The following is a 72,089-nucleotide window of genomic DNA, read 5'->3' as shown; positions in this document are numbered from 1 at the left end:
AACTTTCATGTTCGAAAGTTTCGAGATATAAACATTTCCAGCTGAAGTGGTAAATGGTGCGTGATCTATAGAAATTGCACTTGAACTGCAATTTATAATAGCAAATTATTTTCATTGAGGCTGATATATGCTTATTTTATATACTTGAGCACAACTTTTTATTGAATCCTCCTAAGCCATAAGCAGTAAAACTTTTTTATTGCTGTTAAAATTATTCTTAACTTCCTTTTCAAATGGAAATATATCTATTCTGGACTCTTATTAGATCGGCGAATGAAAATAATGACCATGAATAATTTTCAAAATAGGTTCAGAATTAATCTTTGTTTCGGTAAGTTTGGCTTCTTTATGCTTAGGATTTTTTTTATGAATTTCTATAATTTTCTTTTATTTTTCGCTTATATTACGTCCTATTTAATAAGTTTCTTTCGCTTTAGTATTTTACATCGGCGCGAAATTAGAAAGTAGGTGGTCGAAATAAAAATCTTGCTTTGTGGGTTTTATGTTGCCTGAGATCAGTGCTCTCTAATCTGGACTTACTATGCATCAGAAATATTTGAGGCTTCTAATGATTCCGAAAATTTCATTGTTGCTACTACCAAATCGCTACTATTTCTTCAACAAATTCAAGTAGTTTTGATAGTAGTAATAAAAATTACAAATATAGTGCTATTCCGAAGAAATCAATTCCGCTTCCATAAATCCGTTTTAAGCTTGTAACCTACAACTTGTTTTGTTTAATCAGGTATTTATTACCAACCTGTTATTTTGTACCGGTTTTAGTTAAACTAGTTCTCTAATTTGTTGCAGTTTACAATTTTTCTTTGTTAGCCTTTCTTAATAAATATTAATCAGGCAGTTTGCGCCTCGACTAAGGGCAAGTTTTAATTATCTGCCATCTTTATTAGCGCCGGAAATCTAAATTAATTCGTTTATTTTCTAAAGTGAAAATTAGTTTCCGAACTGGGGGGATTCTAACTTGTTTGTCTGGCTAGGGAGATTCTTAAATTTTTAGCTAATTACCGCGGCATTTAAAATGTGGTATTTTCACATCATTTTTCTTTGCGTTGAAAAGTTTATGGTTTTTTCATATGCAGCTTACTCCCTCTGTGGAAATCATTCACTCAATTCAGCTGCTTTAAGTTGAGGAAATCTCTCTTTCAGCGCCCTCTAAAGTTATATATTTCAACTTGTCTGGATTATGGATCAACCAGGTTTGCTGTGAAACTATGGATCAGTTTTGCCAGTCGATGCTTGAGAGTCTGGATTGTACGCCATCTCGTGACTCTCTCCATGTTGAATCCATCGATTTTTTGCTTTGCGTTATTGATTACTTGATATGGATCTGGATGAAAATATGCGAAGGTTTTATTGATTTGGACTTGGTTGTTTCAACAGTTTTCCAGAGATGCTCTGTGCGTATTACATGGTTATTTGAGTTACATTTTATTGGTTTTTGTGCATTGTGGAGGATTTGTTAGAAGTCTTAGACTTTCTCGCCCTAGATATCTTCTCCAATTTTTAGTTTGTTTTAAAATGATCCGCAACGACTGTTGATTGACTTCTACCTTTTATTATGCGACTAGCTGAGAGATCCAATGATTTCAAGAAAATGTGCTCATAATTCAATGCCATATGACACACGTTTTATTAATTTGATTTTTAGTTTAGGTCGCTGTATGGAACTGTTATAGATATAATTAGGATTTCAAAAATGGTGATTTTGTGTTAAAACATGCAAACATTTACTAACGTCGATATTCGGATGCACATGTGAAATGTTTAGTCCTGATTATTGCGTTAATAGCAATGTTGTAAATTGTGTTGAAATTTTAGCTATTGGAACAACTTGACCGATTTCGGACAATTTCAGATATTTTCATAGGATATAGTGACAGTGATCGTAAAGTGTTAAGGAAATATAAAAAATTGTCACGAAAGGATATCGAAATATTTTTGCTGATGTGCGGGGTTTTCGTGACATTAAGGCCAAACCAGTCGAGAACGTATTATTGCTGATCTTTTTTTTCTGAAATCAACTCGTTGCTAAGTTGATTTAGTCGACTTTCCCAGTCATCCAGTTATGAAATAAAAAGTTTGATGTGGTGAGTCCGTGCCACTCGACGTTATTCTGAAACCTCTACGAAATAGCTATTTATGCAGTTGGAAGTAAGAAATATAGTTGTTCATATTTCAATGTTCTTAATTTATTCTGGGTCATAGAAGCTAAGCTACATCTGGTAATAGTCGAGAATAATAACTCGAACTGGAAATTTACTAACCATTCGGCATATTTTTTAATTGAATCGTACGGAATCGTGCGGGTTTATTCGAATCAAAAATGCATGATAAGTGAATCACAAGTGGATTATTTCGAAAATAAGTTAGTCGATACGGTTCACTTATCTCGAGCTCGATACATTTTATGTTGGAGTTTGGAAGTATGTTTATTAATGTTTTGTCTTTATTAATCGGACTTTTTCTACACCATATTTGCCCTCTAAATGTTATTCGCGTTCCAAATTCGACCAAAAGCAAAGAAATATACTCTGACTTAAGGATCTACTGTATTGTTCATATACGGGCCGATTCCAAGCCGATCCTTAATATTCCCGGAACTTACGTTAACATTTCTGCTGTCCAATTAACTGCCATTAGGAAGCTTTATTACGAAACCTCTTCGGGAGCTTAAGGGAATTACTGCCGAGATGGTATCTTTCAGGTCTCGACAGAAAAGATCTACTGAAAGGAAATATTTTACCACTTCCCATGTTGTACCAGCCAGTTCTATTTATTGCCGTAATGCCCGCAATCGTCCAGCAATTATAATTGTGATTGTAAGTGGATATTTTTATTTTGATGTTGCTGATGAAAGACCCCCTATCACATTCCAGAATTTGATTACTTTACTCGATAAGCAGATTTCATCTAATAACAAATAGTGTACTTACTTTTTCGAGCAACTCACAATTTGAAACTTGGTTATTTGATTTATTACTTTCATTTCTATGTCTTGACTATAATAGTGAATACTTAAGCTGACAGTAAAATTTGAATCCTACCTCTATGCATTTTATTGCCCGTGATACATCGAAGCAATTTTATTACATCAAATCCGGTAAAACTAGAGTTACGATTTGAAGAGGATTACCTCCAATGCGATAAAACCCCTCGAACCTCCACCTATATATTTCCTTTCTACTTTGCTCCAGGCTATAAGAATATATCCATCTGTGACACAGCTTAATTGTTGTTTAAGCTTCTAGTTCAATTCCAGAACATCTGTTAAATTAAGATGCTTACTTTTTTCATGTTGAAAAATTAATCGATTAAAGTCAGATGTAAATTAAAGGCAATAGGAGAGAAAAGTAAATTTCAATATAGTTTAAAATTGTGACGATCTTACTCATTTTTGGAACCAAGTTTTTGAAAGATGTTTACGAGAAGTCATAATTCCGAAACCTGAGAGTCGTTAAAGTCTATTCCGTAGAACAGAAACCCTTCATGTTTCTGTTGTCTGTCCGCTTAAAAAACCTGACAAGAATTTTTAGTTAAATCGAATTAGCGATCCTGTTTAGGGCTTTAAGGGTCTACAAAATGTATTTTTTCCACCAAAATGTTACGAATACAAATGATAAGAAACGTGCATATTTTTTAATTTAAGCTGTTTGCATTAAAAGTAATTAATTAATGAATAAGTATGCAAATATCTCAGCGCTAAATCAGAAACTTAACTATCCGAATTGGGAAGTGAAAACGCTTTCCTTCAGTTTGTCTGTTGTATTTTATTCTTGTCATCTATTTCATTTATGTAACACCCTCATTATGTAAAATTTATTCCTTATATTGTTTCCGTATTTTATGAATTTGATTTTTTCGTTTCGATCATTCTTCGCAATCCTGTGGATTCTTGAAAAAGTGTAATGCTTTATCCGAGCGTCTAAACACAACTCAAAAAAAATTTATTGTTTGGCATTCAAATGTTATACAAATAAGTAACTATTATCTTCTTAACTTTTGACTCTACTTCTTAAAGAATTCCAAAATTGTTGATCTGTATTGCACAAATACAATTTAATTGATGTATACTTATTTCCAATGCTGATTTTTTAATAAGCGGTTTATTTTCAGCATAATAATATTTTATAATTAGTACACTAGGCAAATAAATTTTGATTTACTGTTGGTGGAGGCTGGTTGATTGTGGTCCTGTTAGTGAATAATTGAATTATCTGCGGTTTAGAGGCTTTGCTTAAGGCGCCCTGGGATACTGAAGGATTTAATGTTCCGAAGCACCTACTGGCTGAAGAATTATCTTCCACTATTTAACCGAAACAGATGAGCCTTTAAAACTGTCAAAATCTGCCGAAGGTAGTTAAGATGTAACTTAGGAAAGTAAATTAATAAAATTACTTGTTTCCGCGTGCATAAATTATTCATTATATTTACTAGTTATATTAGATGTGACTTGTGCCTTTAATATAAGAAAATGAAGTACATATATATAGAAAAATGTGTTTTCCAAATTGAAAATAAATTTGTACTAGAAACGACGCTTTAGGCGGAAATTCTACCCGCAAATTGGTGTCATGTTGGCGCATAAATTTGCATTAAGTTCTGAATACAATCTACAAGCATGTATATGAAGGTTCTATAATAATGATGAAAATTGCCTTTCGTAGACGTATTCGGAAACAGTATCACAGTGTAATGGTAGATGAACGATGTTATGCAGCTGACCTTGTTCGAAAAAGTAATATAAAGAAGCACGCCCTTAATAAACGTCACAATCCATATTAAACTGCCAGTATATTAATATATTTCTATTCAAATAGGTTATTTACATAGTATTTTGCTTTCAAGAAAAACGTGAGAAGACCATATTTTGGTACAGTTTGATATAATCTGGTCACATTTCTATGCACATCGAAGAAGTGAAAATAAATTTTCCTCAGCTCTAACAACTTCTATTAATTGCAGCAATTACTTTTTTTCAAAATTTCTATTTAATATACCCGTGGACGTGTTTTTAAAAGACATCTAAAGCAAGATATTAAACGTGTTTGATTCCCAAATCTTTAAATTCAAACACTTTATTGTCGTCAGTATTTCCAATATTTTTTAAATATTGTTCTGGATTTACTATATTATTATATGTAATTATTTTCCACATACAGAACAAAACCGCATAATATAAACTTAAAAGAAATTTAGTATTATTCCATTTATCATATACATCAGCACAATACTTAAATAGAAATGTTTATAAAAATATTTGTTTTTTTTTGTGGTTGTTTTCTGGAATTTTTTATTGCTTTTACCATACATACATTTTGGGAAGCGGGGTTTTTGAAATAAAACTCACTCTTGAAGTGCTTTGCGATGCCTATTTTTAACTTTTCCCTACCATTTTAAGCTCTTCATTAACGTTACGTGTTTTCAGCCTAGATTATTAAGTGAGTATGCATGAATAATGAATCACATGAATTAATAAGTGCATTTGCATTTTTAAAGTGCACATTTTCAGCTCAGTAAAATATGCACCAATTGGTATTTTTTTGATGTTAGAAATTCCTTTTTGAAGATACGAATGGGTTAGTGGGATATTAAAAAATACATTTCTTTGCTTGCCTTGAATGCCTCTCCGGTTTGCTTTTAATTTTCAATTACCCATTAGACTAAGTATGGGCGTGCAATTACCACAAATTCACTTGATAATCTCTACCAGTTGGAGTCTGCATGTAAAACGCGAATTTAAACGCCTTGTGGAAACTAGGTTCGTCCAAACAATCTGGAAACTATTCAAATACGGTGAGGAGTTTTACTGACTGAGATTTTCTGCAGGATTAAAGTTTGTTTGTCTGTTTGCAGAATGGTACTCACCATGTCCTGAAGTAGCGCTCTAAATTCAAACTGTTTAAGTGAAGTGTTGGTAGCGAGTTTGCAAAGTTTACTTCTGCATTTGGCAAGTCAAGAATTATAACTGATTTATAGCCAGTTGAAAAGGAAATGGCGTTGTTTTTTACATGGTAACCCTTCTTTCCCGGCCTAGAAGCATTAATTATTCTACACCAAGCTGCAGTAAATGTTCAAAATTGCATCGGGTAACTTTTCAGTTTAAATGAAATACATTATAATGATCAATCCGACGTCAATGGATTTTCTGCATCCAAACCTCGTTGATTGAATGGCAAAAGCCCGGTTACTATTCGCTAAATGAGGCTTTGAGTTATGTTCACATATTAATTTCGAAACGGTTGCCAACTGGTTTATCTTTTAATAAGTAGGTAAGCTTTAATTATATGCACATGGCTAAAGAGATCAGGGAATTATCAGCGCAAACAACGACAAATGCCATTTTGTATTGGAGTTATTGGATATTGCTGCGTATGCTTTATACATGTATGCAGATTAATTCAAAAATGACCAAGATCCAATTTCTATTTTTGTATTCATCATTATTTTGAAATGTTTAGTGGGGACAAAGTTTCATATTTTTCAGGAAGAAGTAGTTACATTATTTATTAATATTAAATTTGCTTTAAAATTACTTTAAGTATGACTGTTTGAGTTCGGCTGTATGTGGGGCTGTAATTGGTGCTTTTTTGGTGATATCTGGTTTTTCAACGTTTCATAGACGATTTGATTACAATATCATCAAATAAAAGCCAGATATTTTGTGATGTACTTTTGTTATGTTATTTGTTGTTTGTGTGTTTTTAGATGTACTTAATATAGGATGACAGAACTTTACATTAAACACCAATAGTTGTCATAAACTTCTTCTTTGAGATGATTATCGATTTTTCGTCTGTATTAAAATGGTTGCCTTTTAAACAAAAAGTAAAATCTGTGATTTTTTGCATGAAGTTGTTGCGTTGATATAATTTGTCGTAGATATCGGATATCTATGAGCTTTGAGATATAGAGAGAGGCAAAGTGTTCTGCGCGCTAAAAGCAAAATTTCTAACTTTTCTGCCCTCCTGCTGCTATCGTGCTCCAGTCTGATGCAAAACACGGTGTCGAGTTGAAGAAAGAGCGGTCAATTGCGCTTTGGATGCCGGTTTACGAAAGAACGTGCTGTGCGCGAAATAAATGTTTGAAACTTTTGATTGAAACGTTGAATTTAATTAAATATTTTCCGTCTACTAGAACGTATTCATCGAAACAGATAAAAATATATAGTTTTAGTTTTATAATTCAACAAATCAGACCCGATCTTTTTGAGTAGTCGGAAATGGAGGAGTTTTGCAAATTTAAATTTAGTTTGAATCTAAAAGGTACGAAGTTGTCTATTTGAGATTATTGGAAAATCAACCAGGGCTTTTTGCAACTGGGCAAGTTCTAAATTAAAAGCCTTGTTATATTATAATTTAATTTATCAGTTTGATTAATGTGTGGAAGCTTTTGTTCTATAATTGACCTGCAGGATACTTGGTATATTTCCAGTTGATAAATGGTCTTTTCAATTCCATCTCGCTCATCCACGCAACTTTCAAGATTTTTCCATTAAATTAAACTTTACTTTAGGCAATATTTTAAGTCTATTAATTCCATAATTGCATCCTAGAAAGGATGCACCGGTAATTAACGCAACTAGATAGTCTTATTAAAAGATTTATCATTTCTAAATCAGTACATGTGTTTTATATATTTTATTTATGTTTTATAAATAGGTACAATTTAAGTATTAATGTGAGAAATTTCCCCAGCTACCCCAATCTACATGCTGAGTTAAATTAAAAATGTTATTTTATTTTCATTTGGTCAGGTATTATCACATACATATATTGCTACTGATAAGTGTTTACGATTGGAGCCCCTCTTAATCAAAGTTGCTTATACTATTTTTACAAAATACATTCAACGCTGCAATTTAAATTTTGACTCACGTTAACTGATTTTTAAGTCCTACTCTTCAGCTGCAATACTTGCATTCTAAACGCGCCCTTAAAATACATGCTGATCATTATAATGCTTAGAAGATAGTACTTTTTTTAGACTTAGTAGTTGAGTATGGTTTTACCATTATTTGAAACCCTCAGACTTTCTAACTATTGCCATCATAATCAATATACCTCTTAGACAGTCTTATTTTAGAATAATCTCCTTTCGAAGCCAAAGTGATTGAAACTTTATACTAAATCCATGCATTTCCTCAAAGTTCAGATATCCATTTCACACAATCTTTGTACGGTTGAGCTAATACTTGTTTGCTAGCTTCTCGAATGTCGGAAATTTAAGAGCATTGTATTAGGATTAACTTCATCTAATTTTACCAGGGTTTCGAATAGTGCAGCCAGTTCTTACGTGATCCATAATTGGGGCTTATACGATTATCGGTTATTAATTTGCTCATATTAACAATGCTGATTTGTTCATCGAAAATATTATTGAAGTACGGTATATGATTAACTAGTAAGAGCTTTCTTTCTAACTTTTTTCATTTATTAGCTATGGTTGTATTTTTGTAGAATAAAGCAAACCCCCGATATTGCTTTGACTTTAATTAATTCTAGCAAATTATTTAAAGTTAAAGAACTTAATAATTGCAAATAAATAGTTTCATTTGATTATATGCACTGGCATTATGATAGTATTAGCTAATAATAAATTAATTATTCTGTCTTCGTTAGATTCACGGGATATGCGAAATTAATTAAACCTGTTGACAAAACAAATAATCTGATAAAGCCTATTCTTTAGGTATTTACCTACTATAATATGTTTATTCTGGGAACTTTAGCAAAAAATAGAGATATTCTCTATGTTAAAAAATGTTATTAGTTTGTGCCACTACGCAAATTTCGGAATTCTACATCCCACTTTCGGTGTTCTTGTTTACAAAACTAATTTTTGTTAGTTTCACTAGACGGCACTCTCTAAAACAATGGTAAAGTGTGATTTACATACAAGCTTTTTTTACATTTAAATTTTAGTTCTTAAAGTGATAAATTAGACACTGAGACTTGTATTACATGTATGCTCGTGCTTCAAGCCCAACAGGAAATTGTTTGGAAAGCAAGGAGATTTATTAGGGGAAATAAAAGAAGTGGTGAATTACGATTACAGTTAGGGTCAGTTTTAACCCTCCATCGCGATAAATCTAGGAAATTTGCTCTTATTGATTGAGTTTTGATCCTAATCTTGCTATAAATCGTGATTAAGTAGAAATCGGTAGTAGCGTTTTGATCTATCAATTTTTGTATTGTTCGTGCCGGTGTAACATCAAAGAAAAGCTTGATGATTTAACTTTAGTAGTTTGGTACGCTGTTACTTTAATAGCTTAGTGAGTACGAGCATTATTTATAAAAGCTTTAGCTCCCAAATCTTGCTAATCTTTGTATTAGCTACGACAGAGCCACTTCTTCCAATTTCGAGTTGAGCGTACTTTCTCCTTAATTATGCAAATTGTTTCTCGGAAGTATGTTGTTTATTGTCACATACATTATGAGCTCTGAAGTGCAATTTATAAAAGCAAAATATGTAACTGTGAATTGTTGCGTTCTAGAAACAGTATGTTTCTTCTTATGTTCTACGAATCCTCAATTGTTCTACGATATGAGCTCTGAAACGTTTTTATTTAGTTTATTACTTTCACGTTTTATGGAAACATTTTGACCATCACAGGCAGAGCACATTATTAATTATTTTTGTTGCTAGTTTTAAATTAATCCCGGCAAAAGTGTTAAAAGAATGCCCGACTCTGTTGTGATTGATTACTTAATGTTTCTTGAACCAGTCACATATATATTATTTTCTTGTATTATTAAATTACTAACAACTGTAGCAAGCTAGTGAGATATTGTTTTACTTTACTGCCTGCTTTTCTATAAAGAAAACCTCCAATTTCCAATACAATTGAGTTATAGATAGTAATGAAGTGATCGTAAATTAACAAAATTGCAAGCGAAAATCTATTTTATTCGACTAATAATGGTATAAAATCGCGGTGATCAATCGCCAAATTAACTGCTGCTGACCTGCTTTCTTCGTAAATTTGTTTTTGATTAGTTTGGTTCTTTTAAATTCAATTATCACCACACAGAATGCTAGAATATAGCACTATTAGGAGGGAATCTAGTGATTTTGTTGCTTGGCAGTATTATAAACTTTTAATATTGCTTTTAGTATAATGACATAGCAAGCTACACACAACGTTAACGCGATAGCGCTATATTGCGTTAACAGCAATGCATATTCAAACCAAATTGAATTTGCATATTAATATGCCCTTCATGGTTTAGAGTCTCTTCACGTAAATATGGTATATGCTCTAATAAATGTACTTAAGCTTGGATTAAATTGTATTTTAAAGTAATCGACTTTCAGAATGTGACGAGATAATCCAGCAGGAAGATGTATTGTTGTAGTATATTATATTTTTTTTAAATCTGTTTTAAGTTAGATTTTGTTGAGGAATAATTTCAGTTTAGCGATTGTATATAAAGGCAAATCAGGCTTTATTAACATGTTACTTTCCATATTAATTTATTATTCGGAGTTCTGCATATGTAGGAAAATTTGCATGTATTTTCATATAATAATAAATAATAATGAATCAATCGCATTTAGAAATTCAGGTGATTTTATTAGGTGATAAACATTGTCACCAAAATCTATATAAGTAAATGCTTTGCTGCATCATATTAATATCTCAATTCAATGATGTGATTAAAAACTCTTTAATCCTGAATTTCTGCCATTTTACAAATGTATTTCGATAGTTCGTTCATGCTTAGCTCATATACCTATCTCATGGAAAATCTGACCAAGCAAGCACATCAAATGCTAATATATTTGAAATTTCTAAACTATAAATTTGACATAGAAAAATGAAGTACATTTTCCCAATTTATGACCGTAGATGTCGACATAATATACAACTTTCCGCATACTGCATTACATGTCCCAGAAACCCGATGTATCATAACGAGCTAAAGCTCAGAATTTAAAAGGTAAACCTCTTTTCTGATATTTTCTAAAGTTGAATAGATGGCTATTTTTTTGTGAACGGTAATCGCGTATTTATCTTAGTTTGTTGGTAGTTGCTGTCGAATTGAGAATAACCTGAGTTCTACTTGGCTCTTGTATGAAAACGCAATGCCTTTTCAGTAAAAAAATAATCTAAGCTAAAAAAGGATTAAAAAAACCAAGCTAAGTGTTAGATCAAAAAGTATGAACGTGCTACTAGTGAAAATAAATGTTAGGTATTAATAATAATAATGATAATAAATAATGCGGCAATAGAATATCAACAATTCATACGGGCAATGGAATCCATTTTTTATTTGCGTTATTGCAAAATCAAATTATAAAGCGATAGAACACGATCGCTCCAGTTTGAGTGCATAATTACCAAAGCTAAAATTGGAAACCGACCATAGATTCCTTTTTACAATTTAATTTTTTACAATTACAATTTTCTTTAATTTCCTTGGAACGGACATTTTCAATATACTGCTGATTCTTTCTGCCCCATATTTTATAACCAATAAAGATGCTCTAAACAGGAATAAAGTAATCATTTGAGCTGGAGTTATTTATGGTTTAGTAAAAACCTTTGGCACCTTCTTCGCTTTATTTTTGTTTTTCGATAGGGATTGGTAAACATAAATGTTTTATGATGGCTTAGAATGGTCGTTACTTTGTTTTTCTATTAACTTGTATTTTTTAGAGTCATTTGGCTTTTTCAACATTGAATTTCAATATCAACACATCTCTAATTGAAAGCTCAAGACTCGGATTGCAATCTACAATGATAACGAATATTCGGAATGATATGTGTGCCCTAACATGCGTTCCTTTCGTAAAATAAATGAAAAATTTCTCTAGAGATTTTCCTTTAGTTGTAGAGCGTGTTACACTTCACGAATAGTAGAAAATACAACTTCAGCCACTCGGGAGCTGTAGCTTTCGATTCTTCTTGACAAGTGGTTAAGCTGTCTCTTTGGCAAAACTATAGCTTACCATTTATATCTGTCGGCGCATCTCGATCTTATCTGTATGGTTATGTTCTTAATGAAAATTCGCATAAACCTACTAGTTTAATGAGAATAGATTTTTAGCTTTCTATTATATGGTGCAGCCAACAAAACGATCGCTTTTCGCAATAAAGTAAAGATTGTATTCGAGGTGTGTACTCAAAATAAAGTATATTGTATAATGCTTAATATACTTCGAAACCTTAAGAGTCACAAGTATCGGTTAAGTTAGACGAAAGTTGTAAAATTTGAGAACAAGTTAGTATATCGATTTTCTATTTAAGTTTTTAGTTTTAATTTAAAATATCGAATTAATATTTCATTTTGGTAATTGGTTCTCTTACTTCTGAAGAAAGAACGAATTCTGTATCAAAACGTATTGACAATACTATCACTTAGCGGGTATCCTACTACTATACGACTTGTGTTTAAAATTCCAGCATGCTGTGTAATTATTTGGCTGATTTTTAGTTCAAATTTCCACCATAAGCAATTTATATTTGCAGAAACGATGCTTTTCCTCTTAATAGAGTATTTCCAAACAACATACTTAAGGTTGCTAAATTAATTTGGGCCCAATTATTTTGATGCTTTCGAAATGTATGTTCTATAATACTAGGTACATGTTTTATTGGGTACATTTACAGGCATTTCAGTTTCAATCGGAGCTGGGTTGTTCCCTGCTAATTGGCTCCCGTCCTCTATACTCGAATATTTCTCCATGCAATTAAATTTTTTAAAAGCAAACGCAAGCCACTATGCTTGGTAATATCATCGTATTACATTTAGAAACATTACGGTTATAAATCCTAAGAATATTTATGTTAATGAAAAACCATTGAAAATGTCCCTGATAAAATTGAAGAGAAAATGGCAGAAAATTGAAAAACATTAAGTATTTTAACTATTTCAGATATAGTCACTCCGATAATTATAGCTCATATTATGATCTGGGCAAAGAACAATTGTATCAATCGATAGTGTCTCGAAGTGACCGTGTAGTACTTAGACAATTTCAGTAAATCAGACTCACATAACACAAAGTACATAAGTGCATCTAATGGAATTCTTCAGTGATGCTGTGCTACGTAAGTACTTTATTAAGCTTTTCCGGTATCTTAGTTCTATTGTTTTAGCTAATATCTATCTGAAATCGCAACACGGATTTTACCAGTTTTGTTCGAATGGTGTTACATTGAAACGTAAAATTTCGGGATTTTAAATAAAAATAACTCGTAATTTTTGACCTAAACAAGTAATTCAGCTACATGAATGATGTATTTAAGTGCTTCATTTACCATAACAATGTATTCCTTTTTTCGCACAATCTCGATGACTTCTACCATTTTATGATTTCGCATTTTAGTATTGACTCATTGACTCACCATTGTTGAATGTTGTAAATTACCTTTTTGGATAACTTGCTCTCATCAGCATCTTTATATATTCTGTTTATTCGGATAATTGATCAATCATATGCTTCAAATCAACGCCGTCCAGTCGCTCTCTATGAACCAAATTATATTGACCCTCACCAATTTTTTTGTATTGAAGGTCTTATGTTTGATTAATAAAAATAAACCCCAAAGTGATTTCAGTCTCATTTAAGGTCATGATGGCAAAAATACATTTTGTATTTGCTAACACCCCCAACTAGTGAGATTGGAGGCTCAATCATTCGCAAAAATTGAACATTTCTCAATCGTTTCCCATTGGAAATCAGACAAATATAGAATGAAAAACAATGTTAGCAACAAGTTAAGGAATTATGGCCGTTTGCAACAAGTTTAGGAAACAATATTATTCTTTGTCTTTTTGGTTTATAGATTGTTAGTTGAATTTATAGGTGACTTTGCTTTAATTTGTTATTGCTCAGATGTAATGAAATTTACCCATGAGGTATTTGCTGCTTAAAATTAAGTATTATTTGATTTAAAATCAGTTTTTTGTTGAAATAAATTCTTTAGTTTTAGTTACACGGATGGATTTGGACCAATTTTGGAACTGGATAAATTCTGATTAATTCTGAAAAATTAAAAAACCGTTTCGGGCTATTCGGTTTGGCGTTTTGAACCCCCAACGAAAGGGGTTTGATGAGGCTTTAAACAGAAACCAAACTGCATAAATCAGAATTTATCCACTTCCGTTTGGCAAAAAGGACCCGAAAGCTGGTTTCAAACGGTGAACTTTTTCTTAGACGTGTGTAAATCTAAATAACTTTTCTTTTGAACGCAGGAGTGGCTTAAAAATGTGCGGCATTCTAGCCCTTTGTTGGGTCTATTTATATTATACGATCTACTTTATACGTGTATATTGTTTGAGAGTAATGGGCTCATAGTTTATAATTGTGCTTCCTTAGAAAAATCCGAGCTAGGCTTTTAGGGGCAGAGAGATAACAGTGTGTTCAGATAATGTGAAAATATATCACGACAGACAATAAATAGCAATTTGGTCTGCTAATGACTAAGCTTATTTTATGTAAACGTTGAAAACAACAGATTAATAAAGGCCTCGAGCTAATATTGAGGTTGTTTTTCCAAAAAAAAAATGTGTATGAAGTGAGCGAAAATTTAGTAGAATTGATAATAATTCAAAAGAAACGAAATAAGGAGTCAAGTTAACCACTTACTCACCAACTAGAGGCTCATTTAAGACTGAATAACGTCTTTGCTTTTAGAATGCACAAAAATACATTATCCGCCGGATAAGGTTGATGCAATGGATATGAAATGTAAATCTCCCCGAACTGTAGAATCAGGCATTTTTTTGTGGAAATTTATCTTTTACGAAAATATATGAATCTCGTTTTGAGACACTGAGGGTTGTTAAAAATATTGAATCCATTAGAGGCAAAAGGAAGAGCTTCAATTAATCAAGATTGATTATTGTCTGGTATGGGTTAGTTTTGCTTTATCCGTTTTTTGCGTTAAAAGTTTAATAATGTACCAGTAAACTGTGCCGCAACACCCGCGCTAGAAAAGGCACTTGAACAAACGACCAGCAAGCAACTTTACAAATGAAGCTTTTTCCACCTTGAAACTTCTGAAGTCACTGAACAATAGAGTTGAGGGAGTCTACAAATGGTGCAAATACTTCATGACTTTCTCAAGCTAGGTTGGTCAGGGCAAAGTAAATTGGCTTTTATGTCTCCGAATGGTCAAATAATGGCGAATAAAACCTTGCAGGAGTTTGTAATTTTGCTTAGCAAAACCTACCAATATTTTAGTTTATTCTACTTCAAGTTAAACGGGCTGATTTTGAAGAGCACCGGAAATATTTTTCTTCTAAAATAATGTTCCATACTTCGATACATGGACCTAGAAGATGTAAAGCAATATTGGCAAATATCTATATTTCGTTCAACTCCATTACTTGTTATTCAACTTTTAATGGAATAAATTGCCCTTCACTTTACTTCGAGAGACTTAAAATGGAAACCGCCGTCACAAATAACAGAGAAGATGTATGCCCCAAGGCAGGAAATTACTTTTTCCTCCAAATTTGGGGATGTGCTATATGTCTAAGAATAATGTTGATACAGGCCTCACATTTAAAACGCTTACGACACAGCAAACAGGGGCTTTGTTTTTTCTCCATAAATTAAACATTTGAAACTCTCTAGTGTGCTTATAATAACAGTCCGATGAAGCTTTTTTGCTTATTTTCTTTAAACTGTTATTAATTAGTTACAAATATTGAACTAAATCGTAGAATATTTGCCAAATAGATGCAAATCAAAATTAATATGTTCAGTTAACTGAATTGCTGAGGCTCTCATTTCCTACTTCGATTTCTGCGACTTCGAGGCATTTCTAGATTAATACACATATCACTCATACTGTTTGAAATGCTCTCGATACTAAATTTATTTAAGTGCCTTATATTTTACTGGAAATGGAAGGATCCCCTCTAAATGTCAACGTTTACAGCAAAATGACTGTCAAGCTCTTACAATCATGAAGAGTACTTTCCATTAATTATGTTGATCGCTTTTCGATTTTAATCTGCCAAATGGGCTCAACGCCATAATTAAAATAACGAGCAATTCCCGAATTGTCTACATGGTATGTAATGATTTTTGCAATCAATTTTCGAATTATTCAAATATGTTGTCGATTGTGTTTGATCGTTTCACTACGGGAATAATAGCTAAATATACACATACCATACATAGTGGCTGTAATGTTTACAGTACATTTTTATTCTGATTGGTTGTTTCATAAAAAAAACTATTCCAGAGGCTTATTACTTTTCTTAAATGATGAAGCCTGGAAAAGTCTGATAAAGGGAGTAGGTAATAATGCTTGTCTTACATACCTTTATTTAAATACGCTGGGAAGTTACTTCCATATTATATACACGCAAAATTTTAGCATTAAGTCTGCAGCATCGCCTCCAGGTATCGAATGAAATACGTTTAATAAAACCTGCGAAATACTGTTCTTTTGATTTCAGTGCTTTAATTTTCATGCTTTAAAGCCGCCAGCCGTTCATATGATTTATCTCAAGCTGAAACTGAATTGTTCTTGGCCGAATAAAGTTTTAGATTCTCCATAATTCATAATTTTAGCCGATTTCCTACTTGTCTGGAAAACGTTGCGAAAATATCAATTAGAATGCATGATTTGTGTGGGTCAAGCTAATGGAAAACAGCACTGATTTTACATAGCAGAATCTTTTCCTGAATTGTAGTCGTAAATTAGTTTCTTCTTGTGAAATAAAGTGCTCTGGTAGCTACAGTGTTATATTTCTGATTTCCATGCATAAACTATAATAAAGCAACCGTAATAAAATATAAAATAATTAATGTAGGAATTAATCCTAAACTGCCGTAAACTAATTACGAATTTCGTATACCGGAGGATTGATTGGTTCGTTAATCAATGGCATTTAGTGCTAATTATGCATATTAATGTATGAATTTTATTGGATATAGTCAATATCAATTAGTCAAGTTTTATGATTTGCACAATATCATAAAAAAATTGCATTGGAAATCAATACGGGAAACTTAAAACTTAGTGATGAAGCTTAAAACATAGTCAAGCTTTTATTATTTTTATGTCAAAAGGTCGCTTTGCTGAAGACAGTTTAGAAGTCCCCTTTTGTTCTTTATAGAAAGATATCTAGAAATTAACTATTATTTTCCGTTTTTCTATAGCTGTTTTCATTTTCATAATGAATCGGAACTCTGAGCTTTAATTTCAGGAAGTCTTCCAAATTAAAGTTTCCAAATTTATTCTTTAAATGTATTGTTAATTCTTTGTAGACGGTACATACTACTTAGGAGACTTTATACAGATTGCGCTACAAAATGCACAGATAATGAAGTTACTTCGAATTGACAACGAGAAAAAGTTTTGAAAACAGCTGAGAGATTTTTAAAGTTTGCCACCCGACTTCAATACAGATTATTAGCTACTGGCCCCTATATCAAAACTTCCCGATGAAATAAAATAAAAGTCGAACGACGTTCGACACTCGTGCCTGCCGAAAAGTTCAAAACTGGGTTAACCCCATTTAATTTCGATATGGATGCAAAAATAGCCCCATGCATTATTTGTTGGTAAGCTCGTTCGACAGCAATGTTAACAATTCTAGAAGTTTCAAGACTTTTTAAATTATTTCACCCCCACCTAGTGATTTCAGTGTTGTTCAAGATGGGAAACTTTATGAACCCGTTTAAATTGCGTTGTTCTGTTATTTATTATTTTAAAACCATCTACATTTGCAACAATGATGAGTAGTTTAGAAATATTCAATTATTTTTATATGACACTGGGGAACAATCTCGGCTAAGTTCGATTTTTCTGAATGCTTTGTCAATGGAATGTTTCAAGTAGGTATCTTATTTCCGAATTCCCTCGACTGTCGTTTGAAAATGTTAGGGCCGATGTTTTTAATGGTCCAAAGATTTGGCAATATATGGAAGATTTAGTCGCAATAATGACTAGAACAGAATTCTTAGTTGGCACTCAAAAACATAGTCAAATATTTTCACAACAGACCACAGCTTATGAGAGCACTAAACTTATCCATCCAGAGTATCTAATCGATTCAATACTCACAGGAAAATGTAAAGTCTATTAATCAAATCTACTGTGAGAATGCTGACTTACTTCGACTTACTCCAGCTAAAGCTACAAGCTTTGCTATTGTTTCTAGGAACACAATTTTACTTGCAGTAATTATATAAAACTATTATTTGTGGCCAGTATATTTGGTTATATTGCACCATTTTTGGCATAAAAGAAGAATATCCTGCTGCTTGAAAAGTTGACGATCGTAAAAGAAAAGTTACTCAAAACAATTTGCATATTTAATTCAGGTTAAGAATGATGTTCTAAAATAAACGCTCTAATATTTTAAACTCTGAAATTTCATTTTTATTTCTGAAAAAAATGTAAATGTAAAAATAATATGTGAAATTTTCTGACGAACTTATATGAATTAATTGATTCACTTTGAAGAGAGACCAATTAATGAATGTATGATTCTGTATAGCTGTACCTTCATCTGCCTAGATCAGTTCACTATGGAAAAGTAGGAACTAATGAAAAATAATGTGTAAGGAAATAGTGAACTATTTATTACTTGGTTACATTGAAAGAGTAAAAAGTGAAAACCCCATTCCACTTTCAGCTGAACACTTTTTAATTATTTTTTGTTGTTTTTCCGACTGCAGCTTACACGTATTTAACATTTGAACTCATACGTATAAACTAGGCTGGCACAATTTAACTTTGGCGTGCTGAAAACTCTAGCGAAGAGCAACTTTTACATTATGTAAAGCCCATTCCGCACCCGACAGTATTACAAATATGTTTTTCCCCAATTTTTAGACCAGCCATATTTTACGGGATATGTATCTGTCTCGTTCTTATTATTTACGGAAGTGCCATTGAAAAAGAACTATTTTTTACCAGAACTTCGACGCGAGGGCGAATATTTTCGGTGAACGTTTTGTTATTCTGACTGTAAGAATGACAAATATTGTCGGGAAGTGAACGATTTGGATATTGAAAATAGAAAATGTCATGATATATTCATGTGTTGTATGTATATCTCTGAGATATAAATTTTGTTTAAAGCTTCGGGCAATAGAAGAGTCTACCAGCTTATTGCAAGAGTAAATAAGCTCTTTTGAAAGTCGAAACTCGAGTGCCGATAGGTATTCTGAATCAATATTGACTGAAAAGTGGCGGATTTAATCAGAAGTACACACTTACTTTGTGTTGCAAGGGAAAAGGCATAGATCTATTCTACGATACATGGAAAGCCATATATTTCTAATCCAAACTGGGCCATCAAAGCTCAATGATGTAAGGCCAATATATTTCTAGAATTTCAGCGGCTTTTGCCGGAGGTTATGTATGTTTAAAAACGACATTCAGTCCGGATAATACTTTATCTTAACGGCCCTCAACAAACCAAACCTTTTTTATTGGGCATATCTGCTATGATGTAGTGGTGTAACATTGAAATTTACGATTTAATAAAATTCAGCAATGTAGAACATTTAGAAGACATTTATATATTTATTTTAACATTACCGAAGTAAAGAAAATAGTTGATTTTCCGTGTACATATGCAGGTGAATTTATTTAGATCGTAGTTAAAGCATATGAATTTGTCGGGAAAATTTTAGCTTGTTAGCTACGGAAACAGTAAATTTAAATAACGTTTCAAAAGAGAACAGGATGAGAAAATATTAACTTTTGCCTTTCCTAGAAAGTTAAACAACTAATATTGGTTTAAATTTTCTTTAATTATTTGTTCATGAAGAAGCCCGACAAAGTTTTCTAAAGTATTTTGGATAGCAGAAGGGAAACCTTAATCTCATCGATTATTGGATAAAATCATAGTAAATGTATGTTCCGCGATATCCTCAGGACTTATTCATATTGCTCTTGCTGCAATGCCCCAACTAGTTACGCGGAAGTTTGCAGATGTAAATTTGTACTTTGTAGCTTTTGGTACGTGATATTAAATAGGTCGAATATTTGGAATAACTTGCTCATCAGTTCCGTTAACATAATAATTTTACTACATATTATGTACCATTTCTTCTCGGCTGCACACATTTTTCAGTCTCATTGGTGTTGCAGAGACAGAGCTAACCATTTTTCATACTTAAATTCAAATTTAAGGTAGGTTAAGTGACTGCTCGTTAATATCAGTTTCCTCCTAAATGTCTAATATGAATATCCGGATTCAGCAGATTATTGTCCTTTCTTTGGACTGCAACATCTTTCAGTGTCATAATAGATTATAATGCGAAATTCCATCCATTTGTCATTTTGAATAAAAAACACGTATCTTGTTTTGAGGCGAAAAGTACGTCATAAAAATATGCCCTAAAGGGATTTCTATGCGGTGAATCAACAAAAACTGCCGATGTGCTGACTATTCATCTTTGATATTACAAAGAGGTCCATTGTTATAAGGTTCTAATAAGTCTCAAAAGCTTTCCTTGCAGCTTTTATGTTTTTCAGATATTGTTGTGAATTTGTAATATCTATAATCGACAAACATCTAAATTTTTTCTTAGTTAATAAAAGGTCTATTGGCTTTTCATTAGAATTAGGTAAGTACGTTTGCTGACTTCACCAAGCTAGTAATTTGGTTGTCACTATAATTAAGAGGGGTTCAAGTGCCCTTTTTATAACACATATTAAGTTTTAGCTAAGTGAATAATCTTACAACTAATAGCTGTTATTATTTATAGTAAAAGGTTCAAAAGCATTTCGCCACTGTAACGCGAAATATAAGTATATTTGTTATAAATTTGCTAATTTTGACAAACGCACTTACACCATTTTGCTGCTGAATTTGAAAGGGCTTTCAAAATATTATCAATACGATTCAAAACAGTATGAATTTCCGAACAATTTCATTACTTTTTACCGGTTTTGTCTAGATTTTTTATGAACGGCAATGTAAAAAACCGATGCAAATCGGAAAATATTTATGCGAAAAAATCCCTTTAGTTAATCGAAGCCCATACATTCAGGCTTGTACATTTACAGCCTCTCGATGACAGCGGATGTATCGCAAATTTATAAACAATTTCACAAAGACCTACATTTCGAACTGAAACTGCACATTTTGCCAAGTTTTATTATGTAATATTGTATAAACCGCAATCCAATTAAATCGACGTTTGCATAATTGAACATAGACGACTGCTTAAATTATTGGCAGGAACATTGTTTTTAATTATATAAAAATATAGTTTAATTCAGCAGTATTAGAAAAGCTGCAAAATAAATAAAACAGATTTTTCAGTTTACACGGTAACTCCGGTTGGAATTTCCCCAAAACAAAACCACTGTTCAGCATTACACAAATTACTAAACTGTGTTTGTGGGTTTAAACGTGACAGTGGAACATTATGTGTGAAAAATTACTACTGGTAGATGTACATAATGTCCAATCTACTTAATGAAATGGGTAGGATTTACCTCATGATGATAGTAGCGTACTTCAATGCATATAGTTCAATAACAACCCTTATTTATACGAATTTTGGCTGATATTGCAACGGTTCTAACAGAAATAAACTACGTGTTAGATGGTACTTTTATTTACTGTGGACCAGTGTTAATTTTAATACCACTATCCCGACAATGCATTTAAAATTTGGAATGATGTCGAAAACTAAATAGAGTACTTTCCTACCGCTTTATGCTCTGTTTAATTCCACAAGTCCAACATCATCAAGATATCAAATTTAATTTGCACGGTTTTAATTAAAATTATGCAAAATGCGCCAATAACAATGTCGATCATAGCAGGGTGAATTATTATTTTAAATTGAAATGTCTCCAACACCGTCGCGTTTTTTTTTTAATTATCTGGATTGAACACATTTGATAAGCACTGAATGCACAAAAATGATTCCTGATTTTTCGATTGTTGGATGGCAATTGTTCATGAATTTCCTGCATAAAACCTCGGAAAACGAGCTGTTAAAGATTAACAAAAAATAATATATTTGAACTGAATAATTTTCGTTGTCGGTGGCACGAGAACTCTACTCGGCATATTATATGTTGTATGGAAAATTAAGTAATGAACTATTTAACTTTGGTTTGTCTAGAAAATGTTGCTTGCTGTGCACTTATCAGAAGCCTGTACTTTGCATAAATGGCCGGTGTGTAACGAGCTTTTCCCTGGGGACTTTTTATACCGCGAATATTTAAACTTTGATAAAAACGCTTTGATAAATTTGTCGCAGTTTACGTAAATGCATTGCTTTCCGAAAAATTAACTTTTTCTATCTGGAATTTGAAGAAATAAAGTACAAAATTTCAAAAAGAAAAACCTACGTGGAAGTTTATACTGGGTAAATTAAACATTTTTCAATTTCATTACAACGCTTAACATAAATCGGTAATAAGTATTATTCCTCTCTTCGATCAACTCAAGCTGGAACTTTCTAATCTTAGAACCTAATCTCAGAGCTAACGTAACTGCTTACTATGCACATAATAATTAGTTATTCCTAACGATGTGTGATAAATCGTATCTTTTTTCAGATGCAACTTGAATTTTTGAATTCAATTGAGCTGCGGTGCAATGTTGCTTTTCTTACCCTTTCGTCGATTGTCGTTCTTTGTATAGATTGTCCAAGACATTATGGTTAAACCAACATTTCAGATGTGGAATTTAGAGCGAGTCTGTCTTTTCTGCTATTGTGAATTTCCTTTCGGTTTAGTTTGTTGATTCTGAATTGTGGCAGACTCCAAATAGCACAAATAATACAATGAATGAGATGGCGATTTGGTATCAGTGGCGGATCTAACCGAATAAACAGCGGACTTAGAACAGCTCATGGAAAAATCAGGAAAAAGCTTTGAATTTTGTTTGGGATTTCAGAGGTTTTATTTGAAGCCATTGGTGGCATCTAAATTGCTATTAACCGCTTTCGATTCAATGTGCTTTTGCTTGCTGGACTTTGAAGACCCGTTTTCGCGAGAATTCAATCACTTAAGGGACTTTAACAGAAGGAACATTAACATGTGTACAATTAAATTGGAAAACAAACTCATTATTTCGTTTCAGTTAGGATGCTTGTATGTAACCTGAAGTCATTTCCATCAAATTTCTTACTAAAGGTGACAATTTTACACCCGCTGATAAAGTTTAAATAATGTAAATGACAAAGGTAATTTACACTAGTGGACAAAACACAAAAACCAGACTTTATTAATATGGCGACTCCCAATCTCGCTTTGTTATGGTAATCGAATGCAAATTTTTTGCTTGCACAAGAGATAATAACAATTTATGTAACATGAATTTTGTGGCAACATTTGAGGGTCGCACCAGATTTTAACAACTAATTGTTTTTGTCAATTACACACATATTAATTTAACAAATTTGAGTGCACTTTTTCCTAAAATTACGTATATCATGCGCAAAGTTAATGAGATCTATTTGAACCATGAACAAAAAATGATTCTGTCTGGTTATGAAGAACGCCCTCGTTTGGAAAACCAAATCTTTCATACGTATAATGATCATGAAAATATGGTAAAGGTTAAATCGAGGCAACCCTTGTGTATTGTGATTCGCACATTTTTGATGCAAAATAAAGAAAAATGGCACAAAAAAACCTGCTTTTTTGGCGTTTCATTCGGCTTGATGTATTGCTGCTATCGTGAAATAACGAAAACGGTTTGATGCATGGTTTCGGAAATTCAACTTCAAATCAGCGATAAACTTGATTTCCTCGCACGTTTCATGTCTTTTCTTATTTATGCTGAATATTTACATCCGAATTTTAAATCCAACTTGGCTAAAGTCTGCTCATTATTGCTTATGTCTGTTCAAGCTTTAGGACAATTGAGTCGTTTGTTTCGTCCATAATCCTTTTAGAAAAATGAGAAAAACATTCGCTAAAATGCACAGGCTAAATCACAAAACATCCGATTTTTCCAGGCTCTGTTTCAATTCCGGACAATTTGTTCCAAATTGCACGAACTTGTGTTGCTATTTTAACTTCTTTTTGTAGTTGATTTAGTTTAAGTGTTTTCCGAACATCGACGGATTTGAAAATGAGACTCAATCCATCGGAACCTTTCTCAATTGGAATTTGTGACAATCATATTTATTGTAATTGCAACAATTATCGCCCCTCAACGACGAGCAGTTTTATTGGTATTAACGTCAATGGCATTACAATAAAGTGTAAAGAAAAATATTTTTTTATATCGTTTCCGACTGTTATCGTAATTCTGCTGAAAATTATATTGCGCATATGAAAATGAAATATTTCTCCCATTTTCCTGCCGAAAGTCATGATCTAGCAAAATAGGCACACAAGAGAAAGCCCCCTTACCTCTGTCACAAAGAGGGGTCTTTAGTAATTTTCCGTACCTCGGTGCAAAATAGACTCCAGATTATTTTTTTTTGCAAATGCACGCAGAAATTGAAGAAGCTAAATTTAGTCGACGTTGCATAATGATGCGATAAATGGTAATTATTCAAATTCTTGGACACTTGAGATTTTTATTGGAAATCTTTAAAATATAAAATTTTTGATGAGGCAATGTTCACAAAACGTTCACATAAATAAAGGTATTCTTGTAATTTGGCAAAAAAGGTAAGCTGTCTTGCCAAATATAATAGCAACTTGTCAATAGAATAATCAGTTGTATATGATCTGGTATCTAATCTATTTATCACATTTTGATTTAAATTATAACTATAAGAACTGTTTTGATATTGGATTTCAAAAGCTAAATGTGTCAATTAAACGAAACATTAAATATTTGAATATAAAATCACTAATATCTTGATCCTTAGAAGCCTAATCCCTTTCTGGTATCGTAAATTTCTCGAAATTTGTTGCGAAAAATCCTGCATTAAGATCCCGGTCCAACTTTGTACATTATTCTATACCCCGTTCTTTGACAGAAAATTCAGTGTCTGGTTTGGCTTCTTTTGTGTGCCCTACAATGGCAGAGCCGAGCCTTAAATTATGAATGAACCGAAATCCTTAAGGCCGTTTGAGTAGTCTGAAAGTTCGAGTGACAGACTCATTCCAGCATAAATTTACACTTAGCAGAACGAATACGATTTAACAAATATACTTATTTTAACTATTTTGTGTTTAACAATGCCGGTAACTTCCTACATATTTTTGGCACGTTTAGCAGATGAATTATAATTAAGTGAAATTCTGGTAAATAATTTAGTTCTTGAAATGTTTCGTTTTTTGAGTTGCTCAACATTGCAGAAAACATAGGAAATATCGATGAAAGTATCGAATACCACAATTAAATTTCATTTTTACTACTATATTTAGCCGACAATTGCATTTAAATTGCTGTATTTTCAATACATCAGTTGTTACTATTTAATGTACTAAAAATTGATTCAGTAGGTATCAATTAATCTAAAATTGCACAATTTTATCAAAGTGGTGAAATGCATTTTTTGTCAGAATTTTAATTGTCGGGCAATAAATCGAGATTACAGTCGTTTGCAGCATTCGGTATTAGACGAAATAATTAGTAAAATATGTCTGCTTCTGTTTACTTATCAAGATAGATTACATAGCCAGATTAACGATGTTATTAATTATGGTGCGTCATAATCACTCGATTTCACAAAACGTATGCAATTAATAATTTGCTAATTATGTTAAAAGTTGCAAAGTTTAATTAATGCATGTGCGTGATGTGCAAGCATAGAGTGGTTGAATATATAAATAATTCATCTATAAGCAACATCAAATGGGAGTTTTGGATTAAATAGCCCTATATTTAATGGCACATTCCAATTTGATGGATGTCGTTACTTCATTAATATAAGATGCTTTGGGTGCACTTTGTTAATAAGCATAGGTTTATTAGTTCATTTTAGGTCATATATCGAATTTACATTGAATTTTTAATAAATATTTCGTCCTATTCCAGGCTCTTCTGCAAGCCCACGACGTAGTCGCCCATGAAGTTTATGGAGAAGATGCCATCCGCGTCACGCCACCTCCCCTTTTACCCTATCTTAATGGCGGAGACGAATTGGACGGACCCAATGGAGAAGTGGAAATGGAAAATGTCACCAGGGTACGCTTGGTGCAGTTCCAGAAAAACACTGATGAACCAATGGTAAGCAGCCGGGTACTTAAGCAGATGGTCGCGGCTTTTCTCAGTTAAAAAAAATGTAACAAATTAAATTATCGCACATTTCGTGACTTATACGTATATAAATATAAAATGTATAATAATAAAATTCTTATACATTTTCACAAGAATCACTTTCTATCCGAGAAGCTTTTGGTGTGTACGAATGTTAAAATGTTGCAATCTTCTTGAAAATTCATAAATCTGCGCTTCACATACTCACTAAATAACCTGTATACCCTACTAAATAATGCAATGTGGCTAATAAATAACCTACCCAAATTTTTCCAGCAAACCTTTTTAATTCGAAAGGGCATTGCAGGCCCCCATTTGTAATGGCTCTTTTTGAAGCTATTAAATTCTTGAAAATTGTGTGCGATACTATTAACTTACAAAACATTCGCTCGCTCAGTTATTGAATTATCAAACTAAAAAGACGATAATAATTTAGAGTTGTTTAATTTTTGCCATTTTACCTGGAATTATACATTTAGTCACTGCTATTTTTTCCGATTTCCATCCCAATGTGATAGAGTGTATAGCATTTTTAAACAGCTTTAAAATGAGCTGTTAAAATCGGCGATTGCAATTTTAAATTGCAAAAGGTTGCATGAATAAGTTATAGTTGGTTTTTCACAATACATCAATCGAGCGGCAGGCGTTTTACAGTTTGGTTAAGGTTCATTTATTTTATGAATTTTCTTTTTTTACCCAGTCACATTGTAAAAATTTCAGTTCAGAAAACTTTTTAATGGGGAATATTAGTAATTTTACATGATATCTGAATTTGGTCTAATTTCGCAGTATAAACAAGCAATTAATTTTCCCAGGCTTGTGTGATATAAATTTCGTAATCCTAAAATAAAACCAGTGTGTAGATTGTAGCTACGTAGCTACTTCTATTACGGTACTTTCCCTATTCATTCGTAAGTTCGGACCTAACTTTTGTTCCAGTATAGACATTTGAATAGTTAATTCTCTGGAAATTCATTAATCATTGATAAAGGAGCAACTCGAATTATCGAGAGATATTAAAATATGGTCCATAGTTTGACGTCCGCAGGCACAGTTAATGTTTGCGTCCGCATTTATTCTCGTTCTTCGTCTTCACTTCAAACAGCTCGCATCCTTAGGCGCTTTAAAAAAATTCACGTTTTCTAATTCAGCTTATGAACTTTTTTGATGAGGTCGGAAGTATTTACAGGGACTGGATTTTGAACTGGATTGAATAAAGTTGTTCTTAAACAGCTTACAAATTCTGGATATATTGATCGACTTTCAAGCATTCAGTATCCATTCCAAAACATGTCCACCATTTACCGAAGTAAATAAGGATGTGGTTCCTTACCATTTATGAGATCAAATTGACTTTATGAAACGTTCCAAAATCCACATAACCATTATATTCAGTGTTTCGTGCATCTGTAACCTTCGTTTATGAACTTGCAATAAAAACAAACGAAGCCAAACGAAATCGAGACTCGTTATTACACCAAGACGGTAAAATAAATTTGTTAGAGTGAGCGTGCTACTTGAGACATCAGAATGGTTCTGTTCGAAATAGGAGAACGTTTTACAACTAGATAGCTCCTAAAGTCTGGCACGAAATTTTGGAGCAGTTGCTTTTGACGAAATATTAAAGTTTTATGACTGCAAATGGGCGCGTTTTAGCTTGTAATAATTTAAGCTCTAACCTAAGGATAACAAGCCAGCCAACTGTTACGCAGTATCAATTTTCTGAACGCAATTTACATATAGTTTAATTATTTTGCTAATGAAGAGGAATGAGAAAGTGAATATATAGAGCTTTCTGGTACGTCTTCTTACAGGCTGTCCTGAATTATAACTAACTACCGGTTTACTCAGCATACGAATTTTCAGTTTTTTCTAAAGTTCAGTCCAAACGGTTTTACTAATTACATATTTAGTTTCTGTTTAAAAGTCAACAGTTGATCTAATAAAACAATTTGCCAAGTTTCAACCAGTTCATCCTAGTTCTGAATACACTATCTAAATTCAGAGTTACCAAAGCTCAAAGCGAGATTTCCATCTTACTTTGTGCAGGTGGAAATATAGTTGAGTAGTTATTAAAACTAAGTTAATTTAAGTAAGTTTTAAATTCTTCTGGTATTATTATTAGCTGATGTCCAGAGTTGCTTTAACTTTAAAATTTGTATTAAAAGGACTATGAACTTTGCTTCAATAAATTGTTAAAGACCACTACATTTCATCAGCAATATTCACTTTAGTGCAGATTCAAAAATTATATTGGATATAAAAAATGTATGTACCTACTCGTATATCTAAAGCAAATATTTGCCAAACATTTCGAAAATATTGTTATTTTAATTCATATACGCGTTCACGCGAATTTATTTCCGTGAAGTGAAACTCATCCATTACCCGTTTGTAGTTTTGACTCTAATGTATTCATTATTTTGCTCTTACAGAACGAATAACAAATTTGAAATGAACTGAAATAAAAAGTAGCGGTGCTGTCTAACATTGCAGCAATAATATTGTTAGTAACTAAGCATGTACATATTTTTCAATATCAAACTTAATAATTCCGTATAAAATTTTCTCTGTGTGAAATTTTGAGGCTCTATCGAAACTACCAGCATATCAAGCCTCGCTTTTGATTAATTATTAGAGTACTTGTCTTTATTGGTTTATTTTTATCTTGCAAATATTTTTACGTCTTCAATGGATTATGTGAATGGTGTAATTCGTTGCTTATGGCACATGTATTCTATGTGAAAAATCCCCAAAATGTATGCGAATCTAAGTAATAAAAATAACATCAAACGCAGACGAATTTTCCTATTCTAGGATATTATTCATGCTGTTATTATCTTTCCCTCCATAGTCTGTCTTCGCCCGAGTGTCACCGTCATCTCGGATGCCCATTTTAGAGCAAAATGTAGGCATAATATTCTTACGTGTATTACTTTATGTGTTAGCTGAAAAATTCTCTTATACGCATTTTATGTTATTCATCCATATTACCGGAGGACGAAGCCGTTTGACGCCTCGTAAAAAAATTCAATTTTAGGAAAATATGTTTCTATTTTTTATTCAATTATGGCACTGAAACATGAGAATAACAACATGAAAACATGTATAGTTTTATTTTATTTGAAATTAACAATTTGTTCATGTTTGTTTCTTGGAATAGATCCTCAATATGTTTGGTACCATGTGTGAGAAATTTTTTCGATATATTTAAGACCGATAAGAAAGAGTCTTGCGTCGGTTGTTTGAAGACTAATTTGAGATTTTGGGCAATTCAAAAGTTCAATGAAATATTTTAGGAATTTTTTACGTACATTTTTGGGTCATTACCTCGTTTTATTACTATCTTTCACTGTAATAAGAATTTGAAATTAAAATCTGCTTTAAATGAGTTTAAATATCAGGTGGAATTGTGCGAAGTCGTTACATGCCAACATTAGATATGACTTCCTTAATGGAGTGGATCCCGCTCTTTTGGGAGCCGAGCATCAGCGTAATTTCGTATATGTGTGAATTTATTTAAGCGACCTCTTGATCTGGAAATGTGGCAGGTTATAAAGAACGTGAATTATATGTGGTTTTGTGTAATTTTCAATGAAATTTTATTTGTAATTTCTATAAAGTTTAAGCATTTCCAGAGGCTATAACGCCAAATGAGAGATTGCAGATTAAGTGACTAAACAACAGACGTTTAGGAAGCTCTGAGCCGTACAAGCAATGAAAAAATCATTTGCATGATAGATCAATTCAAAATTAGAGAAACTCGATTAAAATCGAAAAAATCATAAGACAATAGTTCAATAACATATTTAAAAAAAAATTGGTGTATGATCGAATCAATGTGGCAACAAGAATAGATTAAGCGTTGAAAATGCTATAGGAAAAACTGTATAAAAGCTCGATTCAATGACGACCAGTGCTTAATAAACCAATTTTTGTTCAGAATGGCATGCCATAACTTGTTTCGAAACCAAATAAGCTATTAGACGAATGAAAAAGTACGACATTGCTACAGAAGTCCTCAATAATTTAGAAAACAACTACTATATATTCCAAACAGCACCGTAGGAACAACAAATAACGCTTCTTTGCGCGCTTTGATAAAAAATACGAGGAAAAGATGAGTGAACTCAGTTTGAAATCTTATAACTGCTTAACATCTTAACCAACAGAAACTAGGAAACACACATATGTCACAATATCTAACAATCGGAAATGGCACATGAAGAAGAATTTACCGATGATGAAGAAGACAAAATTTTTAAACTGTTGTAGTTAGTTTACGAATAACGAACAACTGAATATTGAAAAGCTTACTGAATATTTCTTTTTTTTTCAGGGAATTACTTTGAAAATGAACGAAGATGGTAAATGCATTGTTGCTAGAATTATGCATGGAGGGATGATCCATCGACAGGCTACTCTTCACGTCGGAGATGAAATAAGGGAAATTAATGGGACACCAGTTGCAAACCAGTCCGTTGGAGCGTTGCAAAAAATACTCGTACGTTTTGTTTCGAGTCTTATGTATATTTTGTGTAACCGGTGATTTTATTTTAGAGGGAAGCACGAGGTTCTGTCACCTTCAAAATAGTTCCCTCTTACCGAAGTGCCCCTCCGCCTTGCGAGGTAAGTCGATAGTTTGTACTGAAGCCTTTATCACTCATTCCACAGCTTAATTTTTCAAGTAAATTTTTCCATCTAGCACATCTCATCAAACCAGTAACCGTTTTATTTTTGTTATTCCAAAAATTGTATTATTGAAGATGCTTCCAGTGTAGTTTGAATTAAATTATTTACACCTGCTATATGAAAATAATTCGTCCATCCTACTTTCAAAAGAGAAATGTTTTGTTATATCAAAAAGGAACTTGAACTTATTTGCAATCATAGAATTATTTTCATACAATCAACATTATCAAGATAGTTGCATCATTTAGCTTCTAGTTTTATTCATGAGCGAAACTTCCAAATTGTTACCCCAAAATTATTAATGTTTTTTTGTTCTCTTTCTGTAGTTGTTCAGGATTAAACCTCTGCCCGTACTTGTAAGTACTTAGTGAACTAAATTCTTACTGGTGTTTGGTGTGATGTGCTCCAAAATTTACGTTGTTTTGTTCTTGCGGATTTTTATTAAAGCTCTATGTGTGTAACTACTGAGTTAGACTGACCTCGTTTCTTTAATGATTTGATAGCTGATTTTAGATGTAAAAATATGTATACATGTAAAACTAAAAAGGGTTAATATATTTTAAATGTTAATTTGCTTTGGGACACCAAGTTTAAATTATGTTGTATAATTCAACCCAAATCTTGGAAAAGTTCAAGTTATTTAACATGAACCAAAGGTCGTTTATCTGTTAGGAATTTTGGAAAATGTCGATTTAAATTATTTATTTAGACGATATATCAGCACTTATGACTAGAATATTGTAAAACTTGGTTTTCACTGACGTGATTTCAAGGTGTTGTTTTGTAATATATAATTTTTTCTTCATATTAGTTTCATGTTTTTATAGATATTTGTCAGGGCGCAGTTCGACTATGAGCCTCTAGAGGACGACCTCATTCCATGCGCACAAGCTGGTATAGCCTTTAGAACTGGTGATATTCTACAAGTAAGTATTACTAATCAAAAAAAAAATTATAATTTGGTAGTGCGGACGCGAATTTAATTTTCCTGTTTTTTAAGATTATAAGTAAGGATGACCACCATTGGTGGCAAGCTCGAAAAGATCAAGCTGGATCAGCCGGTCTGATCCCTTCCCCTGAGCTGCAGGAATGGAGGGCGGCCTGCTCATCGATGGAGAAATCTAAGCAGGAACAAGGTATTGTTTCTAATTTTTAAGCTTTTGAAGTCAATTTTACGGACATGCATTTTTTGGTAATTTCAACCATTCAAAGTGATTTTGATAAGTTCAATTCGCGTGAATACGGCGTTGGGAAAGAACAGATTCTTGGGTGCTCGCTCGGTCACTCGCAAAAACCGTTAAAAATGTTGGTAAAAACAAAATTTATAAAACACAAACCGGTTTTTGACGAAACAGTTAACTAATTGACATTGTGTTTATTTAATGCACAGCAATTGATCGTTAGGAAGCAGAAAAATATTCTAAAGTTGTAATAAAATTAAAAAAGAACCAACAAATAATTGCGTGTGATACTAACAAAAAAATTAATTTTCCCATAAACAATATTGCCTCATTCCAAGATACGTTGAACGAGTCATTATTGCCACTTTGTAAAATTTCAAGAAAGTGTTAAGAAGGTCAGTCTATTGGGAGTCATTTTGATGAGTCTTTCGCATTTGAACATTGTCTGGAAATATAATGAGGTTTGAAGATAATTAAAAATATGTTTGTTACTTTTTGTTGGCAATTCGAGCCGGTTCAGTTTAGTAATTGGAGTTTTAGTACGGGACATCAGCTAATTCTAACAAGGAAATATTTTGAAGTCACTTCGGAAAAAATACGTTTTTATTGTCTTTTTTTAATGTTTCCTTGAAGTTAAACGTTCATATTTTTGCTCAAAACTTAACGAATAAAGTAAGAAAAGCTCGAGGGGCTCTTGATTTTCCAACAGAGGCTTAAATCGACAATAAAATATTGGAAGAAATTATCGACATTTCTTCTGTGAAAAGCCAATGCTACAATGTTTTATTTTACAGCACATCATCAAATATAATGTCTTTCACATTTGAACGACGTAGTTAATGACTTTGTTTATTATGTCGTTGATGTGAATGATATTGCGACCTCTTCCTGCATTTTGGTTGTTTCCCATTCTGCTCTAATTGTCGTACACTACTTGTTTTCAATCATATCTGTGCCACTGCATGATTTCACTCCGATTTGTTGCCAGATCCGCTAGATATTACTGTATTGATTGAGAAACCATCAACTTTTGTGTGTTTTATTGTTACGTATTTTGAGGCATGATAAATGAGAAGTATAATTTTTATCGCCTACCTTTAGTATTTTAATGAAATGGAACCGATATTGGAAAGTTATTTTTGCGTCAGTTCTTTAAAAAAAACTTAGATATTTTCAAATGTTAACCGCAACTTTTATTAACTCGATTAATAAATTAATTCAACCGTACTCATGGTTTCTATTAATTTCGAAAATAAATATTTTTATCCTGCCTCCCTGGGCAAATTATTTTTTAAGCTCATTAATCTGTATATAATTAGATATATTTTTGGGTTTAGTAATGTATTCATATTTATTTACCTGCCATTCTGTTTAAATATAGAAAACCCTAAAATATATGGTTTGTATATAATTTTGTGTTGTTATTCGTTGTGATATGTATTTTTGTTGTATGGACTAGATTTCGAAAACGGATGCACATCACACGCTAACGGCTGTGATGGTTCAACAGGTATAGGCTAAACATTGTTTATTCGTAGATTGTGTTTTACTTTTTTTGTTTTTTTTACATTTTATCAGACAATGCAGCATTTTTACTTTGTTGAATGATTTTGCAATTATTTGCTGAAAGCGAGCTTATAGCAACACATTATGCGATCATCAAAAACGCACTTTCGACTCTTTCATTTTTACAAGTTGTCTCTGGTTTTAGCTGTTATTATTGTCAATTTACGTATTTACAACAGTTACGCTTGCAGGAAATAACGCCAAATTTGCCATTCTGCAGATGAAATTTGTAGATAAAATAAGACGCAATTTTCGGATAAGATTGGAATCGGATATAATTGGTAAACTCATTTGTTGTAGTGAAACCACGTCAAACTTGAAAACACATTTAACGGCCTTGCCTTAGTAGCTTTATATTACCAAATAAAATGAATGTTTCTTATTTGTGTCCGTATTTAAATGCCCCTTTTTGATTATCATTAGATTATATTTTTTTACTTTACGTAGTCTGTACTTCCATATTTGCTGATTAGCTTTCATAAATCGCCGTTGGCTATTCGTATTGTATTATATAAGTGTAAAAAGCTTTTGTATGAAAAATGAGACTTCTTGTTTTCGCGTAAATTATTCATAGCCTTGCTTTGGTTTTTTAGTAAGCAATAAATTAGTCTAAAATCAATATTTCTTTAGCGATCATTTAATTGAAACATTGCGAATATTTAAATTTTTAGATATATTATAAAACATCTGTTTAATTTGCAATAATGGCGTAGTTTATCTGAAAGTTGCACACGCTTCTAACAGGCATCATTCGAAAACATCCCTTTGTTTACTTTAACACAGAACAACATTTAGAGAGAAAAACCCCTCACCAGCTCGTTATAGGAACAATGCGATATTTAACGCATATGTCTGTTTAGATGTAGAATCCATTATCTATTTAGCATGCTGATTTCAGAGCTTTTAATCTGTCTCTGCCTTTCACGGTGCAATATGATATGCTGGGAAAAAATAAAACATTTACAAGATGCATGGCTAATAGGACATAATATGCTTGTTATATTATTTCGTCTCTAATTGTCGTTTCTGTTTCAGTCAATTGCTCAATATTTGGCAGAAAAAAGAAGCAGTATAAGGATAAATACTTGGCTAAGTATAATGCAGTTTTTGACCAATTAAATTTAGTTACGTACGAAGAAGTTGTTAAACTACCCAGTGAGTATTTTGTTTTTACGTTACTGTAAACAATTCAATCAAGTCGCTGCTTCTGTGTATAAATTGTGGTTAAATGTAACTGATGCTACTTTTTTAGTGACTGATCCAGCGTTTCAAAGGAAGACTTTGGTGTTACTTGGTGCCCATGGAGTCGGACGAAGGCATATAAAAAATCTCATGATAGCTAAACATAAGGATCAATACGCTTATCCGATACCACGTAAGTAAAATGTATACTATTTTGACCTACAAGGCGAACAATCTTGCCAATCGGCTACTGTTTCTAGTAAAAGTCTATTTAAATTTTAAAAAATTGGAAGCCGTAGAAAAAAAACGTAATTGAAAGCACAAATCTGTCAAGGATTTTCCTGCATTAACTAATGAATTATAAATTATCCGGAGCGATAAAACAAAACTTTGAAGTAGAATCCCAAATCTGTTCGAACAACTCGGAACTTTGCGAAAGTATTTAACTTGGAAAGAATAAACGCGTTACGAAAGTATAGCACGAAAAAACGTTCAAGCTTCTACCATCATCAGAAAATATTTTCAATTAAAATTATGTAACCATTAATTTTGGGCTTGTTGGAAAAAAAATGGCCAGAAGCGTATATAAGCTTATAAGCTTAAAAATATAATATAACTTTCCAGTTCAAGAATAGCCCTGCCTCAATAAATTTTCTGTAAAGTTTATTGAAGTCTGTAAGTGACTAAATCAGTGCACAATTAGATAATTACATGGTTTGTTTTCTATTTGAGATTAGTTTCTGTGCTTTTTTCTCAGTTTATATTCAGTTTATGTTTTCATTTGTTGCTGTTTCTTTTCTGGCGATTAGTAATTTTATTAGCTTGGCCAACTTCATGTCTTGGTGTATTGTTTCAAAAAAAAACGTTTTCGAACAATTTTTTAAACAAACAATTTGTATTTATTTTTTCGAACCCTAAGTATGCGTTATTTATATAATATCCGAGACCTAAACGCAACAGTTATTCAGAATTTGACGAGTTGGAATATCAATAACTAAGACTTAACTAACTAAAAATATATATTTTTTTTAAATGAAGGCTTATTTACCGCGACATATTTAGGTGTCATACTGGTTCGCTGCTCCTAGAATTAACAAAACATATAAATTACTTTCCAATTGTTATGAAATTCATGACCAAATTTCAAGATCAAATTTTGAACATTTAATAAGATTAAAATATTTTTTGTAGATTTTAAATTATGTTAATATCGTTTTCATTTCAAGAAACAACAACATATTTTAAACGTACATTTTTGGAAAACTGTTACACAATGAATAACAAAATAAAATGTAGGTGTTTACGTTTGCAAAACCTCAAGCTCGTTACTTATTTCGTTGAATCGCTAAATTTTGAAAGAGTTTGTTCCAACCTCCACATTTGCAGTCACACACATATGTGGACCAAACGATTTAAGAAAAATTATTCATTATTTCTGCCCTCGTACAATTAAATAGATATATGCAAAACACGTCCATTTTATGTTAAAGGATATTATTTTATAAGTCGACTTTCGAGTAAATTACACCTACTGGGGATGGCTTTAAATAATCCCTAAAATCTTAGATTATGAAGGGAGCAGTGTGCAGCAATTAGCAAAATTTTGGCTTTCACTTGAAAATATTTTGGATTTTTGAAGACTTTCTAGTCTACATCGTTTATTAAGCTTGGGAATTTTATCTAAACAGTTATAGATATTTATATATGTCGTGAAAAGACGTTAGATAATCCATTTCGATTGATTTCTTAAAGTTGCAAACGATCCGTCCAGTTTGAGTTTTTTTCTAACGGCCTAGATAATTTCCGAAATTTCAAAAATTCTCTAGGATAGAATATACTCTAAGTGCAATTAGCTCCTATAATTTGACTCCCTGACATTGGAAATATATTACAGATACAACGAGGCAGCCAAGAGCCGAAGAAGAAAACGGTCGCGGTTATTTTTTCATAACCCATGATGAAATGATGACCGATATTGCTGCGAATGAATATCTAGAATATGGAACCCATGAAGATGCCATGTATGGAACTAAGGTTAGTATGCTATCAACTAGTTTTCATTGTTGTTTTGAAAGGTTCTTTAATTGAGAAAAATCAGGCGGTATTTATCAGTTTCGTTATAATAACTGTTTTCACATGAAAACTTTTTATTGTACCAGTTCCAATGTGCGCTTAACTATTTTATTTCGGCTGAACAATGGGGTCTTCTACAGTAGCAGGAAATTTCGATTAAAACACTGCTGTGACATGATTGATTTGAAAATACTTGACTATAAAGGCTTAAAATTGCATTTCCTTTATAATACCATATTGCGTATTTTCAATCATTTTTATTTCGCATGTCAAGTTGGCAAACATCAAAATGATTATCTAAAAGCTACCTTTGAATCGACTCAGAAAACCGATGAACCGACATTTTTGCATTTGAAAGAAGGGTGGAATTGGCATACATCAGCGATATAAAACTAAAATTGTATCGTATAAATTCGTATTATCGTTTCTGCCCTTTTTCCTCTCTGTTTTGTTCTTCTGATAGCTCCAATGATGTTAATCGACCAAAAGGGGTTGTTTATTAACTTTAAATGAACGTCTATGAACTTAAAATGGATTTGTTATCAAAATATTGCTTCGCATTTTAAACAGTATGTTCGCTATTTTCCCACAGTTTACTACCTATTTATCTCGATAAAAATGATAATAGATGCTTGTGTTTACTAAGGGTGGCCACCGRTCATACTGCGAAAAGACTCACGAAAAGAACCCATAAAAAATATTTTTGGTGTCTAGAGAGTCTTGRAGAAATAGTCAAAAGTTCATGTTCAACAATRTTCGAAAATGCCCACATTTTCTCATCTCTCTCAAATTCCTCACTATTTTACGTGYTAATTTAATCTAACATTTGAACATGAGATAACMAATGAAGAAGACAAMAGAGAGATAACAAAAGAAGAAAATGAAGATAAACAATTGTCAATTAAAACTACACAGGTTTTTAYTATACATTTATTATTWTCGAATACATTTATAATAAAATAATTAAAACTTATTGGGCAGAAAGACCGATTGGGTCGATAGCCTTTTTCTGTAGGAAATAAAGATTATTTATATATATATAAAACTTATTTTATTTTGGTGRGTTTGGTGACACATWCAAAACTCGGTTTTGAAYTCCTCTAATGAGGAAGCACCCCAGTGCCAAAACCTGCCAAAAAATATATTCCTAAAACCTGTTCTTGTTTCAAATGGGAATAAATTAGTATGAAATATTKTATTTAACATAGTGGYAGATTTCTACGTTTAACGTAATTTTTTGTTTCGTTTGTCTAGTTGGATACGATTAGAAAAATACATCAAGAAGGAAAAATGGCAATACTCGACGTGGAACCACAAGCGCTAAAAGTTCTTCGGACAGCCGAGTTTGCACCTTTCGTTGTGTTCATTGCTGCTCCACAATTGCAAAACGTGGCAGATGTAAGTAGAATTGAAATCTTTAATGGCCGTCTGCAGCGTTTGTAGTCCAAAAATTGAATAATTATGGAATGCTTAAACTTTAAGACCTGCTCAAGATTTATTTGTGCACTTCGTATTTAAGCTACCGATGCAAAATTTGGTCTTAAACCATTACCTTAACAGTAACAATTCAAAATTTAATTTTATAAGTACTTACTTAGATCGAGATCGAGAGGAAAAAAATACCTTGTTTTATTCCCGCCATATATTTTGAAGTAAATATGCATAGAAAATAGGTCTTGCCTACTGCTAATATCTAGAACTTAACTGGAGAGTGAATTTTTATGTGGGCTCCTTCAAGATATCCACTAACCTTTTGGAAACCAAGTTTGCTGGTAAAATTGCTGTTGCAGATGAACAAATTCAGCACTTCCAGAAATGTTTACACGATATTCTCTAAAGCCAAAATTTTCTCGTGCCTACAATGGTGGACGATCCGTAAAAAACTGACGCAAAGGAAGCTCGATAAATATTTATAAATGATTCCGACACTCAAGAAGCGCTTTAATTTACCGTAACCAATTTGAAACGGTTCGTTTTGTCATTTGAAATTTTCTGAAGAAAGACAAGCTGTCCAAGCTTTTCCGGGCCCTCTGTAAAACTCTTTTTAGACACCAATTTCGCAACAAATATTGGGAAAAAGTAGAAATCAATCAACTAGGTGCGAACCGGAACAGAGTCGGACATGCCTTCATAAAAATGAAATTGTACTTTTATACTACTGTTTTACAAGAAGTGAATTATATTGCTGGTGGCTAATACAAATATGAATGCATTTTTCAATAAGGCAATTATTTAATCGTATTATCTAATTGTGCACTCTCGGTGTTTGAGGAAGCTGCTAACAGCTCTATGTCTTTTCAATTTTTCGTTAAGTTTTGCCACAACTTTTTGACCGGTTTTATGGTTCTATCTAATTTTTTGCAGTTTGACGGTAGCTTGGAGAGACTCTCCAAGGCTTCAGAAATGATGAAGCAAGCTTACGGCCATTACTTCGACCTGATTATCGTGAACAACGACATCGAGGAGACCATCGTTGCCTTGGAGGCCGCCATTGAGCAGGTTCAGACCACTCCTCAATGGATCCCGGTCTCTTGGGTCTACTGACAACACGAGAACCTGGACTATTACGGGTCTCTGCAGTATTTTTAACAGTGAATATGACGGCGACCTTGTGTAAGGTTCGCTCTTGACTATGACGACGACTCAGATAAGCGTACGTATTCAATAATCCACCAACATCAGTAATTAGAGCCACCGAATCATATTTCAATTCTGTATTTACTCACTAAATTAAATTAACCCAATTTTAATCATTCAGCTCTTTAGGCTCTTTTATAGATGTTCTGCGCGGCTTTTGATCGTTAATTAGTGTGTTTGCATCAATTTTTATTGATTATTATTAAAACTCTACTGGCATGCATCATACGATGCCATATGCAATTATACAAAAGTTTGGTGCACTAATTGAATTTTTAATTCGCATGTTACATCCACAATGTGATTATAAAATCCTTTAAGGGCGCCTTAGATCTCTTAATACTTTTAATTAATAAAAAGCGATCCATTTCGCTTGATCAGCTCATAGCCAGTAGATTATGGAAATTGAATACAGACGTGTACTATCCGATTTACAGGATCACAAATTTTCAGCCAATATGTACCTAGTAATCAGCAGAATTACTCAAAAGTTTCCAATGAGTATTAAGTAATTTGAGCGAACACTCAAAAAAGACTTTCAAATTCATGTTGCAATTCAGGGGCTTTTGGAGATCCGATTGTTTCCATTTCCTTTCGTCTGAAATGCTAGGTTTTTTAATTATGGTTGATTCTCGTTTCAAAATGTGTATCCTGTAAATCAATGCGTAAACTCAAGCATCTGGGAATTAATGCTTTAATATTGACTAACTCGAAAATGGACTTCCAAAGATCAATTAATACATTAGATCTAGATAGATTTATGATAATTTGGATATGTACTCTCGGGGTGCAACACGACATGCGCAAGTAAAAAAATATTTATTAATTTATTGCATCTTCTTGCCCTTTGAACGCAATACCAAAAGTATTACGTAATACCAAAAATACCAAAGTATAGTCAGCTTTAGAGAATCTTATGACTGAGCTGCTATTTCCAAAAATTACAGACTTTTTTGACTCATAAGAGAAAATATCCCTGCAAACATTCAACAGTACATACTGCTTCGGAGTTTAATACCAATATCAATCGTGTTCGGGGGTTAAACTTTCATTTTCCAAATTTATTATTTTTCTTTCCATTCCAACATTTCAGATGGTAGTCAGTCAAAACTCACGCAGAAGTTTTTTGCAATATTAATCTTCCGTTGCAGCATTTGTTTAAATCAATTTTTAACTTGCTATAGCAATAATATCAAAACGGTATTCTAGATACCATCTGAAGAGTTGTGGATACTGCTGATAATCGCTTTATTAGGGCTTTTATACTATATTAAATGAAAACAATACAATAATTCGTCTGTTCATCTTGTCTGCAGTGAAAAATCAACTAAGAAGGATCGCGTCTTTTTACCCCGGCAGACTCCTTTCGTTATGTGTAAAAAATAATTATTCGTTCAATTTCAGCAGATTGATATATGTAAATATTTTGCTTTGCTTACTTTATTGATACAATATGTTATATCATTCATATAGATTCATGGAATAATTGCAAAAGAACATCGATTCTTAGGGGAAAGAATTTCAAAGTAAATAACTGAAGAATCATAGGAATAACCATACAAATCGATTGTAGAAATTCAAGCTCAATCAATTATTGAAAAAGCAAACGCGTCTCTTCTTCGAAATTGACTACTGTATTGTGCAAATGATTCTCAGAAACTAAAAGCATGTTAAATAAATATTTTATACCCGCTCGATTCATCCTGATGGGGTAAGATACAGCGAACAAAGAGAAGAAGAAAATTGGTCTTCTCAAATTCGTATTGAAAAATATAGTTGTTGATCAGTACCGAAACTGTAGGACAAAAAATTATACATATTAATCGTACCTCTCAATTAATTTTTTATTTGTTTGATAGCTAATATTATATTGTTCGGATATGCTACGTTATATTATGATCGACTAGTTTAATAAAGAAATAAAGTAAAATATACAAAAGTCGCAGGGCTTAACAGAGCTCAATTCAAGAAGTGAAAATTATTTATAGCAATACACATAAGTATTATTATATAATTCGATAACATATTTTTTCAACCATTTAACCAAGTAATGAGGTATATTTTACACCTAATTTTAAAATCATTATATTCTCATTAATATAGCGAATATTAATAAGATGTGTTCACTGTGAAGTTTGTTTATAAAGTTCTTGGCAGGAAGCTATTAAATTTTGATGGTAAGTAAATCGAATGAAGTTCACAAGCAAGTATTTTTCTACGAGTTTATTTTCTAAACAAGCTGCACATAATTAAATATACCTATTTATGTGATATTGTCAATGTTCTAACTTTATTTCATTGTTTTTGTAAAGTAAGTAAAATAATGAAATATAAAACGAATTAAAACCTTAGGAACCGCAAAAATTATCTTGCTAACTTACTAGGGCTCATAGGTAGGAACATAGAACACGTAGTAGGCAACATAAAACTGTTAAACTATTTTTACTGTATTTTTACTGTTTGATGAACTAGTTTAAATTAAATTGGCGTTACTTTTTAAACAAAAATTAACAGAATTATTACAAAAAAGTTATAATTGTGACGTAATAAATTAAACTTGTTAACAAAGAAAACCCATCAATTATCCATTATGTTGCGTTTCATTATGCTGAAAATACAGTAACAATAAGAAAATTTTATATTTTAATAAAATGTTAAATTACAAACTCTAAGAATCCCTGGATAGTCATAATACATTTTTGCAGTACTCTACCCCGTTACCGCGCTTTTGTAACTTACATGCCATACTTTGTAACATTCAAATTATTTAATGTTTGATGTAATATTTATTTGAATTATTAGAATATTTATTTATTATCTTCATAGGGAATAGTTATAAATATTAAGTTTAAGTTAACAGTCTATTGTGTTTTAGAGGTGCAAACATATTGATTTGTCATTCGCGTTTAAGAGGGTGTTCCAAAGAAATGTTAAACATCTGGTTATTATTGAATATTTCTTAAAGCTAATTATTGGCCTATAAATAGCTATTAATGTGATTTTTTGGTATTTAATTGTTTCAAATTATGAGAAAACTTCCGTTTTTAAGTCACACTAACAGTATTATAATAGCATCGAAATTATTAAAGTTTTGCATTGAATCCAACAATTCGATTTGATTGGACGAATAATAATAAACGGGACACCCGGCGTGTATTTTCATAAAGTTAGTATTCACTTTAAGATAATGTTGGATATTCGTAGAACATTTATCATCATTTTAAAGAATGTTGTGTATATATTACGTATGTTCATTTTATACATAAACATGTTCACCGTTGCCTGTATATTACCCATTCACGACACCATTTTATATCAAAAGCATTTAAGAGGTGCAAGTGTTCATTGGTTTTTGATCATGTGGAGATTGATCAGTTAATACACGTAATTTAAATTTGATTGACTTATGAATCTTTCAACTGAACACGTATGTTATTTTGCATTTTTTGCAAATGTGCTTATTAATAAATTGGTGTATGATTAAAATATAATAATTATAAATGTATTAATCTCTACATTTTCAATACAAAAAAACCCCAATTCATGTGACATAAGTAAGTTTTTGCTTCCTGATAATTATAAAAACTGTACCTATAATAAACATTTTTATAAATCCTTAGTGAGAAAAAACTTAAAGTCCGTTTATGGTTTAATTGCCTAATTAAGTGATTCTTTTTTGAAGCGCCTGATGATATGGGCTCAGGTTTTGCGATATTCAAGTGGGAAGCATTAAGCAATTAATGCGGCATTCTTGATCCGAAACGGAAAATTTAACGGATTTCGATTAAAAGTTTACTTTAGTAAGTTTTTTCCCACTATAAGAAGTAAAATCGATGATGAAAATTCAATATTTTAGAATAGAAAGAACGAGTTCGCATTCATTAAATTTAAAGCGATAGGTGAGAATAATGTAGTTGAATATTTCTGAAATAAAGAAATGTACCGTTATAATAAACAATGAAGTTTTATTTGACATTGGGGTAAAGATTTCAAATTTTAAAGACGAAATTTAACAGTTATTACAAAACAAATATTTTTGCAGCAACAACACTAATAAATATTGAGCTACTATTTCTAGAAGATTTTTTAAACTCATGGGCACTAGCCTGTGGAAACCTACCATTAGTAAAGGACAATTTATGATTTGTTAGCCTGCTATACAAGCAAACATAGCATTTTAACAGATTTGTCAGAAGAAATTAGGATAGCGGCTTTGCAGTCTATGCAAAGTTTGTAGAGACGATGTAAAATTGAGGTTCGAGAAAACTATAAATCCGAGTTTGTATTTATTTTATTTCTGAATAGATTCATTAACTGGATATTTCGGCTACTGGCTACTAGGTCTGGGTAACTTAGTGAATTTATAAGAGTTGGCGCATTTCTGCGCAAATTGCTTGGTGCGCCAACCCAATGCACCGGCGCATTAACTCAGTTTAGTTGCTAGAAAAACGTTACTTTTAAAAATGAGGTGACTTTTTTTAAGTTGTTTGAACAAAGTGATCAAACATTCCTTATAGAAAAAGTTGTTGACCTTTTTAGGATGTTAAAATTCCAGTCGCGGATATCGTAAAGCTTTAATCCGATTTAATAAATGAAGTATAACTAATTAAACGATGAGTATTGTCTTTTATTTTTCATAATAAAATTTTATTGTCTTTTATTTTTCATTATTGGTAGTATGATATTGAATGTATTTCATCTGCGTTTCAAAACAACTTCATTTTTAGATTTTTTATATGTAATGACGTTTTTTTGAAGAAAATTATTAAGTTAAATTGTGGATTCTTGATTTTGTTGGATAACTTTCAATGAACAGCGCTAAAGTAACAATATTGCTTCCATCCAGACAAATTTCAATCATAAACTTTGCAACTTATTTATTTCAGGCAAAAATCATTGCGGAAAAATAATTTTGTGTGATATTTCTTAATAGAGAAAATGTGTTTACGTTTATTCCAGCTGATAAATAGTAATCGGTTTTGAGTAATAAAGCAAAGAAAGAAATGGTAATTCAGAAAACGTTTTAGGACTATTTCTCGATAGATATTAGTTGGTGAAAATTCAATTTTAACGCTCTAAACAATACAATAAAACAATTAAAGCACTTCCCTGAACCTATGGAAACGTTCCTTTTCTCAAAGTTACTCAGTTTATAAATGTTCGATAGAAAATAAAAGCGGCACCATAAGGTGAGATAGTAATCTGTTGGCAAATAATGATTTGTTTTTTAATTGTTGCCTTAAGTCATAAAATGTGTGCCCAACTTTTAACCCTTTGGGGGACTTCGAAAAAGTGAAATAATCTGCGCGACAAGTAGAGGTGTTCCATTTTCGACATTTTTATAGGGTTTCTCAGTAATTTTTTGTGCTACCAAAAAAGTAGTCTACGTGTCATTTCCTCTTTTTAGGTCAAATGTAAAATGGTAAGATCAACATTTGAAAGTGTTTACTCTCTTATAGGGCGAAATAAAAAAATTGTAAGTTTGAAAATGAGCCTATATTTTCTTGTTTATAAGAGATACAAAAAAAAATTGTTTCATGGAAAAGTGTATATAGTGATTGCTGAATAATCTGCCTCTTTCAGAATAAGTGTTCGAAGTTAGGTAAAAAAGTTTTGTGTATTTATTTAAAAACACTAAATTAAACTAATCTACTGTCGACTGACAAATTGATTCTAGCACACAGAGAATTTCAACCCAAGATTTTAGGACATTCTTAAACCAAGTGAGGTGTAGGCAAAGAAGTTAGAACCTTCTATTATCAAACACTGTTTTCACATCGATGCTTGGCGAAAAGAAGCACATCCAAGTTAAAGACGAAGGAAATATTATAAACAATATTTATTCGAGTAATTATTCTAACAAGTGCATTAAGCCGAAGATTAATAGAAAAGTGGGTTCCGGACTTTTTCAAATATTCAAAAAAAGTTAAAGTTGACTTAGTATGACGATATAATTCGCAAATCACGTTTATCGAATATTGAACGTGCCTGGTATATTCAACACTCTCACTATCAGAAACCGACATAAGTCACATCCTTGCGATGTGCTGGCCTTTTACCTTTTACCAGGAAAGGTCGCGACGGTACCGCAGATGCGGTTGAAGAGCATCTTCGCTTGGTGGAAGAAGGGGAATTTCACCCCTGGGGGGACTCTTGGGGCATCTTCGACGGTTCATCGAAGAAGTCGTTCTCGGTAGTCGATGTCGTCTTGCTCGACTGATTGCGAGCTCGCATGTACAAAAACATTTTGATTTTTGTGTGGTAAATCGCGGAAGTCTAAGCGCGAAATTTGAATAGTTGAATCTCGCTACCGCGCTTCATTGCTGTCGCACAGCGGACCATTTCTTGTGATTACCTGTTTGATTTTTGCGCCGACAAGTAAGTCCAATTTGCGTAATTTTGGGGCTTTTTAGCGCATTTTTTGCAATATGTTTTCTCTTGCATCGAAAAAAATCCCAGCTCTGTAGGTGTCAGGCATTGTTTTGTATATTGCTGCATGAAACATCAATCATACTCACATTTGAACAACAAATAAAATTCAGCAACATGTAAGTTTCTACTGTACCTATTTAGCTGAATGAGCATAATAGTTTCCCATAGTAAAATGAATATCAATGAAGCAAGTTGCTTGTTAGCCCAGGTTAGTACAAAACGAACGGATTAACGGTTACACGGATTCGAAGTGAGTTGGCCAATTTTATATTATAAGAAAATTTGCGTATTTTATTAAGCCTGATGAAACTATTACTAATGGGCTAGATACGGGTGTTGCAAAGTAAACAAATTGGTCAGATATAAGAAAACGGTTTTATTAACTAAGGAATCTTGAAGAAAATGTAATTAATTTTTAAGATGTTAGCAGAATAGATAATCGTTGGGTTGTTGATAAAAACTTGTCTTCTTCCTTGTGAAAACTGAAATGTTTCGCAATTTTTTCCACATTGTTCTTAATGTAAAATATTTTTAAATGAACGTTTCAAAATAACAGAACATGTTTCGAAATTTAATTTAATTCAATTGATTCTGGGGATCTGCCAACACTTACAATTTTATTTCACCATAGTTATGATCGATTGATTTAGCCATTAATTTTTTAGTCAATACTCTTACTTGCACCGCGTTTGTGGTGTTGCTAATTGACATGGGACAAAGCCAATGAAAAAAACACTTGATTTACAAATAAACGAGACCAGTTTGAAAGAAAATGGGCTTTTGCTCACAAACAAAGAACTAAAACTTAAAGCCAATTCCTTCAAGCATTCTAATCTAGCCCTTTTTACCGGTCAAAGCTTCCATTGATTGAACAAAAAGAAAGGTTCGGCACTCTGCAAATCATAGGCGAAGGCAAGAAAACTACCACATATTTTTCAATAAACTGTGTGCCTTATATTCTTTGAATCTGATCAGAAACCAGGTCAGAGTCAGTTGTAAACTTTTCAAATATCCAGCCTTAAAGTGTTTCATATAAAGTACCTTCACGTTGGTAGCATATAATAGAACAGCAATTCATTAACCACTAATTTGTGTTTTATAAAAGTAGCTTAATCTTTAAAACTCTTTATGTCTAATTAGGCTGCTATAGCAGAAGACAAACGGGTAGAAAGCCAAGTTAAATAGAAGCAACTAAATAAATGATTGTTTGGGTTCATGGGCAGGTGTGAAAACTTTGCGAATTCGACATCCTGATGAAAATGGGGCATCTTTATTTCAGCTTTTACCTGTTTTAGTTGGTTTTATTATTTGAATTTTTAATTGTTAAATAAGCACTAAATTAATTTTTCCAAAGGATATGTTTTTTCATGTTACGTTTGTAATATAGATTAATAATTAGAACACAGATTCTGATTATTTCCATCTCTTTAAGTATCGGATTGTCAGGAGCTTTGGTAGATTTGGCGGTAAACAATGTAAGAAATAAATCTGAAAAAACTATTTTCACAGATGAGGAAATTAATTTTGCATTAACTTAATTAGTTAATTCCAAAAGTTCATAATCAACATCTAAAATTTACTTGCGCTTTTCCAATTAGAAACAACTGGGTTATTTAGACACATTTAGTTTGTCATTACTTTAAAAATGTTACATTAATAGTTTTCCTTGTATATGTTACTTATACAACTAGTATTTTTTAATATACTTATTTCATCTAATATTTTATGAGTTTTGYTTCATCTTATTTGTGTTTTAGTTAATGTTTGCTATATTGTATTAGGTTTCCTCGCGATTCAAGATTTCTAAAAGCTYCCATTYCAAGACGATGTTGATACAGTTTTCAAGTAAGRCTTTAACCGCTAAAATAARGTTATAARTTAATAAAGTATTTGCAAAATTAAAAAAGGCTGAARGRATTTTTTGAATTTTKAAGTAAAAAATGGTAACTTYTACCGCTGGAAGGCGCCAACACTGGAATGGTGTGAAYTAGTGAATTCATATTGCAAAATCTGATTTTCGAGCTGTTTTTTACAGAGAAGTAGTTTTAKCCCTGCTCATGTTCACCGTTTTAGAATTACTGGCTTTATATCGCTCTATGCAGTGGCACTATTCATTTGACTTTTTTGTACTTGTTTTTAACAGTWTTCGATATTTTATATTTACAAACTAATTTAGAGCACTTTCAAATTACGTTTTATAAATCATAATGTTATTATTATATCTTAATTATAATGTTGTTGTCTAAGTAGGCTGGCTCTATCTTAAACTCGCCTGTTATAAAATCGAAAATGGTAATTTTGATCGAACCAACATGATATCAAACGCCAATAACTAGTTTTTCATATTAATCGAATTTAATTTATTTGTCGTCCACTCCTCTCTTTGATTAAAACGTTTTTTGTTTAAAAAATYTAACGAGAAATGACAATGTGACATCRCCAGATATGAATTCTGTTATCTCAAGAATKACCAACTTRAGCGRGATTTYTAAGCAACTYTTTCTGTGATAAACAATGTAGAAAATTATTTTTYGTATTTGAAAAAGTGGCWTTTTCTTGACGGAGTTTAGATCTTTTYTCATCGTGTGTCACTKCACTTTTTTGRAAAAKCAGAAAAAWAMGGATTTAAAAACTGAAAATTATCAATTTACTAATTTAAAGGTTTCTTGCAAAGCTTGTGATTAAATTTTTGCGAACCTTTCTTAACTGATTCAAAATGTAGTATATTGTGGCTAAAAAACTTTATTAAAGGTTTTCGTTTGAAAAATTAAGCTATTAAGTTTTACTACTCATTTTATTAATACATTACAGTTGCATTCTGTTTGGGTGTTTTCAAATGCCGTTTTTTCTAGAGCTTTCTCAAGAATTTATTCAGAATTAGCCATACATTAAAGTTTAAAAAATACGTAAAAATAAATTGTCACAGCTCCAGTAAATTGATGATTGATCAAATGTTTCCAATTATTACCAAAACAGTTATGTTTTCGTTGCTATTGCGTGAAACTGGTGAGTTTTTGGGACTTTTATGTAGCCGTGAAAAATAATTTCTTTTTGCCGTTAGGCAAGCACGAATAGCCGAGACTTTTTAGACGAGAGCCTAAAAGTCCGCAAAACTCAACAATTTCAATAATCTCTTAGTCAATTCTGAGAAAGCAAAAATTAAAGCTGAATATTTCTGTGTTTGAAAAGGGCTTGTTGACTTGGCTGTGTTAAAAGTGTTTAAAAATCAAATCAAATCAACTCCTGGGCCTGAGATGTTAGTTTTTTTGGCACAGGCAAAAAGCTTCCTTGTTTGAATTGTGTAACTAAGCTTACTCGCACATTATTGATTAATAGCATGTAGTGCCAACAACCCAGAGAAGGATTTTAATAACTACTATTAAAATTCCAGAAACTAGAGCAACTACTTTTGAACAAAAAGCCTTCACATTCAATTTTTTTCATCACAAGTCAATCAACTGACATTTAGAACGATGTATTGTACCAATTAAATCTCACAAAAAATTGTCCTGCCGGAATTACCAGTCAGAAAATGTCTATGTTTTGTCTTATTTGCACTATAATTGATCATTTCCATTGTCGGTATCCTTACCGAGTAAGTGACCTTTCGATGAAATATGTGAGTAAATTTGAAGCGTTAAATTGTGCAAGGCATATGCTCACCTAAATTTTAAAGTAAAAGTTGATTTAGTATATTAACTACCGTGGGTTCTTGCGGGAATCTACTTGCCCATCTTTCAATAAGTAAACTGTATATTATTTATTTGCCGAGAAGAGAAAAGAGCAGAATATTGTTTATTTAACGCGGAGAAATCGGGCAATGAGCTAAAAATGTTTGACAATGAATGCGAGGGATCATCAATTTATATTTGCTTTCTGGAAGTAACCAGGTCAGCACAAGCAAGAGAATTCATTTGAAAAACGTATAACAATTGGAAAAGAAATTATTCAGGCTAGGAAATAAACTACAAAGTTCTTAATTTGACTTCATTAGGGTTTACTTGATATTTACTTTGTCCAGATGTCCAAAAATAAAATTTGAATATCCTTCAATGCGCCCAAATTTTATGGTCATTGTGTAAATTTTATGATTTTATACGGTCGTCGATATCCACAAACATTTATGCATCTTCTTCAAGTTGAAGTTTAATTAAGATATTCCGATGCAATGACGAATTTTCAATTTTGCTACATGGAGATTTCATGCAATATGTTTATTAGAAACGATGATGATTTCCTTGACCTACAACGTTTAACATTTTGTATTTTACAAGCGATTACTCAATGGAATGTCTTTGGAAAATTCAATATTTCTCAGCAACTGTTAAGAATAAGAATCTCTTTGCTAATTAATGCCCTACAAAACGAATTGAAGTCCAGGATGCTTCACAACTTCATCAATACATAGTGAAAATAAATGTCTCACCAAATTTCAATAAAAAGAACAAATAAAATCTAATATACTAAACCGCTGAACTGTATAAAGTTTAAGCGATCTCTCTGATTGGTTCATGGACTACGTCGAGCAATTGAACATTTCACTGTCTTTATATCAATTTTGATTAAACTGATTTTGTATTAAAAACTGTTGGAATTTGAGCAAGGGGAAAGAAAGCATTTCGCTCAAGTCACTTTGGAGAACCAATCATAGCTCCATAGACAATATGGAGATTAAATCGGTTTGTTGAAATTGGTTTGGGTAATAATCCTTTAGATGAACATTGCAATTGGAGGTATTATTAGAATGTAAATTTCCTATGTCAAGTTATTATTTTTAATAATTCGATTTCGTAATTTGAAAGTGCCACTCCGCAAAAAAACTTTCTGCGGAACTATCTTAAAATATAATTTTACAGTCAAGATCCAATTATTGTAATCGTAATAACTATGCGAGATGAATGGTAATAGACAGTTTTTTTCTTATATCATTGCAAGACATGGTTTCTAATCAATGCATTTTTGCGTTGATATATTCTACGAATTATGAAGTTTTTTAATTTTCATTATACAACCGTATTCTGAACAGTAGCAGCGTAATCTATAAAACTAGTTTACTGCATAAATTCCCCATTCAAATCATTGATAATATAATCACTGAGAAAAAATTAAAACGTAATTTATTAGCCAGCCAATAAGAATTTCATATTGTAGTGCCGACGGGTACATTTCCTGGTTCTTCTAATGTTGTTTCGAAAACGCAGTTCATTGATAATTGTGGGTTTTAGAATAAATTTTGCGCTAGGAATATGGATAATAACGAATAAGAATAATGAATTCCATCATTCAAAATGTGAAATACTGTCGGAATCCAAAGAAGAAAATGAAATATTCTGCTGTTGTCTGCCCAGTTTTTACATGTATATTTCTCTTAATATTGCGCCCGTTGCTGATTATTTTTCAATAGTTCTTAAGTTGAATAGCTTCCCGTTTGCTAAGACTCTCTTAAATACAGTGCAATAAACTAATTCACCCATCATTACAATTAGTAGAAAGCTAATAATTTAAAAATATTATTGCTTTCAATAAAATTCAATATTGCAGAACTTTCAGCAATAAATGATATAACTTGCAATGGCAAATCTAATTAAATTAACACTCCTTCGATAAAGAACTAGTCGATAATTGGCAGTTTTCTGAAATGCACATAATGCAATGCAATCGACTTATAATTTCTAGACGTAAATATTTAACATCGGGGTATTTAAGATTTTGCAAGGTGCTGCTTAAGTAACCTAATCCAGAACCATAAGATTCCATCTTCAGCCAATAATAATACGCACGTACAATAATGGAGCCAATAATTAAATACTTTAGAAAGGGATACCTGCACCGGCTAATAATCGTCTATATTGATCGGAAATCTTCATGTTGATCACATCTTGACTAATCGACCGTTAAAAGGTTAAGATAAATAGTTAAATTATTTTTCCATGGCTGCTATTAGTTACTACAATAGAATAGCATACAATTTGATTAATAAACTGATTTAAAATGCATGTCACGTAGTAGGCTTAGTACAAACAGGTTGGTTTTAAGTATTAAAACTTCTAACGGTTCATTGTTTTTAAATGAGAGAGGGTTTACCCTTCTCAGAAAACCGAAAGAAGATATTTAGTTTGGGACTTAGAAAATAGACAGTTATTTGTTTATTTGCACATGTTGAACTCCTTAGGAAATTCTGGGTTCAAGAGGCCTTCATGCTGCTATTGTGATTGTGATGAAAAACACACGACAAAAGACTCTACAAATTTATGATAACAACTGCAAATGAAAACGTGAAAATAACTTAATTGAACTTTTGCGGTTTTTTCCTTTACTAAGCGGCTAGTCCATGTTTTACTGTAAAATTTGAATTTAAATTAGATTTTTCAGTGAGAACGGGGAATCAATCACATTCTGGCTACATCTATTCGAACATTATCAGAACCAAATGCACCGAATTGTGTAATTTGTTTACAAGTTTTGTAGAAAATTTATAATCCTGTAATCAAATTGAGAATTTGCCGGCTGAAAATTGATGCTACGTCCATTTGAGGGATGTTTGGGCATCCATGCTTGCTTTATTTAATTCACTTGATTCGCTGGTGTTTCGAAAATAACTCTAATAATCTACTAGGGACTGTTTTAATATAAAATATAACTAATTAAATAAATATGCATCCAATAACCTGACGAGTAATAATGTCGTTATTGTTTTACCAGGCAATTAATAATCAAAAGAGAAGTTCAAAATTTTAATGTGATTAATTGATGGAACATTCTGTTACCAAAAAGTGTTCCTTAAAATAATTTCACGTGAAATGCCTTTTAGCAACTAACAGTTTACATGGATCCTAATTCTACTTACAAAAATAGCGACATTTTTATAATTGGCCGATAATAATGCCACTAAAAATGCCCTTGCCCTATTAACAATTTCAACTCAATGATCATTAACTGCATTACAAAACAACCAAACTAATGTTACGGTGGTAACTGAAGAAACCCAATAACCTTCTGGTTGCATCCATGCAATAATTAAAGCTCCGACCGACTCCAGCCCAATCGATCCTATTTAATTCGCCCAAATTAGTCTGAATTTCGAAAAATTTTAGAGAATCCGCAGATCTAATGATCTTTTGGGGTCATTACTTGATCATCAAGACGTCTTCTGATCAGCGGCTTGCATCACGCCTAATTGTTGATACGTGTTGTTCGTGATGTTGGATTTTGTTGTTCACTAAACCGTTTCAAAACTTCGCGAGTTCACACTTGAAATTTTTTCGTGTAATTGGCAGCTTTGTTGCTTCAATGACATCTTATGAGGTGACCCAGAGAAGCCAAAGAAACGGTTTAGAGAAGAGAAATGTGCTTCGAATTATTACGATAACAGGCGAATGAAGAGATTTTCTGCATACGTGGTTAGATAATAACGTAATTTAATTACGCAAGCTTTAATAACGAGTGGAAAAAGTACTTCATACGTGGAAAATGATTTTTATGTTAACGAACGATGTAAAATCTCTTCGTGATATGAATCAGTGCTCTGCCATCTGACTGACTTTTAACATTATAATATTTGCTTATCAGCGCTCCATTGCGGGCAATATTCGTGATTACTAGATTTTGCTTAAATCGTTTCGATTATGAGCTATAATGGACGAGGCCAGTCGACTTTTCAAATTATTTGCAGCTTTTCATTTTAAGTTTAAATACAAATTTTTCTCTTAAAAACCTTTAGTTTATTAAAATTTATTGTAACATTGCCTAACTTATTCCATGGGCGTGATTTATTTAACATCTACAGGCAGTAGCTGGCTGATAAAGGGCGAAAAGTGGAAAGTGAATTAATCGAAATCGATAAAGTTGAAAACAATCACCACAAATTGTGGAAGGAAGTAATATAAATGTAAAAAATATTTTGGTATTAATATAAGGTGTTCCTGTTCTCTTAAGTCTTAGTGTAACTTGCGAGAAGCGAATAAAGGTGGAATTGCTTGGTGTACACTTCAGATTATGACAAGGACTAATTTGAGAAAATGTTGTTTAAAGTGAACTTCTTTATTAGTCTGTTTGGGTTAATTTGGATCTGGATGGAAACATTTATAACTTAACAGATTAAAGAAACGACGTGACCATCAAACAATTTAATAAATGCTGATAGAGAAGAACATTCAAAACAGGCAATAAGTGAATTTCAACGGGTTAAATAACATCGAGTTCTGAGCAGATCATTGAAAATACAGGGTTATCCATTTTATGCTTGGGAAAGTAAAGTACAAAAAAAACACACAAAATATTATAGACTATTATAAATTTATTATAGACAAATATATGCAATCCCGATCTTAAATATAATTGGCTATCTGATATACTTCCTGATTATTTTGGAGAAATGCAAAAGCAGAAACCCAAGATCACGTTTTAATTACTGCCAATTAACTGTGAATAGTCGAAATCGGTTACCCAAACTTTGATACATTTATTGTCCCAGTTTGAATGTAAATTACTCACTTGTTGAATTAAGTACATTGTTATATAATATGTCAGTGATAAAATTAGCACTTTATGATGCAATTCGAAATTGGAAGATCTTTTGGGTCTTAAATTAGAAACGCCATCGCCCCATCTGTTTATATTTTTTGTAACAGATTCAACTTTATATTAAGATTTACGATTCTTTCAAAGTAGCTCAGGGGTTGAATTAATTATTAGTTGTTTAAATATTTACGTGGGTTACATTTCTTGCAAGTTACATAATTATTTTTCGATATTTGATAATTTTGAAGAAAACCTTTAAAATGAATAGGAAAAGGATTTTTGATTAGTTTGGTACTGATAAAAAGCGAAGTTCTCTAATAAGCAACAAATTTAACGTTTACGAGTTACTGAAAACTAAGCAAAGTTATGTGTTGAAGGATGATTTATTGGCGAAACATTCTACAAACAGAATGTATAGGATTTATATATATTCTTAGTGCATCTGGATCAGATGCGTTTTGTTTTGTTTTCATTGCCTAATTTTATTTTATCAGTTCAACCGAGCCCTTGAGCTCGCCTTATTGCTCTTTCATCATTGACTCAATTTTGCTCAACGTAGACTTTCGAAGTCCTCGAAGCCAATCCGAAATTGATAAAAGGCAACAAAACAAGTGAAATAGTTGATGACATCAGCGAATTTATGCTTTTGGCATCCAGCTGCTAATAGCCTGYTATTATACAAAATTAATCAAATTGGGCRCATAAAAAATGAATTCGATGTTAAGCTCAAACCTTCCTCAATCAGAATTTCACCTAAAGCAGGTAACAAATTTCAAGAATTGGAACAAACAAAAAAGCTCGCAGACAAGATTAGCATTATTTTACACAAGGTCGTTAAAAAATCCAAACAATACCGAAAGCCTAGTTCTAAAGTCAGGCATCTSGGATCGCATGCCGAAGATTCCACCGAGTTAAGAAACTTGTGAGAACAGCAAAGYCAATTGAGTAATAAAAAAAACWGTTAACAATGAATGATGCTTAAACAACACGATCACTATAATTCGAACKGCTTTTCAGATAATGTGGATAAAAATGTAGTCTGCTAACTMAACWACTAGTAACTAGCTAAATAGAGTTGATTYTCGATTTGTTTGTCAGGATAATGTTTACAGCATACATAAGAAACATTTAATTWCCAATTCCCACTGTTTTTTAACTAATGAAGAATGGGAAAAAATCTTGAGAACAATTAGAAAAAAACCAAACAAGCAAGACAAAGTCAAGACAAAAACACACTTATAATATAAACTACTAATCTTCACAAATAGCATTCTGCTGATGTCGACCGGCGATCATYTGCGTRTGTATTTCRAAAATGTACTTTGCTKTGTCTGTAYTAAWATGTYTGTACTTTTATTGTTCACTAATTAGACTTATCAAGACAATTTTCAAATYATTTACTGTTTATTTATTAAACTCYTAAACGATCTGCTTAAAAGCCAAGCGAAATTATSTACCTGTAAATAATCTTTAATGATGCTACCTGTTGGGAAATAACCACTTGCAAATAGCCGCAACTTAAAATGTTAAGTTCGCTTTAGGATACTATTTTTTATTGTTACTTAAATAATTATACTAAGGATTGCCTAAAGGATGTTAGAATTTTATTAGTTACTAATTCTGCCCCGGGTGATTTGAAAACTCTCCTTTATTCCACGTTTTCGTGGGGTTATTTATGCAAATTAAGTAGTTGGTTATATAACCAATCAGTATATATTAGTTAAATATCCGGTAACAATAATAAAATTATTATGAATGTTGCCAAAAAAAATTGTTTTACTTCAACCATAACGATCAAATTTGTACTTTATGGCATTGTTCGTAGTTAATCAAGCGTTTATACATTTAATTTTATTATTCCAAACATTACGGGTAAATATCTGACCCCTTCTGGAGACTTCTCCTTTGACCTGTTCACATGTGGCAACAAGAGCAACGTAACAGAAAATTGAATCTCTTCAGGTACCAGAGGAGGAATATCGCATCTAATCCATAATAATAAAGATGATATCGAGCTATTGTTGAATTCAAATACTTTATTTATTTACAGGTTGAGCCAACAATAAGGTGACATTTAAACAATTATTTTGCGGCTTTTACAAGCCCGAAGCAATTAAGCCGCTCACGATTCTATAATTGTACATTGGAGAATATATTTTAGTGTTGTATAATATGAACGCGTCATTATGTTATTAATTCCCAACTTCGATTCAATTAACGCAGATGAACTAAAATATTATTAGCTGGAACTGAAGACCAGATTTATACGATTATCTGTTATTAATTATATTTTTCCGAAAACTATGTTGCAGTTTAATTCATCAAGTATCAATAAATTATTTAATGGAATTATGTGTTCACCTGCTAATAAAAATGTTATATTCTTCTCCGCAGGATAATTCAATTGTTAAAATTTGCCCGGAAACTTCACTTTTTGAGGAATTTTAAAAACTTATATTGAGGTTATTAAGAGCTATGCATACATCAGTTCAATGGGTGAATATGATTGCTCGTTATAACCAGAATGCATACTGTTCATCCAAGTGATTAATTATGACCACTTAATTATTTTCTACGTTCAGAACTAATGATAGTGCAGCCACATTGCTAACTAAGCCCATTTTTAACTGTAACTTCCGAAAACTTTTAATGTGTTTCTCTCAGTTCGATTTAAAAAAAAAACGAATCACAAAATACACGTTTTATAAAACTTTAGTATAAAACTCTACTGGTTTAGTGATTGTTTTCGTTTACTAACATCATTTTGAAATGTTTGAAAATATATTTGTATTTAAACGTCCAGTTTCTTCCGCGCCAAACACTCGATTATTATTGGGTGGTTTAACTTGCATAAAACAATAAATAGGTGTGAAAGAAATCAGAAAAAGGTGTTATGAAGGAACCAGTACAAACAAGGTTAGTATACCGACAGGAAGCATAATTTCAACATTAGCTAATTTATTTAATTTAGCGATCTTGAAATGATTGCTTTGCGATGTATTGCTCAAATGTTCGTTATGACTGATTAATTGCTTCTTCAATTGCTGCAAAACGTGAAATGTACAGAAGCTGATTCAAAGTTTACTAAATTCAAGTTTTACTATCAAAATACATTTTTTAAACCCTAAACATTGACGGATGTATGTTTTCAAAAAGCAAATTTTGAACAAAATGCTGCATTTCCTTGTTCAAAACTTTCTCATTATTAGTTGAATTGTGGAAAATCTTTTGTATAAATTTAGAAGGATTTGCTACAGTCAAGTTACAAAAAGTGGTATATCTCTAGCTGTTTTTCAAGAGAAATTTGCTTGATATAGAGCAATACTTTTCGGAAACAATAATAATAATTTATTTATAAGACTTAACCACTCTTGGTTTCAAATATCGGATGCTGAAAGTTAAAAAAAATTATAATTTGTAGCACATTCAGTGTGCCTCACAAACAGTGTAAACATGTTTTTGAGGTTTCAGTGCCATATAATGTCGAAATTATTAGTACGGTTGCTATTGTTGGACATATTAAATTCGGTTTAGTTCTCGAATGAGCAATTTACTCGTTACTAAGTTGGGGAAATCTAAAATATTTCAAATGATTTTTCCATTTTGACATATTTAAAACACAATTTCTAAAGAAATGGTCAAAATTCAATTAGTACCAATTACATTATCGACTTCTCAAAAGTGATGAAAATCCCAAAGATTGAAAAAAATATCTTATAAACGATACTTCAATGTCTTCCTCTCTTCCTAATCCACTAATACTAATAATCACACTGAAAATATTGTATGTTTTGATTTTCATTAGATTTTTACCGATTTAATATACTATCTAAAAGAACAAATCTGCAGTCATTAGAGGGACGAGATCAACTTTCAGTATTATTAAAAATAAACTCACATTTACGCAGATATCCGTGTATCTTGTCTGATATTATTTTTATTGCTATATTATACTTTTACTTTCACTAAATTATACATTATTCATACAGAGATCCTTTAATGATTACTAAATTATTAGTATTAGTGTTTGGCTAATATTATGATGATTTAATTTTTTTAAGCATAGCTGTTCAACTGCCGTTCGGAAGAGCTATAGGTGGATGTAAAAGATAGTTGCAAATATTAATTAGGAGCTAACAAAGCCCTGTTGAGGTGGAATATCCTGTGAAATGATTAAAGATTAACGGCAAGGAATTGAAGGGTGTCAGTTTAAACGTTAACAGAACATTTCTTGTTACTTAACAAGCTCAATAACTTTCATTTATTAACATGAGAAGTTCAATAAGTCAACAAGTATTTGAATGATACAATCGTATCGTATCATCGTATAGCGTTTAGCGTTTATAATATCCGTTTGGCACCATGTAAATATCTTGCTAATCTGTAGGTATCTTGCATTGATTCCCATGGACAACATCTAATAGGATCATCGACAGAAGACAAAATTACATTAAAATAAAAGAAATTTGTACTTTGGAGTATTTTCATCGGTTAGTGTCTATTATGGACTTCACTTTTTCTAGCACTGAATTCTGAGACTTCTGAATTTATATTTTCTCTAGAACCGAGTATAAAAAGTAAATTAATTGAACCAGTTATTTATAAGCCAGATATATTTTTTGTTCTCAGTTGCAAACTCCTTCAATTATCCCTTACCCCGAGATAAGTGCAAGAAGATCTTGGGAGAAATACAGCAGAAATGTTTTACTGGACTTTGATAAAAAAAAATGACAATTTAGCTGTTTTAAAGGAAAACGTTGACTTGAGTGATGATGACTCAAAATGGAGAAAAATAAAAAACTGATTGAAGTCCCAAATTTATATTTGCGTTTACGCTTAAAAAATACATAAAAAAATAACTAATTTTTAAGTAATAATTTTTAACTTCACTGTAAGCTTGCTTATAATTTGTTAGATCCTTTTTGCCTCTTTCTGTCTTTTATTATTGCAAGGCATTCTGAAACGCAAATTACAGAAACGTTACAGTGGTCATTGGGTGTGACTGTTTCAATTATCTTCGAAAGCTATGCATCCAAACAATCCGCATTTTGAGGACGAAGTCGAGCTAATTTGAGTCAAAAATGCATGAAACTGTAGATCAGCAGTCCTTTCATTTCATGACACCAGTTAAGTTTATACAAAATCTTCAAGAATAGAATACATATGTTTAGGTCTATATTCAGATGTAAATTTACACTTCACTTTTAAAATTTAAATTCTATTTTCTTTTCTCCTCCTCTTTTCTAGCTCATGAGTGATAAGTAAGTTTCTGCACTTTGTCTGGATAGAGTTATTGAATTTTCAGTGCATTTCTTGCAGTCTCGTGGGATATTCCTGACTGTTCTGCTACTGTCCGCAAGGAGTTCTCTGTGCATGATTCTGAATAATTTAATTGAAAACCAATTTCGTTTTTAGAGCGCACTTTCCAACCTCCTCTCCATAAATATTTTCAGTTCTTTGAGAGACTAAACCATTCTAATACTTTATGCACTTATTAAAAGTTATCACTGAACAGCCCAAGAAGCAAAAGCGAATTAACAATAATACTGCTGTTTTGGCTGCAGCTTTTAAATTGGCTGACCATGTTTTTTTAAGCAAAAACAACGTATTTTTAGAGTTTCTTGATTGGACTTAAAGGCTTTTTGTGGAAGTTAAGCGATAATTAATAAACGCAAATTAACTAGGTACTCACAGTACCATCGAAATGTTATTCATAAATAATTAGAAGTTCAAATAAAGTTTGGAACGATGATAAGGGTGACATCTACCCCTCCTAGGGGGTTAAAACAAGAAAGCTAAAAATATTCGTTTACAGTGTCCCCTTTACAAATAAAATTGACGTGCATTTCCGATTTTTGAAATTTTTAACTGTAAGAGTGATTTTAAGGGTGGAAAGTTTGAAATTGACCCCCAAATTGAACGGAACTATAGCACCGTTGCTTTTGTCCTCGATATACCCTAATGTCTTTTTATTACGATCCCCATTGCATTTTTTTCTCTTTCTAACTTCTTTTGCACAAGACTTGATATAAATGCTGCTTAATAATTTGTCGTCAAACTATTGCCCATAGTTTAATTGAACACCGATTATTATGCCATTAAATTGTACGCAATTTTTCTTGCCTAGATGTGCCTATAACCTTTACAAAAAATTCTTTACGCAACTAGCACAATGATACTTATTAAAATATCCAAGAGTTAATTCCGATTGTTAATTTACTGCCATGAGTTGGTATGAGATATCGAAAATTGCCGGTAAAGATTCTATGTATTGCAATATACAGTCATATTATTGTCGTTCAGCCTTACGGTTGATATTCTGCTTAATCAAGTCTATCCATCAGAGATGAACTTATAATAAATCCCACTGCATGTCGACATGGTCGTATTCAAAATTTGACAGAACGCCACTCCTGCGAGATTAAATCGATTGGAATCATAATTTTCAATGTAATGTCTTTATAGTTATAGATTGTGATATTGATGATCTTAATAGAAACAATACGAATGATATCGTTTACCACTTTGATCTGCCCAACTTGTAAGTGAAGATTTTCAATGTCTGATTTGCTATTGTTTTGTTCACGTTCCACATTTTAATGTTCCACATAAATGTTCCACATTTTAATACGAATGGTCCATTAGTATTTGCAGCAGATTATATAATGAGATCCTGTACTTGAAAGTTCTTTCAGGTTGGAGTGCATTTTATTGTGCACTGTCCACAATAGTTAGTTAGTTGGTCTGGGATCATTAGGCCATTTGATTGCAGTTTGCGAAGTTAGACGTAAAAGAGCTTTTGTAATTAACTGGACTATTATATAATCTAGGCAGTTTCCTGCTTCTTAACAAAGGGCAACGGTTTCCCAAAGAGCAGGAGAAAATAGTTAACAAGCAACAGGCAAAGTGTTGTTTCAGGATGGTTTCTCTATATTTTTTGTGTGACCTACCAATCGTGAAAAATCGTGAGAAAAGAGAATATATAGTATAAAAACCAAATGGTGACACACTAGGAATTTACGATAATTTAATTTTATAGTTGATGGAACGCTTTTTTTTCAGTAACCCTTCATATTAAAATATACCCAGTAGGACTTCGTTTTAAGGAAATAGTGTTGTGAAAAAATGCTCATCATACTACTAATCTTTTAAGTTTTACAGATTTGTAAACGTACACAATGTAGATTAAAATTAAAATTATTACAAAACCCTACTACAATAAAACCCTACGTTTTTTACTTGAATAATTAAGATAAATTATCTTGGAAAAATTTATCTCAAAACATTATTTAGCTTGGAAAAATGTGAAGTAAATGAAATTTGCCGTTTTTCCAACACCAATTTTGAGAGGATGAAATACTCCAAAAAACTATTTAGAGTTTTTGACTTTTTTCATTTTTTACTTCAGAATTTAGGAACTCTCTAAATCAACATCAGCTTGCATAGACTTGATCAATATACATTTTTTAATATAAAAGAAAAACACTGTTTTGACCTTTAAAATGCATTTTCGAATTCGGGTTTCTTACGACTTCTTTAAAGCTTACGAAATAGATAACAAAGAAGGTTTTATCCACTAATGAAAGAATGCAGAAAATTAATGCTTTTTACCATCTCAACATATCAAATACATTTCCCAGAAAATAAAATTTAAAAAATGTGGACCAACAACCAACAACTCTTGGAAGTTTAATAATACAATTTCGATTTTACTCTTCCCGTAAAAATATCTTGAGTTGTTAAAATAATAAATTCATTTGATAACCGGCTTGTCCGTTTTGGTGGTTGTAAAATAATAAAATTATGTAGTTTAAATACGATAAATACATATATTTTACACCTTTTATTATTTTGGCGTTTTCGGTTTATTTATAAATCCTGTTGCTTCTCATTTTCATTATACGCATCTCCTCTATACATACATGTATAAAAAAATGTTAAGCATTGGTTAAGCTCAAATACTTAATTGTAGAACTGCAAGCGCTCTTTTTTATGTGTTACAAAACTCCACAATTTTTAATTTACGTTAGCAGAAAAAAAATATTTCCATATATTTACAGCAATTTTCTTTAATTTGCAATTTCAGTACTTTACTGTGGAAAGTATACTCGCATGTAAAAATCATCGAATACTGACGATACATTTATTGCTTTCGTTCTATCAGGTTATAAATTACACTAAGAGGAAAATTTACCAATAACTTGAGCTCATAATTTGAAATGGCCAGACTCTAATGGTCTTACACAGAAACAGCGACATTTCAACACCATTCTCCGGTGTTTAAAATTATTCGAACCACTTGTCGACGTAAAAAAAATTAAAGAGAACAAAATAAGTTAACACATTTAGGTAATTTGTCAATTAACTCCTCTAGCAACCCGTTAAGCACCAGATAAGATATTATTATTAAACTGTTGTGTACAAGATTTATCCATTATTTCCCATGCCATGTAATAATTACCTATCCGCTTAAAGTATTATGATGACTTACGAAGGTCGCCTGTATTTATGGTAAGGATCTGGTGTTGCATTAAGAAATTTGGAATTATTTTGAAGCCAAATTCTACGAATAAAATTGAAAATGTCAAGGCAAATTAAACGGGTATTGTTTTTGCATCGAAAATGTCAATGTGGAAACCAATTACCGAAAGTGAATTCTTCAAAAATCGGTATCGCAAAGAAGTTTTTATTTGGAACAAAAAACCTTTATCTTTCAATTTTAATATGTGTTGCACTTATTTGCCTTTGCTTGGCACTAAAGAAGCAATAATTTGCTGCTGACGATAAACACAGCAACTGCCAACAAAGTCGATATGAGAAAACATTCTGAATCCGAATAGGGAAACTAAGTACATTCACTGTGCCAGAAAGATACGAAAAGATAAGAGAAGCATTAACTGTGGAGAACATTTTGAACTTCCTCTCTTAAGAGTATGCCAATTAATAAGGAAAAAATGTTGTTGAACGGAAAACTAATTCAGAACACTCCTAGCAAAAAACTCCTATAAGAGAGTAATACAAGCCTTTAATAAGAAAATGTGAAACTCCTAGATATATTATAATTAAATGAACAATAGAAAATTGCTTTTAATTAACTAATACAAGCAACAATTAAAAATAATCGAGTATTACTTCGTATCCGGTATTTCAAAAAATTGATGAGCCGACCTTTAAGAATCATATTCCTGCATCCATCCACAATCATTAATGAAATTTAATAAAAATCCGGAATCACGCTGAATCTGATGCACGACTTTTTGTTTGACGGTCAAATAGTGATTGTGCAAAACCGTTAAAGTCAATTTGTGAACTGTTTGTTGTGTGAATCCTATTTATGAAGAGTTCCCTTTAAAATCGCCTTGACCCGCACCAAGAATCCGATTTGATGGATGTATCCGTTTTTATTTTGTTTCTAATTATTAGCACACTGTGTGCCTTTGACGACTGATCAATTATTTGGTAATCATCAAATTTGCTTTGATTTTTAATGAAACATATTTCTCAATTGGTAGAAAACTGCATATTTGTAAAGGTGAAGCGCTTATAATGCTGATGTTTTAGGTTTGTTCATGGCAAATTAGTTCAACATTACTTTTTCATTATTTTGTGATGGTTGAAAGAGTAACATTTTAAAGTGCTTGCCTAACTTACAATTTTCAGCTGTTAAGTGAGGTCAAGCGATACTGATTTGTTATTTATTTGCTTCTAGGAAAATAACATTGGGATTTTTTTGGAAGATTCTGCACTTATTGAAGAACATCAGTTATTCAATTTGCGGAAGTATAAAAAAAACCTTAGAATATAAAGTAAAAGTTGTTGCATTATTGGCACGGATATTATCCATTTACTTATTTTGTTTCGGCGAATTGGCTTAATTTGATGGCCCCACATTACATGCTATTACATACAACTTGTTTTAGAGCTTCCAGTGTTAATAAATTTATAATATGCGCAAAATTTTCAGAATGTATTACAATTATAATGAAAATGTTTCTGGTAAGTATTAAAGTACTTCTCGGATTCTTTAAAAACTGAATTCATTTTCTCAACAAAATATCCATGAATTACCCAATATGATTCTTAAATTATTGCCCTATATTTATCAGAATCTGAAAAGTGATTTTATGTTTGATCAACTTGACTTTTTCATCCAGAATTCAACGTCACCTTCCATTTTTATGTCTGCGAAGAAACTCCAAATAAGGAACCAAAAGTTGTATAATCTTATTTTGTAGCTCAGTAAGAATATGTACCGAAATAGTTTCAACTTGGCCTATTAAGCGTGTAACGTAACAACGAATTAAAATATTTAAAAACTGCAAAAAGTATATAAAATATAAAAACTTAACTTTAAAATTAATTTGACAAAATAACACAAGACCGAACTTTATGTTAAAATTGAAAAAAATTTCACGTTTCTGCAGTTTTCGACAGTACAAGCATAGTAACAATCGGGAACAGATAAAAGATCAAAGATGTAGTTTTTCTATTTGAATTGATAATTAACAACGTAACTTCAGTATAAGTACGTAAAATTATTTAATTGTCTAATTTAATTTAGTTTATTTGTCTCACACAGATAATGTTTCGCATTTTTTTGAACCTCCAGATGGATGAAAAAGTAAAATCACTCATAAGTAAATGTTTACAATTAATATAACCGAGACTTTTAGCTTTCACTCTATCAATACTGACATGTTGTCTACCAGGTTAATATTTGCGCATCTGAGGCTCAAGATCTGCAAAGTTTGTTCTTCTATAAAATGCGATTTTATTCGTTATAGAAGGGTAGCAGCAACTGCAAACACTCAGCCTCATTTTGGCACTTTAGAAAATTCTGCTTAGTAGCCAAGAGTTTTCTCTTGTACCAATATTTTTTAAATTTTCAACTTCATCAAGTAAACAACAACTTTTGAGCGATATGTAGTTATACCGTGTGTCCAGTGTATCTTGAAAATCGCACTGCGACATTACTTGGGTCAAATAAATCTGAGTAATTTTAGACAAGAAAAATGTGTGGCTGCACGTAGGTGATCGACTCTTTAAAAAAATTCCAATACCGGGAGAATTTTACTATCGCTTCTAAGGAATCTTGCTGTAGATTTGACGCTACTAAAGACTCTTATTTTGATTAATCTGATGAACAATAAATTGTACGGATTTATTCGTTAGCTGTGATTGTAACGCGATTTCATCTCGTTCCTACTTCGAATTGTGACAAAAACCACAATACATTTTGTAAACTCCAAATATGGGTAAACTTGATGATGTGCTATATATTTAAATGCAAATTGTCGGAGAAATTCGACATTTTTCAAAGTGATACGTCAATAATTGGCATGATGAGTAATCTTCGAAGTCAACCTGTGAAAGTGAAAAAGTCGTTTCAAAGATGCACACACTATTACATTCGCATACGAAATAAATTTGTTCTATCGGGCGCAATAATCGAAAGTTCTTTCTTTATGACACAACCGGTTGCCGACATGGACGACGTTGGGAACGCATCTTCAAACAGTTATTCACTTCTCCGAGCGAAACCGGAAGATCTTTTTACTTTCGCTAAATAAGAAGAACCATTTAGTATAATATAAGCCCGCTAATAGCTGTTTAACGGTAGCGCTTTATCTTGTTTGTTATGGGCATGCTAAATATATCCTACACATATGAAGATTTCATTTAATATTAAGATCTGAAGTTATAATTATCCAACTGCATGGGCAACATCCGCTCTTATTTGTCAATAACTTCTAAATGTGGGGTGATTCCAACATAATTTACAAAAAACATACATTACTCATATCAACCAATTAACATGTTGATGCAAGCTTATTTAAATCAGTTCTTGGTTCAAGTGTTTGTTGTCCAAGACCTCTCCACCCCATCAACATTTCTCAACTGTTTGAGCGTGCGTGTGCTAATAACCGATTTTTCACACAAGTAAATAATTAGCTAAGTACACTCAGTTAATTACCTTTACTGATGTTAGCCGACCTATTAATTATTTTACTAAACTCAATAGACCTTTTGTTTATGTCATTACTTCATCATTTACTCATCTTTTTACACCTACAATATTTTTACCTGTAGAGATTGTTTTTAGGTGGCGTAAGAATAACCTTAATGTGACTCTGTAACGCAAGCAATGTTGATGTTAAGTCATTAGAGGATGTTCCGGGTCTTGTTTAGATTTGTTTCTTGCTAATTTATTATTGACTGAAGCGACCTTTTTAATAACCTAATCAGCCAATCGGTTTTGACTCAGATCATGATCGGTCAGGTGAATCTAAATAGTTATTTTATTCTTGCATCCAATTAACAGGGCTTCAAATACATATTTGGAACTATGCTAAAATGCATTTATCTGCAAACGCATACATGTTAAAGCAAGTGTTTTAGTAGGTTAAGTTTCAATTAAATACTTCCTGATCTTCTTAAATGTTGTTTAATTCATTTTTATATCATTTCTTTCCAACTCTTTGATTCTCCATCAATTACTCATGTATCGCGTATGACCCAAACGCATTTTATAATAATTAAGATGTTTATTTTCGGATAGATCCAATTGTGTAATACACATTACCCAAACGAGTGCGGAAAGTGATAGTTTTAAGCACGCAATCGTAGTTACCAGACCGATACAAATTATGAGAGTACATGTAGGAGAGTAATAAAGGGATAGTTTTTTCATTTCCATTTTTCAAATTGTTACTTACCTACCTAAGACCTACAAAASAACAACGTATTTCTGGGATATCTAGAATATTTGCAAGCTCTTAAMAGAATATTACGTTATTAAAACAAAGTACAATSTTTAGATACATTCTATACTAGATATACAAAAATAGGTACGTATATRAGTATCCGTATCTGGCATTTATGTCTTTCTCCTGATAGGTTAATAATTTATTTTATAAACAGAGTCATATTATYCTAAGTTCAATCTTAATTATGTTAYAAAAATAKAAAAACATGAAAACATAACGTATTGACTTTTGTATGTATTGTATTGATGTACATTTTTTTATGCTTGAATTCAATCTATAACTCTCAGCACGAATAGAAAACTGCATCTTCTAATTTGGAGAGAAAATGTATATAAATATAATATATAATGTGAAGGAAAATSAATTATAAAGCATTGTCAATGTACTATTAAAACAGCACAATTGGATCGAACATTAAAAAAAAACTGGTAGTGATTATTAGAAAATGTGATTCTACTAATGTGAGTATACATTTTTCAGATTGCAAACATTGCATTATTGATACAATATTATATCACAAAAAGGAGTGAAGAGAAAATATATAAGCTAGAGAAGGGAACTTCCTTCAAATGATTATTCATTATGCAGCGCTTTAAATTAATCACTCGACAAAGATCCCCGAGCAGAAGATCAATTTGCAGTTTCAAGATATAAAGATGTTTTAACAAAATGAAACCATTTCCGTATTAAATAAGAACTATTAGTTGAATAGTTAAATTTGACATCGGAATTGGAATGTCACAAATGCTCTCTGGGTAACTATTCGCTTATTTTAATGCGCGACGAGTTCTTTCGAAATTAATTTTATGGCCAGATCAAAGATAATAGGGAAAATGTACATTAGAAAACACATTAGATGACCGTCAGCTGCACAGACAATCTTAATCAAATAATGTACATCGATCGCATATAAATAGCGTGGAAAGTTCTCCTAGAAAATTGCGATATAATTTTCATAAGTACTGCATTATTATTCCTTAGGTTATAAAAATAACAATGCCCTGTTATGGACAAAATTCTACAATTAAACATTCAAATATTTCAATCTCTGTCAGTACCCTGATCTGCTCTCAAGAGACTTACATACTGACTAGATATCAATAAAAATGATATTTGCTATAAGATCGTGACATATCTAAACACGCTTCAAGCTAGCTGTAGTTAGTCAATGATATATTTTATGATAAATATCGAAGTAACGTACTTAACGGCATTGGCATCGTGTTATGTTGCATAATTTAATTACTACTTCGAATAAATGTCATTGTAATAACGCAATAAGTTAACTTCCAGATTTATGTTCTTTCCTTCTTAATTGTGCAGGCTGGAAATTGTCAATATGCATAGTGCAGCCGTTTTACACGAATGGATTGTTCTGAATAAACAATGCAATTTGTTTGCTTCTTATTACAAACTCTTGTATTTAAGGATATTGGCCTTGGATGCAGCAATGACATACTTGAATGCTCATCCACACCAATATCTAGATTGTGTAAACTTTTACGAATCCATTAGCAGTTTTCAAGTAAATCGAAAGATATTAATTATGCCCATTAATAAACTGTTAAATATATTTTGCTGTCGCCTACCTTCCCGCCCAAGAATTAAATTTTAAAGAAAGCTAATAATTATCATTATTTACCCCGGAACAAATTATATTTCATAACCAGCAGATGAATCTGCCAGGCTCGTTCAAGTACGTGAGGTCGTTGCAGAATTTCATATTCCACGTAGACCTAGATTAGACAATACGTGACGATTGTTGGTGAGAAAACCGACTTGTAATTTTTCTGCTTTTCAAAATAACAGTCGAATTATTGTTACACGAGAATCAAATGTCGAATGATTACAAAATTATCATACGCTACTCATGTGGATAAGTGCAATTAGGTTTCATTTTGGAAAATGTGCTTGTCCGAAATGATATTTCAATTCTATGAAGTGAAATTTGAATGTGGGATGGTCGTGATAGGTGCATGATAATGTCGAGTGTTCTACGAAATCGGCTTTGTTTAACTTGATACAATATGAAAAATATTTCTAAGAAAAAAGTCTTGATTCAACATGCAACATTGATTTTAATCTTAGGCTTTCTTGGGTTTCCAGTAATAGTTTTTGCAACCAAACTATTCCGTTTCATAATATTCAAGATATTCGTCTTGTCACAACCATCTGTTGACGGATCTTCGTTTGATTTAAAAGAAACTAGTACATTAACAACGGGAGAAATCGCTATAAAAATAATTGATGGCAAATATATTCATTTAAATTGTATGTAAATGCTATAAGTATGCATTGAACACTATCGATCAGAAGCCACCAGTGCAAGTAATAGAAATTGAATATGGAAGATGACAATGGTATTTATCTTTCGGGATCGTCATCTTCGATCGCATACAGCTCATAATATCAGGGTGAACCTTATTGCCGTGAAAAGTAAGAATAACCAATTAAATAAGCTTAAGAGAAAAATAGAACTAAACAGCGACTTCTAGCTCTTCAGGTTTAAAAAAAATGAGATAAAATCAGGAAGTAATAATCACTACTTCAAAATCATCAATAGTGGGAAACGACAAAACTGTAACAGGTCTTTGACTGAAGGTCTGAAGGTCGACTGAAAAGTCTACAAGACAATTTGAATATCGAACTTAAGACGTGTGTGGAACAATTTTTTCCAAATTGGAATCTGAAATAGATGAATGTTTTCCGTAGAATGTAGAGCTTTTGGACGCTAAAAAGCATATTGCATGCAAAAAATTGTTTTCCGTGCCTTCAGGGACGTCGAGTTATATTTAGCAAAAACGTGCCGGTTCATAAGCGATAATTACATAATTGAAATTTGGTCGATTTAAATAATATATTGATGTAAGAAGCGTTAAACTCTCGTACTTGTGCTTGATTTCAAACAAGTTCTCCTGCATAATAATTATTACTATTGTATAAAATCATTGCAAATAAAAGTATACTCTGTCGGACTCTCCTTAATTCCGTACCAGGAACAATAATTTCTATTAAACTTTTTCAACTTACCCACACTTAACGCAGCTCATCTGAAAACAATATAAAAAACTATTAAAAATGTGTCAGTGCTTAAAAATATAACACTGAAATGTGTTCAAAATACCTAATTATTATGTAGCTGTAGAAAACGCAATTTTCATATTATCTTCAAAGTACCCACAATATACGTTAATTATGTAAAACGTGACTGTCTTTGGTAACAAGACGGTTTCGAAATTCTGATCTGAAGAAGAGTTTATACAAAGCTGAATTTTCCTGGTTCCGAAGAATAGCGCATAGTGCCATTTGTAACTCGAACTTTTAAACTTTTAAAATGTCAAATTTGTATCGTTTATTAAGTGCGAATTTACAAGTATAATTATTATCGTCAGTTGAGAAACAGTTCGTGATTCAATCGGAGGAAAACCTGAGTATTTTTGAATCAAAGCAATTTTAGCAATTACTTTATTAGTAATTATTATTAGAAACCAATATACGAAATATTCAGATAAACCATTGGTTTCAATATAGCCTCAAATTCTTTTGTAACTTCAGTCCAAAATCTCAATTTGCAATTGGCAGCATAGAAGGAATAGGAGCAGGTTATCATGTGTACTAGAATCGGTCAGTTTTTTGCATTTAATTTCTTTTAATGCGGCAATTCATTCTTGGGTGGGCGTTTGTTCAATTTTTATAATTTTAACTTTTATTCTAATATGTATTAATTTCCGTTTAATTTTAGGATGAATTTAATACTCGTGATACACACTGTTATTTAATTTTTGCAATAACATGATCATCATCAGTTAAAATTTATTGTTCCTCAAATACAAGGTACATATTTCCAAACTATAAATGATAGAGATTATTTCGCATTCAAAATAGAAGACCTGCTAAATAAACAAGCTGTTGGGGGAATGTCTGTCTTAAGGCCGGTTACTTAATTATTACTTTAAAGCCTACAAAGCAATTTTTCACAGGCCTAAAAAATAAATAGGTTAGCAGATACAATAACAATCCAGAATTGTAATTGCACTCAAAAGTTACGAGGTAATATCCTTTCGATTCCACTTTAAAACATTATAATTTTGTTTTAAATCTCCTATATCAAAGTGACTATGTTTTTAGGTGTTAGATTATTATAGTATATACCTAAACATTTGCTTAGAGCAGGGTGTTCCTTTTTTCCAAAAATAATTAATATCCAAAATGTTCAGTTCTAAAAAAGTTGCCACGTTTCTGAATATTTCTGTCTGTATTCATTTTTTGAAAAATATAATCAGAGAAACAAATAGGTATGCACAATGTTCGACGATATATTGGGTGAATAATATGTTTAGAAACTTATTCTTTATTATAATATTTTTCAGTTAACTGAAGATCTTGTCTCTATTTTCCATATATCAATTTAAGCACGACACATATGTGTATATATCATAACTTTTGAAGTTATGCTAATTTTCATGCAAGGAGAAATTTTCATCGAAAACCATCTTGGCACCAAAACTGAATAAAACTAAAATAAATTGTGTTTAAAATGGTGATGTTACGTGTTAAGTGAAATTCGTATCTGGTAATTGTTTTTCGGTTCTCACCCGACATAATAAATCCTTTGTATAGAATTCCTTATTTTACCGCTGAGCTCGTATTGTTTCGTTGCATAAATTGGATGAATTCGAAAGGTACGAATACATTCTTAACAGCATGATTAATAAGCGAATAAAAATCATTATCAAATTATTACTAATCAAGAAAATACATGATTTACATTAGCGAAACAATAGCAGATGATGATAAAATGAACATTGACTTATCGTTGTATGGGAAATTAACAATAGATATCTACATTTCTGGATGCCACACAAATGTGGAATCAAATATTGATATACGACAGACAGAAAAAT

General features: G+C 31.9%; 1 protein-coding gene across 3 annotated transcripts; it reads left to right on the top strand.

Moving 5' to 3' along the window:
• Window positions 1–12,916: 12,916 nt before the first annotated feature.
• LOC109546178 (peripheral plasma membrane protein CASK) lies at window positions 12,917–43,421 on the top strand. 3 transcript variants are annotated; one of them, XM_048666283.1, is made up of 12 exons: window positions 12,917–13,072; window positions 25,914–26,105; window positions 30,475–30,639; window positions 30,696–30,764; window positions 31,154–31,183; window positions 31,655–31,753; window positions 31,828–31,963; window positions 34,610–34,729; window positions 34,839–34,949; window positions 36,651–36,790; window positions 38,084–38,227; window positions 39,194–43,421. In XM_048666283.1, exons 1-12 carry the CDS (start codon window positions 13,061–13,063, stop codon window positions 39,371–39,373), a joined length of 1,398 nt encoding a protein of 465 aa, XP_048522240.1. In that variant the 5' UTR covers window positions 12,917–13,060; the 3' UTR covers window positions 39,374–43,421. The 3 variants fall into 3 exon arrangements, with proteins under 3 accessions (XP_048522240.1, XP_048522239.1, XP_048522241.1); XM_048666282.1 differs by having other exon boundaries at window positions 12,918–13,072; window positions 34,827–34,949; XM_048666284.1 differs by lacking the exon at window positions 31,154–31,183 and having other exon boundaries at window positions 12,920–13,072; window positions 34,827–34,949.
• Window positions 43,422–72,089: the final 28,668 nt, after the last annotated feature.

The sequence above is a fragment of the Dendroctonus ponderosae genome, unplaced genomic scaffold (assembly GCF_020466585.1).
Source record: "Dendroctonus ponderosae isolate FM_Combo_2020 unplaced genomic scaffold, Dpon_F_20191213v2 Dpon_F_20191213_46, whole genome shotgun sequence".
Taxonomy (NCBI): Eukaryota; Metazoa; Arthropoda; class Insecta; order Coleoptera; family Curculionidae; genus Dendroctonus; species Dendroctonus ponderosae.
The sequence above is the reverse complement of the archived record's forward strand: the minus strand, read 5'-3'. Positions and strand labels throughout refer to the sequence as shown.

Bases quoted from the DNA above. Each gene is read 5' to 3' on its own strand.
- LOC109546178 (XM_048666282.1), top strand. The intron at 26,106-30,474 runs GTAAGCAGCCGG...TTTTTTTTTCAG, and splicing joins AAAACACTGATGAACCAATG to GGAATTACTTTGAAAATGAA. The intron at 30,765-31,153 runs GTAAGTCGATAG...CTCTTTCTGTAG, and splicing joins GTGCCCCTCCGCCTTGCGAG to TTGTTCAGGATTAAACCTCT.